Source organism: Drosophila pseudoobscura, chromosome 4 (assembly GCF_009870125.1).
Source record: "Drosophila pseudoobscura strain MV-25-SWS-2005 chromosome 4, UCI_Dpse_MV25, whole genome shotgun sequence".
NCBI lineage: Eukaryota > Metazoa > Arthropoda > Insecta > Diptera > Drosophilidae > Drosophila > Drosophila pseudoobscura.
The window spans coordinates 13,413,983-13,485,683 of NC_046681.1; the positions used below are offsets into that span (position 1 = coordinate 13,413,983).

Below are 71,701 nucleotides of genomic sequence, written 5' to 3' on the forward strand. Positions count from 1 at the left end.
ACAGATCAATTAAGTGAATGAGTGGATGGGAAAACTCTGCTAAAATAGATAGTTCTTTAATTTACTAACCAATAATGGACTTTCCCAAGTAATCTTTAATTTAGTAAAGAAATACAACCCTTTTGATATGTGTGTCATCGACTACCCCGCCCCGCCCCGCCCCCCACTCTCTGCGGACGTACACATCAATTAGCGATAAGATCCACCACCTCCAATTCTGCTCTAGCTGTGGGGACCCCCGATTTTTGACTTATTTATGAGGCGTTACCAATTCCAATACGAAATCAGAGCAATTTGAGTGATTACCTGTTTGACAATTTTGGAGATTTATGAATCGATAAATACTGCCTGATAAGTATAAAAGAAATATTGTTTTAGATAGAGATGAATGTGGAAGAGCTTCTCTAATGAAGAAATTCCATCCCGGTTTGTCTCAAAAACTCTTTGCTGTTTTCCACTACGATTTTTTCCCATCTGCTTTTTTTTTTGGTTTAAATTAACGTGTTGAATTCCCATTTGAGCAAAAATTCACTTGTCAATTGCCACCACAGGCGTTGTGTTCATGGCTTAATTTTTTTTTTTGCAACAGTCACGCACTTTTTCGGGGGGGCATGCATCACGAGGCGGGCATTTCAATTTATTCCTGTCAACGGGGACGGCGACGGCGACGGCGATATTCGGTGAGAAAATGCTGTCCATTTTAGGACATTTTTGCATTAATTGAAAGCGAGTTTTCCACCCAGCAAACCAAATGGTTTTTAATTTTTTTTTTTTTAATTTATAATTTTTTGAAACAAGGATCAGGCAGGAGCCCCCACCAGTCCCCATGGGTTCCGCTGGATTGTCCGCAGTTAAATAAATTGCAAATTATTACGTATTTTGGTGTCGGTTGTTCCTTTGTGGCATTTATTTTAATTTTAATTCAATTGCATGTCGCTCATCTGCGACTCTCTCTCTCTCTCTCTCTCTCTCTGGCCCTGTGGCGCCTCACCTTTCTCTGTCCTGTGGCGCTACCATTCGACCGTTGGACTCTTCAAATAAACTGACATTTTGACGCAAATTATCCGCTGCGGGCGATGGCCACGGCCAGGAGCCCAAAAGCATACCTAGACTGACTTTGAGGCTTAATCATTTGATAAATGAAAAAGGATTTTCCACTCTTCTGTATTTAATTTTCATTCAGCAATGCAAAGGCATCTGGAAATTATGGAAGTGCTACGAAATTTAAAGCAACATTGGAACGTTTAAAAAAAAACAAACACAAAATTATAAACCAAACAAAAGAAGAGACGAAACGCCAAATGAAATATCATAAATTCCATTGAACGAACGCCATTTGATGACAATAAATATCAAAGCTCATAAACTCCAAAGCTAAAGCCAACAACAATCGGGGACTGGGGGAAATCGGGGCATTACGGCCGACAACAGATTCAGATCTAAAAAAAAAAAGGCCAAACCACCCGCGGACCAGCGGGACCGGAGGAGGTGGAGAGCATCATAAACCATTTGACATTTTATCAGTTCGTCAAAATTCGTGAAATGAAACTGAAACTAAATCAGAGAATGGAGAGGGGAAGGGAACGGGAACGGCACTGTGTGGTGTAGATAGAGATGGGAGTCAATGAAACGTCTCACTAGTTTTAAATATATACATATTAATAAAATAATAACGGGGTTTCCTTCCTTCCTGGTTGTATAAATATCCCATAGGCGAATAGTATATACATAGGGTATTCTCCAATTAAGAAATACTTACACACATACCTCTTTTAGTATTAAATATGTATAAGTAATCTATTATGCAGTAACTCTGGTATTTTTAATATTAAATATTTAAGGCTTATCAATAATTTGGAGATTCTTGTTTTTTTTTCTTTACGATGCAACTCTACAAATTGATCTATAATGCAGTGTATTTATTAGTTTTTAAGAGTATATATCGTTGATTTGTACAGCATTACAGTTCTTTTCAATGAAAACATCGGACTATATGGATTCATATTTTAATCGCTTTAAAAAACAAAACTTTTGAAGTTTCTTTAAAATTACCAACATATTTTCATTATTTAAAAATAAATGTTTTAAATTAAAAATTAATATTAAATAATAGATTAAATTAATTAATAAATCAAACAATTAAAAATTTTCATATTTAATTTTAAAATTAAATATTTGGATAAATCAATTCATTATTTTCATAAATCAATTAACTATTTTCATATTTAAATTAAATATTTTCATATTTATATTAAATATTTTCATTATTTTCTTAATAATAATTATGAATTAAGAAATAATTAAGAATTATTATATGTTATTATTATATAATTAATTAATATATATATAATTATAAAAGGGTAGAGATTAAGTAGGCCGACTATTGTTGTCATATCGGATATACTAGAAAAAGTCAGTCGAAGCTGACAGTTTGTTCAAAACCGGACCTAAATTCTCTCGGAAATAAAGCCTTCTCCGTCTCCGTTCCCCAATCCGGAATCCGGACCCTCTACTACAAAGAGCACTGCTAATGTAACTCTTCGTGACACGACTATCAATACACGCTTCCATCTCTAATCTGAAACATGTTTTGGATGGCTCTGGTGACTCGTTCTGTTCAGGTGATAATTTTGTTGCCTACGGAAACACCAAGAAATTTTGAAATGTTTTATTGTAATTGCTGCCATGGAAGATCCCCAAGTATTCACAGATAAAGCCTTTCAGAGTTCGACCAATGCTTTTAATTGATGGAAAAGTTCTTTAGTTTGGACAATAGCAATACATTTTGATGCTCGTCTCGTTGACACAGAAGGACTGACTGCGATACTCATTCACTCGCGTGATGGGACCCGTCAGATGGAAGGTATCCGTGAGCCGTGCCGTGCCCTCGAAGAGTCCATCCCCTGGGATGGTGCTCACCCGCAGCCGCAGCTCGTAGACGAAGGAACTCTCGCCGAGATCCACGAAATACGCAAGCATCACCTTGTAGAGCCGCAATTGTTGGCATTTCTGGTGGGGGCCGATAATTTGATTGATGGAAGCGATCAGGAAACGAGCAGTACGCAGCACAATGCCATCGTCGGTGGGGATTTCCGTGAGATCGGTGCAGGGGCAGTAGTGCGATGGTATGCCAGCCGAGTCGCAGTTCCGTTTCAGGGGCAGCGGCAGAAAGAGACTCACGCCACGCGGCACCTTCTTGGGGGGATAGCCACGCAGTATATCTGTTCGATTCTCCACATGCTGGTTCTGTAGAAGATTCAGATCCATCACATCCTTGAGGGTAGCATGCAGATCGAAGGCTGTGACCAGGTTGTGGGCATTCTGCTTGAAGTTGTCCATGGCAAAGGGATATTTGGCCTTTAACCAGTCGGGATATATGGCCACAAGAAAGGGCTGCGACTCCTCCCGCATGCCACTGTACGTCAGGCGATATTTTCCGGAACGCAGTCCATAGTCCGACATGAGGAGCACCAGAGTGTTGTCTAGGATGTCCATCTCCAGGAGACGCCTCAAACGCTTCACGTAGTCCACATCCAAGCGCCGGGCATAGTGATAGTAGTCCTTGACGCCTTGCGAGTGCCAAAAGAGCGAGAAAAACGGGGCAGTTTGCATGTAAAACGATAGTTTATCGATGAAATCGTTCAAGACATCGAAAAACTGCCGCCCTCCCGAGCAGTGGATGAGCTCGCTTGCATCGATGCTGTAGCGCGTGTGCTTGTCCATTTCGAGCATCACGGGATGCAGATAAAAGTCCGTCGGTTGTTTCCGGAAACCCGCTCTTTCGTCCGTGAAAATGCCCTTGGCGGTGTCCTCTCCATAGATCGTGGAATAGCCAGCATCCTTGAACTTCTCCCAAAGAAGGCCGCACTTATCGTACGTTGATTTATTCGCCGAAAGACATCGTTGTTCCAGCTCATCGCTGCGCAGGCCACTCAATAGGGGAACCACATTTTCATAGGCGTCCAGACCCACGCGACTGTACCCCAGGAAGAACGTGTGTGGCACATAGTCCAGGAAGCTTGTCAAATGTGGGAAATTCCGTTCGAAATGCATCTGAGACAACGAATCGATGCCCAAAATCATGACAGACAAACTTTCGGGTTTCTTTTCGAATGGCCGGGGTGTCTTTTCCTTTTCGAACGGCGGTGGAATAAAGAATATAACATCATTGTACTTGACGACATTCTCGTTATTCCGGCATTGAATGCGATACATTTGATGGCCGCACTCCACTTGAATGGGCTCGTTTTCATCGCGACTCAGACTGAACTGCCTCTCCTGAAGGTATTTATTCGAGCGATCATCCTGGCGTTCCATTCGCCAGCATTTGCACTGCAAATCCTCCTCTATATTGCTGGCCTTCAGGTAGTTATTGTCATCCTCATACAGTGGAGAGATCAACTGCGGTCTGCTGCAGCCCATCACGTGTATGGGCTCCACAAATGGCACGGGCTTCTTTGGATGCGCCAGGACCCGGACTCGACAGCCAGGCGTATTGATGAGAAAGCGATTGAATATGACTTCTGGTTCCTTGCCGAAAATATTCGCGAGATATTCCAGATTGAACAAGCACATAAAACAGACTGCTAAGAACACCCAAACGAGGCGACGAGGAAACATTTTTTGTTGTCTGATTACTTTTTCACTTTTGACTGAGAACTGGATTTGTTTTTGGGTAGAAAATTGAAAGAAACATTTAAGATAATTGCAAAATCAAGGGCTACTACACTTGGTGAAATTTGGAACATTTTTAAAGAGAAAACTAGAAAATAATGGCCTACTAAACTACTAAGTTTTTATGTGAAAATTGTGAAAAAACTAGAAAATTCCAGTATTCTATAGTCATAGGATTTTGGGAAATTTTGCATGCTGAAGAAATCTTTTTCTTAACGAAAAAACCTGCAAATATATTCCCAGGAAATTTGTGACGCTTGAGAGGCGGTACCTGTTCATCGAAAAAAACGTTTCTTCTAGTCTAAATCGTTGGAGTTCAGTAAAATTTGGGCATTGCGAGGCATTCTATTATTTCCTATCAATTATTGCAATAATTTCGAATGCATTCTGCCATTGAATTAATAATTGGCAGAACAAAAGCTGCCCAAAAAAATTACATTTATCCCGAAAACCAATTAAAAATCCCCCAAAAATGATTAGAAAATAACAATAAATAAATTAAGTCAAACAATTGTTGATCCCACATTACGATAAAGGCAACGGCAAAAAAAAGAGGGGTGAGGGAAAAAAGCAAGCAAATAATTTAGCGGAAAAAATTCCCCGTTTTTTTTTATTCTAAATAAATAACGAGCGGGAGAATTACGGTAACGTTAGCACATGGGATTTTTAGGCGCCATGTAAATGCGTGTCCTGTTTGTCCATTTAAATTATAAAATCTAATCACCTTTGTTTAAAATTTAATGAATGCAATAATTTTAGAGGATTTGCAGTCGGAAACCATCAACGATGCGGTATAGGGGAGGGGAGTCGGGGGTGGGAGGGGTTTGAATGTGTGTTGGATAATTGGCGACAGCCGCCTAAAAGGGCATAAAAATTAAACAAAAACAAAACAAATAAAAACGGATTAAGCGCAGAGAGAAAAAAAACCAAAAAAAGATTATGAAAAAGCATAACAAAAGAATTTTTGAGTTTTATTTGTATTTATCGCTCGCGTATATGCAAATAAGCAACCAACAAATATTTGAATGGTTTCTCCCCCATTCCCCTCACCGCGCAAAATATTCGCATAAAAATCGAGCAATTTATTTAACAAATTATCCATTTTAGCGGCGCTATTTCGCTTTGTTTTGTCAAATGAGGTTAATTTGTGTTTAACCTGACATGTGTGCAGGTCCTTTCCCCCACTCTGTGGGCCCTCTCGTCCTCCTTCCGCCCTTTTTGCGGTCTGCAGTGTGGGTAAACGCAGTTTGTGCTTTTGGTGCCCATTGCCAGTGTGGCCAAACGGCAGTTAGATGGCCGTCAACATGCCGCCATTTTACACAAATTGGTTGGCACAATGGAGTCTATAATGGAAAGGAGAGAGGGGCTTAGAGATCAATAAAATAGAAGGGTATCTGTGGATTGTAAAAATGGGCATTCCTGTCTTGCGAAAATATAGCGTTTGGTAATTTTTCGTACAGATGGAACCCTTTTATGTGTCCTAAAATGTGTGTCCTTATTACGTCTTTTATAAGGCATTCTTTTGAGAATCTAATCTTATTCAAAGGTCATTATATTGATGGAAAATAATGTACATTTTTTGTGGAATTTTTTATATATATTATCTTTATTTAAACTTCGAGAGTAACTTAGAGAATAATCTCTTAATCTTCGATTAATAATGGTAGGGCGATAATTTATATTATAATTATAATATAATATACCTATAGATTTCTATAAGCGACCCATATATCATTGTATCTTTGAATCTAAGCTTTGTTTGATTTTCAGAATAATTTCCTATATTTAACCTCCACAAAACAGACATAGTTTTAGTTGAAATTATAATATTTTCAATCATATCTTTCATAAACCTTCCCAAATACTTTGATTTGATTATTCAGAGTTTGTGCCACGTATTTTTATACCCGCTACTCAAAGAGTCTAGGTATATACTATAAGTAAATCTCTATATTTGTATATTATTTAGAGAGAGATAGTGAAAATAAAAATACCAAAATAAAGAGAGAGCACAGGCGGCATATCGGCGCCGATAGAGCCTACAACCAAATGACAGGACCTATATATACATATACATTGATTTCTACAGGTATATATACATTTATATACATTTATCCAATCCAAAATAATTGCATTGGACATGCCAATGGGCGCCCCAGAGAGTGTATGCCTGCCGCATGAGGACGGAGGTCGGAGGCCGTGAGGCCTGAGGCCTGAGGTTGAGAAGGCGCAGGTTTTGTTGTCTGGTGTGACGGTGCGTTGACGTTGTCATCAAAATAAAAATTAATTATGCATTCTATGCATTCGCGTGCATTTGAATTGCTTTTGTTGTGTGGGTTTTGTTTGCTGTGTTACTGTCATTTCCCGCACTTTTTCGAGTGCGTTTTTGTGCGTGCGGCACGGGATTAATGTGGCATTAAAGCACAGTGCAGCGTGTCCACCCCGCCCCGTATGCAGTACTTTTTAGCAATCCCCGATTGTGGGAATAACTGTGGGGCAAATAAATTACATATATAATAATTAAGCAACAGCCCCCCACACTATTACGGCGGCGGGGGGGGCAGTGCAATTTTTGGGGGCACACACACACACTGTGGTGGCGCCACACTAAAATGCATTTGTGCATAGGAATTAATTACGCATAATGACAATTTGATAAAATTGAAAAATTACATTTTATTTCAATTGATTTATTGTAATTAAAAATTCTATAAATGTGGCGCCCTGTTTTCTGCTCTGTTCTGTTCTGTTCTGTACAGAATACAATTTTATCAGTTATTTCCATTTGGCAGCATTGTTATTGGATGATTTGTAACCCCATTGATTAGTCATTGGACAAAAGTATTCGCATAATTAGTCAAACGATATATTCATGGATATATTTATCCAATTTATTGGTTACAGAGAATCAACGACAAAGCAGGCAAATTTTAAACATCAACGAAAAAGTAATCAAATTTAATAGAAGAAAAACATGTGGGATATCTTCTCTTTAAGCCATTGAAAGAAGCCGTACTTTTTGGGTAGAACGACGTCCACAGGAGGCTCAACCTTGACCTCCTCCGGCTCCAACGACTGCTCCAGCTTCTGCTCCTCCTTCTGGTCCGTCTCTTCCTTCTTATTTGGGGTCTCCTTTTTCTGAATGGTAGCCTCCATATCGATGAAAAACGAAGCCGGCAGGTCCGTTCGAGTCACAGCATCGGCCATAGGTGGGCCAGCATCAGTGGCGACAGTCACCTCGTCCATCTGTTCTATGGCCCCCAGAAAGGCCTTCAAGGCCATGGGATTCTCGGGCTTTACGCTGACGCGGATCTCCCCGCCATAGCCAATCTTCTGGCCATCGTAGCTCAAGGCAATCTGACAGTCCACGGTGGTGTGGTACTTCAGATACATGACGTTCGTCTGGGTGAAACCTTTCAGATGGATCTTGCCGATGTCGTTGAAGAACCGATAGACCAGATAAGCCCGTTCGAAAGGGTAACCGCTGATGGCAATCCAGAATTTGTTGAGCTGCTCGCCGGAGTCATCTTTCTGGTCGGTGTCCTCCGTCTCTTGAACAGCAGCCTCCTCCTTTGGGGGTGCACCTTCTGGCTCCTTGAGGACCTCGCCCAAGACTGTCTCCAGCTGCTGGACCCTCTCCTTGTTCACTGGTGTCAAAAATTCATCAGTAGAAGGACTTTTAGGTTCCTCCGAAATGGGATTCATTTTTTTAGTTTTTTTTTTTATTTTCGTTTTTTTGATTTGTAGAAATTTCAGTTGCTTATGCGCTGGCAGTACAATATCGTCTGGGGTTTTAGTGGGTTTTAGTTGGGAAATGAAATTTAGGTTTAAAGAAAAGGTATACTGATGGGGGGGAAAATATTTAGAACAGACTTTCAAAAATAAAACGAAATTTCTCACCCAATTAGGAATTCTCTCACATCATGTAAAATAATTATTACTTATGATTTTCCATTTACTTTGATAAATTCACACCAGAAAACAACCTGACAAAGAACGTATAAACGATCCCTGTAAATACCAGAAAAATCAGCAATTTTCCATTTCCCATAGATAGATCACAGATCATTGGTTTTTATCAGGTCACGATATGATATAGATCTTTGATCTGGAAAGATTTCCACAATTCGCGGATGATTAACACCCGATGGATATCCCGTTTTTAAGTAAAGGATGGAAGATCACAATCCATCAGTTCGCACCTGAGTTCAATAGGGGGGTTCAAAGGGCAGCCGCCGGCACTACTGGCACTACTGGCACTACAACAAACAAATAAACAAATTAGAAACTCATTCGATTGTTAAAATTATGATGAGAACCAGCAAAGAGTACAGGTTCGTCTCCGTTTGAAGTCTCGCCACGGAAGCAGCCGCCTTTAATCTTCGATCGGCTTTATGGCCCCCACAATCGTTGCAACTGAAAGACACTTCCGTGTCGGCCTCCTTTGTGGCACGTTGTGGGTGGCAACACGCCCGGCAGCGGCGCCTCCAAGTCAAGTATTACTTGTATTTATATCATGGCTAATTTTTAATATTTTATTGAGACTTCTGGGCCTTTGAACTTCCCTGCGATTGGTGTATCTTTTCTTTTGGGGTTTCTGGAACCTCTAAAATTTATGTACAATCCCAAATACCTTTCCACAGACGCTGAAGCGATGCTCATAAATTGTTTAAAATTATGCGTAAATAAAGCAAAACCTCGTGTGTGTGTGTGTGTGTTCACCGCCGTTTGATGTTGTTGTTGTTGCAACGCTTTAGTGGTTCTTTTATTTGAGTGGAGGTGGGGTGTGTGCTGTGTGTGGAGCGTGTGGTGGGGTCTTCTTTGGTTTAACCTAAATCATATATTGATATTTAGTATTTCCTCGGCAATCGAAGAGTTTTCGTACACAAATTTTAGGAAGAAATTCATCGTTTAACAGAAAATGGAAATATCTTTGCCTTTAGAAGAGCAATTATTGGTACCCAGTACATGGGAATTTCGAATATTTTCCTTTTATTTTCACTCCCATAAAATTATAAAATTCTACGTTTTATTTGGAATAATTAAATCAAGCACCTTCTACCATTCGAGACTCTTTTTGTTCACGCGGGGAAGAGTTGTTCCTGGTGCAGTGGAAGGGGGGGAGTGAAGGTTGGAGGTCGTACGTCGTACGTCGGCGTCAGCGTCGGCGTCTCTCTGCCGCTAATTTGCCGGCAAAAGTTGCATGCATCGCGTGCTCCATTCTGCATTCGTGTGAGAGTGTGTGTGTGTGTGTGCTGCTTTGTTTGTGTTGGAGCGCGCGCGAGAGAGCGAGAGCGAACGTGAGAGAAAGACCATCACCAGAGAGAGAGCGAGAGCAGGCTGTTCGCTCTCGCTGTACTTCCCCTTTTGCAGAGACATCTGTTCCATTGCCAGTTTGTTCCACATATTGCCCCGTTATTTCCCCTTATACAGCGTCGCACGCTGATGCTCTCTCTGTGTGCGCTCGCTCTCTCTCTCTCTCGGTGGTGCTCTCTCTCTCGCCTCGCTTCGCTTCGTTTTAGTTTTGTTTCTTTCCCTTTCGCACCAACATAGATAGTGCTGTCTCCCTTGTGCACCCAATCGTTGTTTCTTTTTGTTTTTTTATTTGTTTTATTTTACTTTTGCTTTGCTTTTGTGTTTGTGTGTGTGTGTGTGTGTGTTAATTGTTGTTGCAGCTTAAAGAGGGTCGGCAGAGGGTGTGCGTCCCATTGTCATATTTTATTCGGTTTTTATTTTTTACCCTTTACCTATTTTTCTCTTTCTTTTGGCATAATATCATTGATGGAGTGTCAGGTGGATTGTAGGCCTGTTATAAGGTCTATAGATCAAAGATATCATGGATCTCTGTTGAAGATTAGATCTAGAATAGATTTTTATATATTAATTTTTATAAAAAACTATCAGAAAAATGTCAAAAGTTTGACAAAACAACAGAAAATATGGAAATTAAATTAAATATTAATTAAAATAAATTAAAACAATCATGATGTGAGGAATCCACCCGCCGAGACCTTGGAGATTCCTGTCCGTTAACATTCCCGGAAATCCTCACACGATTTAAAATCCATAATTCTGTATTTTATAATCATTTGGAATGACAGGTTCGGTAAAAATACGTTTCGACTCTTTTTACTAACAGAATTACAAAATGGTTTCCACGAATAAGATAATTGGCGCCCCGGAAATGTACGATTTGGGCCCTTGCCTCGACCGATACGAGCCCACGCCGGCCGCCTGTCGGTGTCACTATCGTCCAGCCGTGGGGCAAGTGCCTTCACCGAACATCCGAGCGCCGATCAAGAATTCACGAAGGAAAATAATTAAGAAAATGAATGGAGAACTGAATGAGAATTGTCTCACGGATAAGCAGCGTTGGTTTCTGATCAATCAAAGTATTATCTTTGCTCTGGGCAAGATCCTCGGACGACCGGCAGACGTGGTCTCTGAGTTTCTGTACTCCCTGACGCTGCAGAACTTTAGCAAGGTCCTCAATCCGGTGGGGCATCCCTGGAGTACGTGTCACGTGCCGCTGTCGAACTATGACACGTGCGATTACTACATGGGGATATTCGATAGCCAGGGGAACCTAAGGAACCCCTACCATCCCGAGTCGCTCAAAAAACTCATCCAAGTAATGCAATCCGTATTGAGAGAACGACCAGATGCGGATAATGGGGCACACGACGCGCTCTTTGGAGACGTAATCATGAGACGAAGACGTGGGAAAAACAGGGCAAAACGCGCCGGCATCGGTCCGGAGAGTGCTGCCCAGGACAGGGGCCAGCGGAGGATCCAGGAATCGAATGAAAGAGCCCAGGAGATGGCCCGAAATCTCAACAGAATTGGCACACATTGCGATTGGCATGAACACCGGGAGCGCAAGCCCCCAGAGTACGGAATTCCCTGCTTTGGAACACCCTTTGGCCCCCCAAATGCCTTTGGACCAGGCGCTGGGATCCTAACGCCCGACAGGGGCGACCCTTTTGGACTAAAGGGCTCGCTGTGGGGCAGAGGAGGACTCAACGGAGGCGCCTTTGGGGCCGGAAGAAGGCTGTCCGAATCTTTTAGTATCTCCTTCGATGAAACTCTTTTCAAGGGACCCGACGGCCAGGTGTTACAAGCCGATCAGGATGGTAGCGGAAGAGGATTTAGTAGGGACAGAAGACCAGGATCCTCTCCTCGCGGCAAAGAGCTTTCCTCTCTGATCGATGGCGTGAATAAAAAGACAAAGCTCACCAAGGACCTGGACACTCTGATAGATGCAGTGACAGGTCTCGACGTGGATCCGAAACAACAGAAAGATATTACCAAAAGCAAGCACCTCCAGCGTCGCTTATCGGATGAGTATAACGAGATTACGAATCCATCAAACAAGGACCTCAACCAGGACCTCGAGAAGGGAAAGGCTAAGGGAAGCAAGAAAGAGGGCAAAGATAAAGCCAACGGCCAGCAGAAGAATGGAAAAGGAAAACAGAAGGAGGGAAAACTGGATGGCTTCTCCAAAGAGGGAAAAGATGCAGCCGATGGTTACTCGAAGGATGGAAAAGGGGCAGCCGATGGTTACTCCAAGGATGGAAAAGGTGCAGCCGATGGTTACTCGAAGGATGGAAAGGCTGCTGCCGATGGCTACTCGAAGGATGGAAAAGGTAAAACCGATGGCTACTCCAAGGATGGAAAAGTTAAAACCGATGGCTACTCGAAGGATGGAAAAGGTAAAGCCGATGCTTACCAGAAAGATGGAAAAGGAGCAACCGGTGGCTACCAGAAAGATGGAAAAGGCCCAGCCGATGCTAGCCAGAAAGAAGGAAAAGGAGCAACCGGTGCCTACCAGAAAGATGGTAAAGGTGCAGCCGATGGCTCCCAGAAAGAAGGAAAAGATGAGTATAACGATATTACGAATCCATCGAACAAGGACAAGGATAACCTTCCAAAAGGGGAGAAAGGTGACAGAGGTCAAGCAAAAGGACGGCAGAAATACGGCAGTCAGGATAAGAGTAAATCGGCTAAAGATAAAGCCATTGCCAAAGGGGAATTCGGTAATCCGGCGTACCCCGAACAAACGGACAAAAACGTAGATAAAGTGCAAACGAAAGCCCACTTTTCATCTGAAATTAGAACATCTGAGAGCAAATCCATTGGCCATCAGAGAAATTCACAGGACTACAAACGGAAAACCCCATGGCCCGACAGCGATAATTTGGACGAATACTCTTCGTCTGATTTTAAGGAAAAAGTTAAAGCGAAAAAACCAAAGACCGATGAAGGAGGTGCCACAAAGTCCAGTAAAGCTGCCACAAAGGCCAAAGAGGCGGCCGCAAAGATGCCACAAATTATCAAGAAAAAACCAGGAAAATCCGGCAAAAGATATTACTACGGAGAACCAATACCCGTCCTTGTTCACGAACCCTTTGACAAAAGCAAATCCTGGACATGGCTGAGGCGCCACCCGAAGCCGAAAAGACTCGGTCCCGGTGGCAATGTCGCCACATCCGGCAACATCCATCGCTACCGCCGCAGTTCCGTGGAGAAGCAGATGGCCGCCGCCAAGGCCCGGGTCTCCGTGCACTCGACGTATTCCACTTACAGCGACACGTCGTACGGTACCCTGCCAATGTTCGGGACGAGTGTCTCCAATAGGAGCTCGAATGCCAAACAGAAACTTAAAGGACATTCGAAATGAAAGAAGTCCGCCTTAGATTTGCAGAGAATATTGATATTTTTGACACGATTGTTGACCATTTTGTACATCTGTCAGTGAAACATATAAAAATTATTAAATTAATATTAAATTTTGAAAAAATTTTGTGAGTTTTAAAGCCAGGATTTTATTACTAATTATTATTATAATTATTATTTTATGATCTAACTGATTTCAAAAATCATTGGGATGGAATAATTATTATAGATAGAATGCCGCAAAAATATTTCCCTGAGAGACGGCCATTTTCTTTTAGTTTATCAAACGATTGATTATAATCAATAATTATATTAACTTTAATTAACGTTCTTTAGATTAACTCTTTTCTGTAATACAAGTATATGTCCTTGAAAGGAAATTTAAAAAAAAATTAAATTTATTAAAAAAAATTAGTTTAATTCATTTTTAATTTAAATGTAATTTATATTTAAATTCTAAGACTTTTTTACATACTATTTGCGTATTTTTTTGCATTTATTACATATTTTGGTGTCTATATTTTGTATAATCTAAAGGATACCCTAATTTACGTAAGAAAATTATGTATCTGTGAGATACGTATACGTATCTTTTTCGTTTTTTGGTATTTTAGAGGTCTTGGATTTTGGTTTTTGATCTGATTCCTATATTTTAGTATCCCATATATACTTTCAGATCTTAAAATATTTATACACATAAATCTATCGATTGCATATCCAAAATTTCTACAGCCATGGCTCCATTTTGTATCTCTAAAACCTTTTCCAACCAACAAATGCATCCACAACGTTTTCTGTGGTTCTATCTCTCGTGTTTCCATTAAACCAATTAATCAAATCTCATAATTCACGAAATGGAAAAGCCCGGCCATAAATATGTATTTCCATAAACAACAGATCACACAATTTTTAAAAGAATATTCCAAAAAGTGAGAAAAAAACCCTAAGGGCTTACATTCGGAACAAACAAAATGGAGCAAAAAAAAGGCACACTATAAACTATTGTTGGGCTTTAAATTTGTAATAAAAATGCATTTACACCTAAAAAAAAAAGAAAGCGGAAAAAGCTCATGGAAAAGCGGATAAAAATATAGAATAGAACTGGGGAAAAACAAAAGGCAATCCAACACTAATAATTCGCTTTTATTGAGTGTTTCTGGTGCAATAAAAAACATTTTTCGGTTGAGGATTTCCCTGCCTTTTGGTTGCTGCTGCCGCTGCCGCTGCGGGTCGTAAAAGATTTTTTCGTAAAGATTTTATTGACCAGCAATGCAGGCGGTAGGCGGCCCCCCTCCAAAAGATCATGCAACGAACGGGTTGCACCGCAACGAAGAGGGAGGCCTCCTATTAAAGAAACTTAACGAGCCAACAAATTACTACACGTCATAAAAATCAAATCACAAAAATATACACAAAACACGCGGTGCTCGGGGCTCGGGGCTCTGTGGTTTGTGCTAAAAATATAAACACCGATGACTCGATGACTCCCCAAAAAAAAAAAGGGAGGCGACACGGCATGTCATTATCAAAATGATTTAAAAGCACAGTTGCGGTGGCATTTCAGGGGATTTCCCAGGGACGGGAGGCACCGAAGAGGAGGTATTGGAGGTCACAGAGCAGGAGGAAAAAATAGTATAAAATATATGCCACACTGGGAGAGAGCCAGGAAGGGTAAGCCACGCTGGGAGAGAGCGAGGCTAAGCCACGCTGGGAGAGAGCGAAGCTAAGCCACGCTGGGAAAGAGAGAGCAGGGTAAGAAAGAGTGGTACAGAGATCTTTGGATATTTAAATATTTTAATTATAAAATAAATATATAAAAATCCCTAGAGATGTATCTATCTATCTGTATCCATTCTATCTATATATCTTTTGAGGCTAAGCTCTAGAAATGCGACAACCAATAAACAGGATCATAAAACACCAGGAAACCAGCCACTACCGACTCCTTTATCCGTTGAAAAGTCACCAGGGACTGCACCATCCTTTCAGAAATGTCTAGCTATTCCTATCATGCTTTCTCCTGTCAAAAGTGAACTCTATGCCACACCCACATCCTTTCAGCGGTCGCTCCATCCAGCGCCAGCGTCAAATGTGAACGAGTATGTCGCCTGTCAGCCACTGACATCATAATAGTGTCGTTGTCATCAGCCAGAGAGGACTGTGCAACCAATGCAACATACAGAGGCACTCAACTGCCGCCAAAAGGAAGAAAAACGCAGCCCGAAAAACAGAGGCTCATAAATCAAAAAGAGCGAGAACCAAACAAAAACAATTAGAAAATGTTTGGGCAAAAACTAAACGCAGATCCAGAGATTCAGCAGGAGGATATATGCCCCATATGCCAGGCATAAATAAACGATGATGCATGCAACCAACGAGAGAGAGAGAAAGGACACGCAAGGACAACGACAACGACAACGACAACATTTCATCAACGCCAAACGAGCGAAACGTTTATCAACTGCTCAAAAGGCCATTAAACGTGTGTGTGTTGCAACATCAACGCCCCCCAGGGCAGTAGGGGCTACCACCAGGACGCAGGGCACCACAGAGCAGCAGCAGCAGGACGAGGACGAGGACTATCTGGCAGGACATTCATCAAACGATAAATTGAGTGAATGACTTCATGATGGCGCTGCAAAAGGGGCGCACTTCCCGTCACTTCCGCTCAGACAGACACATGGAGATGTTGCACGCCACGCCCACTCGCACAGTGCCACCCATTTTGGTGAGTGACTGTCGGACTTAAATTGCCATCACATCCTCGAACGTCCGGCGTCCGGCGTCCAGGCGCTTGGCAATTGTTTCTCTCCTACGATTGGAGCTCCTTCGTGTGCCTCCCTTTTGGCCGGCTCTTTTTGGCTGATTTTCGCCTGCACTTTTGCACATCCTTTTGTCTTCAGTCCTTGTGCAGCAGCCACGTCCTGGCCAGCCTTGTGGCAACATTCGTCCATCTATCCGTTCGGCCGTTCGTCTGCTCGTCCGTTCATCCTTGGGCCACATTCATCATTGGCCGCTTGACGTGACGTTAGTGTTTTAATGGACTCCCCACTTGTCTGCTTTGATCACTGGCAGAGGACCCACACATCCTTCAGCCGGTGCTGCTGCTGCATTGTTTGTCTACGTGTACAGAGTGTGGGGGGGTTTTTTATGGCTCACCGAGAGTCATTTGCATCTTTATTTGGTGTCCAAGGCGCGAGGGCAAAAACGATTGTGGGAAAGTGCACTGAAGTGGAGGAAAACGGAAATATTGGCAACAAACTTGCAGTGGAATCCTTTCATTTAATGAGCTTATATTCCATCAACACATCATTCGCGACTTCCGTGACATTAAACCAGGCGAGTCGAGACGAGTCGCCGCATTCGATTTTAATCGCTGCTAATATAAACTAATTGGCATACTTAGCCGTCCCCCTCCCCCCGCACTATTGGAGGCTATAAGGCCGTAAGCAGGCTGTATGCATGGCATCTTCCCATCAACGACAACACACGGCCTGAAAATTATCTAATGAATTTTCACTTAATCCAAATCAAAATGTGCCGCACATCTCTTGCATCTCTTGGATCTCTCGCATCTCTCGCATCCGTTTGCATCTGTTGGTAGGCATCTTTTGCTGCTGCTGTTGTTGTGTCGTTGGCTGTCATAATCCGATCAGCCAGGCGGCACAGGCGAACATGGCCCCGTCCCAGAGGGGTCCCCAGAGGGGTCCCCAGAAGAGGCAGGCAGCCACATGGAGCAACAACATCAGACGATGACTCTCTGTGGCTGTTGGCACCCAAAAGATATGATCTGTGGCGATCTCCTCCGAGATGCTGGGATGCTCTCTCCTTCTCGTGTCTTCTGTCTTCTGTCTTCTTGTTGATATTCATTTAATTTCTTGCTTATAATTCGCATGACAGATATTCAGGCATAATTAGAGATTAATTGTTCTATTCATAATTGGTCTTGAGTTGAGATTTCTGCGGACACGACGAAAATTACAGTCAAGGTGTGGGGTGACTGGGGTGAACCCAACTGTCAGAGGGCCCTCGCCGAATGACAGCAACAGTTGCCTATTACGAATCATATTTAATATGATACGAGTTGTTGGAATTAGTGGCAGAAATAGTCAGGAGAAGCTACAGAGGAGCTAGAATGAAGTGGGCCTCATTGAAAACTTTGAGGAAGTTCCATCTTTCAGGGAAAGATGCTAAATGATGGCATATAAAGTTGGATGAATGAAGCAGCAGATACAGGAAATATTTGCATTTGTGCCTCCACAAAAACGTTCGGGTTTTCGTTGAAATTTTTAAAGGAACTTCCAAACTTGTATCTGGAGATCATTTCTGAGGAAGTATCTAAAAGGAACAACGCTTATTGTGCCTCCACAGAAACGTTCCTGGTTTTCACTTAAATTTTTAAAGGAACTTCTAAACTTTTACCTAAAGATCTCGAAATCTGCTTTATTTTAACAGTTCAATCATTTCTGAAGGAGTATCTATAGGAATCAACGCTTATTGTGGCTCGATAAAAACGTTATTTCTTCAATTTCCACTGGAACTCCAAAAGTTTCTTCTAGGAAGATTTTCTACGAACATTTCCAGCAGTTCTAAGCATTTTTTTATTGGAAAAGTTGTCTTCAAAGCATATTTTGCGACTCGACAAAAACGTTTTATATATTATTTCTAACGGAACATATAGACTTTCTTTTAGAGATCATCCCAAATATTGCTTTCTTCAATCTTCAAGCATTTTATCTATAAAAATATATATTCAAAGCCTTTTTGTGCCTCGAAAGAAACGTTTTTTCTTCAATTACGAATGGAATTGGTACACTTTTGGCCAGAGATTTTTTCTTTAAAAATATAATGCCCGAACTCGAAAAGTTTCTTCTAAAGATCATCCCAAAACTACTTCTTTAAACATTTCAAGCATTTTTAAAGATCTTTTCTCAAAGAAATAAGCTGCAAAGTGTATCTGTGCCTCGACAAAAGCGGTTTCGAATGTATGAGCTTCAATTTTGAATAAAACCTAAAACTTTCAAGCACTTTCTAGTATATTTTTGCCAAGAAATAAGCTCGAAAACCGATGTATCTGTTACTCAACAATTGCATTTCCAAAACAATTTGTAGACAAAAAAATTGACAAGACATGGACATGGACATATCCATAGGATATCCTTGGCCAATTCCTCGTTGTGTTCTTGCGTTGTGTAATTTGTGTTATTTGCCCATAAAGTTGATGGTTCCATCGTTTGTTTGACATTCCGCAGGACCGAACAGGACAGGACATGCCCAAAACGAGGAGGGGGCAGGGGGAGAGAAAGGACTCCCGCAGCAGTAGCATATTTTATTTCTCCTAATGACACAGTGCCCGCACAAGGACCCCGAAGGACCCAAAAGCCAGACGAAGGAGAAGCGCACATAAAATGTGAAATTTATGCTCGGGCTTTCCTTTGTTTTTACTCAAATCGTACATAGATTATACAGGAATTATGACGAGCGCGTGTCTATCCATCGAGCAGCAGGACAATGGACGGCGAGAGCTTGGAGGACGGTCCTGGGTCCTGGGTCCTGGGTCCTGTGTCCTGCGCGCAAATAGTTTTCATAAATTAATTTTATTTCGCTTGTGGAGCCATCATCAGAGGGAATGTCCTCGCAGGACATTGCCGGACTCCTCTGTTTTTCCAGACACTTCAATATTTCTTATTCCTAATTGTGCGACAGTTTTCTCTCGTTTCTCGTTTCTAGTTTCTCGTTTAGCTTTTCGTCTTTTTTTTTTTTTGCTTGCCCCCCAAAAAGTTGACGTAAATTAGAGCACTTTGCGTCGATTTGCAACGATTTTCGGGAGACAGGAACGGGGAACAGGGAACGGGAAAGTTATGTTCTGTATCGCAAAACCATAAATATTTATATTTATGGCAAACAGGGAATGGTTATAAATTGGCACAGAATGGACGGAATGTGTCTAGAAGTTTTTGGGGATCGGTGTATTGGGGGATTCGGGGATTGGATTGGGGATTCGGACAGCGTCGTGTATCTCTGGATTTTGTCATTTTTTTGTGGATACGTCAGCGAATTTTGAAGAAATGTGTGGCATACTGTGCATATAGATGATGCTCTGTGGGGGAGCTACAGTGGAAGGTCTATTGGTGGTAAGATTTTTGAATGGGAAACTACGGCTAGGTGGGTATATCCCTTGGTGGGAAAAATACTTACTTCAATAGGGGTATTCGTGAAATAATTGATTTAAAAAACCTTAAAATAAAGCACGAAACTCCTTAACCAATTTATAGCTAGCTTTAGTGGATCTAATTTGTGATACTAAAGTTTCAACCTAACGAGGGGTGCTGCTGCATGACGCGCGACCTTTTATTTGAATAATTAAGGAGGAGAATTATATTTAAACTAAAGTAAATGAGCAAAAAATACATACAAATTAATCAAAACTTCTTCATAGTCTTATCTATATTTTAATCTTAGATTTATCTGGTATCAGATTCGTAGCACCTATTGAATAACGTTTCTTCTCTACTACTGATGATTTTTCATATAATTTATAGCCTATTTATCATTAGAAGCCTTACAAATTTAATTTCTAGCCATATAAATTCTCAAAAATTTATAAAACATCTGTATTAATTATTATAAAATTTGACCATATTTGACTTTAGAGCGTGAATTAAATACAGTATCCATCGCAAAGTCTACTATAATTAAATCTTAAATAAATCGTATAACAGTTTTTTACTATTATATTATACTATATATTACTATATTACAATTTATTTCATTCTTTTCTACAGTGTTCCTACAAATTTTGATACAACAAAGTGTCCTATTCCGAATCAATTCTCAAGAAGATACAATAATTGAAGTAAGTGAAACAAAAACCTATTCTATCAAAGTCTTACACAATTTGCAAATACAAAATTTTTATTCTTTCCAACACTAAAAAACTTCCACTAAGATTAGGTCTCCTATAATACCCTACTATTTTAATTATTTATATATCAAAATAATAATAATTAAAGCTTACAGAAAAATGCAAAATAAGATGCTATTATTTTATTCTCCGATTTGTGTTTTAAAATGTATCTTTAGCATCAGCATAAATACCTTTACAGAGGAATAGTTACCCTTAAAATTAGGTGACAATTTTAATACCCATTCTGGGGGCTGTGTTCTCTCGAAATCTCGTATCGTAAAAATGAATTTCTAGTGCCTGGATATACCCAAAGCGATACTCGTAAATGTGGGAGCTGTTGGAGTGGATCCGAAGAGCAGACCACCGGGCAAAAACCATCATTTCAAAATAACGTATCGTAAATTTTCAAGTTAACATCAAAATTGTGAAAATTATGTACAATTTCCCAGTAACAGAAAGCGGCAGCCACAGTAGCAGCAGCAACGAGGGGCAGGGAGAGAGAGAGAGAGAGAGAAAGAACATTCATAACCAAATTTATTGCAAATAAGAAAAATGTCCGCCATACGATAGACGGACAGAGAAAGAGGGAAAGAGAGCGGGAGAGGCAGAGGCAGAGGCAGAGAGACAGAGCCAGAAGATAGACAGGAATGTAAACGAATGGAATGGGGGCGAGAGGACATGGACATGGACGACACGACGACTGGGAGCTGTGGACATCGTAGTCCTCACAAGTGGCCAAGGATTCGAGTCCTCTTGCGTTGTAGTTTTCCCCTACCCCCTCCTCCAGCTCTGCGGTCAGCAGAAAATGTAGAAAAATAGATGAAAAGCAAAGCATAAAAAACATAAATTCCATAAAAAAAAGAAGAAGGAGGGAAGCGCCACAGAAAAAACAACAGAAACAAAAAAAAATGATGAAAGACAAACATGCGCCACAAGGATAATGGACAGAAGGCAGAGGCAGAGGCAGCCAGCAACCAGAGGAAACAGACAGAGACAGAGCGAAAGAGAGAGAGAGATAGAGAGAGTGGGATAGGGGGGTGGGGGCAGAAAGTATCGGGGACACTTTTGTGGGTGTTTGTGTGATGTGCGCACAGGACCAAAAACTTTCAAGGGGTCGGCCATCGGGTGGTTTCCATCAAAACAAACAACGGGGCCAAACACTTGACGAGCGAGCACCGAAGCTACCGCCACCTCCCGCCCAAAAGGATGTACAGAGTCCTTTCCTGAGGTTGACCCGAAGTCCTGCCAAAGTGTGCTGGAATGTCCAACCCCTTTCCCTGGGGTGGAAACGGTTTTTTTTGGAAAGCTACTTCTAGTTGATTCTGGGCAAAGGAATCTTGGAATTTCTAGAGAAAATATATGTGAGATTGCGTTAGGTTAGGTAGGGAATATCAAATGGTAAGGGGTTGAGTACGGTACACATATGTTTATCAACTAAAGCCAGACCTGCAACAGACCTATTTTTATAATAAAAGTTTAAGAAATTGCACTACGATAGAATGAAAGAGAGTCTGTGAAAAAGAGAAGCTAAAAATATATTTTTCTAAGTGCATAGATACTTTTTAGGGTGTGTTTATGTTTAGAGATACTTTTTGATCCTACATTCAAAATTGGTTTAAAAACAGGCAATAATCCCCTTCTTAGAGACTGAATAAATTAAGTTCTATGCAAAAGTTAAGGTTTCCAACTCCAGAAACTCCTCAGCTATACAAAGACCCCTCTAAATGATTTAAAGGTAAGTTCCACGCTACTATAATCTATTATATTCCATACAAAGATCTTTCTTAACAAAAAGTTCACATTTCTTAACTTTAAGATGTCCCAAAACGTATCTTAATCCCACACCCCCAGTCAACAATCATATCTTTAATAATTCCCCCTTTATTTCCACACCCAAAGTGAGCCAACACTTCATTTATAAGAATACATTTCCATTCAAAACCAAACCCAGATGAAATGTCAAATTAAAAACGCAAATCCTGGTCCTTCCCCCCCTCCCCATAAGTAGCCTTGAACCGTAAAAAAGGGATGATGGAAAGGGCTGCATAGGGTGGCTAAACAATGAAGTGTCGACCGTAATTACACGTGCCACGCCCACCACTCTCAGACACACACTCATGACAAGGCACCTAAATGAAAAGCCCTCGAAGTGACAAACAACGGAATTGCTATTTTAGAAACAAACCCACAAAAAAAAGAGAGTTGAAATTTTTTTGCAGATTTTTCAGCCATGTCAAAAAATTGTCAGCGCTGTGAAACCCCCCCACAAATGCCTCCCAGAGTGCCCCCCCTATGCTACATGTCAGGGGGAAAATGTGAGTTACATTCTGCAGCAAAAATTTGACACTTGATATTTTGAAAATTGCCAAAATGGAAATGGCCTTTTGAGTTTTGAGTAGAGCACATTGCCATCAAAATATGTATAATACGAATGGCACACAACCATTTTCCGATTTATTTCTAATTAGAGACAACTTTTTGTTTTGGACATTGTCAGCGTTTGTTTTTGTGGGGGGTTGGCGGGGGGTTGGGGGTTGTTGGTTGTTTAATGAGTTTCAACATTTGCTCGCAGCTGAAATTATTTGACAGTTGTCATTTTGACAGTTTCTAAGCCAGAAATTAGAAAGGGAAAAGCGGTTTAAATTGGCCAGAAATTAACGAAAGGGGAATGCTCTAATATTTAAAAGGGGGACGAAAAGGGAAAATTGATTCGATAAATTATGGATAATTTAAGTTTAGAGAAAGGCGAAGGAAATTAGTGGATTAATCTTACTTATAAAGACCTACAAATGTAGGAAAAGAGGAGTAAACGAGTCGAAATCGATCATTTCGATAATTATCGATTAATTAATCATTTCTTAGGGCTACCTGTTGGTAGCCATAGTTATCGATAAAATATATTTTATTAAAAGATAATAATTAATAATTAATTGATAAATATTTAATCGGCCATCGATTATTATTGTTGACAAATGATTACTATCGTTGATCGTTATCAATAAATGATCGATAACACTAGATAATGAACGATGCAATTTTATAATTATTCTTAGGAGCATATAATGATCGATAATTATCGCTACAACGATAACTCTCAAGTGAAATGTTTCACCCTGGAGTCATAATCGGCTTTCTCTTTCTTTCGTTCTGTCTTTGTCGCTCTTTGGTCCATCCGTCCGATCGGTTCTTGAGATATGTTTTTTTCTGTATGACAAAAGCGCCGAAAAATCCATTAAACATGTTGTACCCCCATTAAGATCCATTCATTTAGCCAAATTAATTAACTTGTTGTTCCTAGCGACACCAACAATTACGGGGCTCGCGAGAGTGAAAAGAACGCTTCCATCATCATAAAATATTTGCTCGATGATGCGTGAAAATTAATAAAAATTATAAAAAAGAAAAATATTGTACATTTTAAAAAGCATTTCTTGGTGTTGGATGTGGCTTTTCTCTGGCTCTTTTTTTGGACCTGCCATTAAATCATAATAAAAAACGATAATTGCGATTTTCACCCGAGAAACCATAAATTAAGTGCCACGCATGCGACAAGAGAGAGTGTAAGTCGTGATTCAAATTGACGTGTCAACAATTAACATAACTCTCTCCAGAAGAAGAAAATGCAGCACCCACGCCTTTGGAATTTCCGCATTTTCGGGGTTCGCGGCTCTCGAGTTCGCGATTCGTCAATATCTCTGTCGGCGCCTTCGTTAAAATTCGATGCCACAGTCAGTGGCATTAACCAGCAGCTGCAGCAGCCTCGTCATCCTCCTCGTCCAATGGTTCTGGATTCTTGTTGGTTCGAAGACTCTTCGGTTGACAAACCATCCGTCAAATGCGTGGGCTGTGCGCCTTCACTCTTTGGCATTTCTCTTGTGAAATGAGTGAAAATATTTGAAAGATAAATAAACCAATAAATCATTATGTTTAAATTGGCATAATATTTATTTTAGTGGTAGTTCTCGCCTGAAAATTCAAATGGAATGGTAACATGTGTTATGTGGGAAATTCTAGGGGCCAAAATCGTGGCATGTTCAAGTGTCAGAATGTTGAAAGTTTACACGGGATTGAGTTGGGATAGACAGCTGACTAGCGCGGGATTCTCTAAGAAAATACAACAAAATTAAGTGGGGGATTTTGTATATAAATAAAGCCTTTTCTTTAAATAAACTAATAAATAAAGTGGGTAATTTTTAAAGGAATATTTTTAGAGGATTTATCATGAATATGTGTCTATAATTTTTCCCTATTCCCACTTTATGCCCTAGAATTTTCCTTGATTTTCTTTCAATTTTCCCCCCCCATTTTATTGCCCATGAATGGGGGGGGTTTCGCCTGCCATTCAAAAAGTGGGAAAATTTTGTATGCCAAATTTAATGTTATACTTCAATAAAAACTTCTTGAAGCCAGACGGCTGGCTGGCTGTGCAACATGTTGCAACGTCCGCATTCCTGCATCGAACATTAATTTACAAAATATTAACAACATGAAACAGCAAACAAGACCGATGCAGAGATGCAACAACAGCGCCAACTTTTTATTAATTGCAACCAAGCGACACACACAAAAATATTCACAGCAAATAAACTGTGTTGCCCCGAACGGAGGAGAGAGAGCATGGTGGGGGCATGCAACACATGCTAATTTTGTGCCTCAGTCAATGACAAGTTCTTGTCAACCTACAGAATGGGGGAGCAGCGAGCGCCACTGTCGCCGAGTGGGCCAATAAATAACGTAAGTGAAAAACAAATGGAAAATATTAAAAACTGACGGATGCCTGCGTTCGCGAGCAGCAGAAGGAGGAGAGGAAATGTTGCACAGAGGTTGCCCCGAGCTGGGGGCATGGCACTGGGCAAGGGCGAGGCATAAAACAAAAGCGAAAGAAACGGCCAGGAGGAGGCCAGCGAGGGCCCCCAGAAGACAAATGCGAACAAGCTGTGCGCATCGTTGGAGGCGAACAGTGGGGCGAGAGCCAATGAAAAGTGGTTCAAAAAGGCCAAGGAAATATGCAAATAATGCAACACTTTTCTGGGCAAAAACTCCAGGCCTTGTCCCACTGTTGACACTTGGGGCGCAAAGCGTTTTTCCTTTTGCTTTCTTTGCAATTAATTTTGCATGCAATTGAGAAAAATAGCATGGAATGGCTTTATTAGTGCACTATCGAATGAACATCGAAGGCAGGCAATGGCCAGAGAAAGAGCCACAGCCAGAGCAAAGGAGAGACCTACAGATAGAGCCAAAGTCGATGTTTGATTGCCGCATATTTGAATGTTGATGAGCATGCAGCTCCCCCCCGTCCCCCCCGCCACCAAACCCGGGTCCATTGATGGCCCGTGAAAGGCATTTTACATAATAAAACGAACAGATAAACAGATCGCTGGGGCCCCGTCCCCACTTCCCGATGGCTCATCTGTTGGGGAAAATTTGAATAAATATCCAAATTGCTGTAAATCACAATCAAGACCCAATCGAATCGTTCGATGGAGAGACGACAGACACCCACTATTTATAAAATATCCATCTCTTTTTTTGGGGACCCCGACGATGTGTCGCCGCCGCTGCGCCGCTCTGTCGTTTCGTCATTGAATTTTCTGTGGCGGCTGCTGCTTTCTTTGGGGCCGAAATAAAACGAAAACTTAACATATTTATTGCCGCGTTTCTGTCATAAATTTGTTTTATAGAAGAGGCAGAAGAGCATTATCAAATTGACCGAAAAACATTTCATTATGGGTATCGAAGGCAGCAAAGAAACAAACTACCAGCCCGAAAGTATCTATAAACAAAAAACTACTAAAGCAATTAGTTTGAGTATCTGTAGATGTGTAGGCTGTGGGCTGTGGCGCGAGATACATCTTCAGAGATGGATTGTCTGAGAGATGCAAAAGATACGAGCATTCATTCTGGCGAATCATTGTCGTCATCTTCTGATTGCCGCTTGGGGACTGCCACTCTGGGGCATGGGTTGCTGCCATCCCATAAATAATCCCACAAAAATAAATGCGACGACACAATTTTTTGGTTTTCTTTTTTTCTCGGGTTGGTTTGAATTTAAAACAACTCATAAATCGAATGGAAAAATCGTATAACACGGCATTCGCCTGCTAAGAATTCATCAAAAAATGTTGAAAAATTGTGAAACTTTCGCGCTGCGATCATGTGGAAATGGGATTATGTTGTGCTAGAAATATATATATATATTAATAATTCCATGATTTATGGTGAAGGAGAAATGTATATTTAAATAGAAACCCCATCAAAATGAGTGGCATTTAGGGGTCTGAATGATGGGATAGATTTTTGCTGTTGAAACAAAGAAAGGTGTTAGAAAATCCATTTAATTTCTCTAAAATATAGGTGTAGATCAGAGAAGAGGTAAAGGATAGTAAGAGATTTGAATCTTTATCTAAAAAGTTCCTCGAAAGTACCAGAATATCTCTGATCTGTACCTTAAAAACTTTTTAGAAGAGGTACATATGTAGGAGCGCTACTTCCCTTCTTCTTTTTGAGATATTGTTCATAAAATGTATTCTTTTTCGAGCAGAACATCTCTAAGGACTGCACTGATCTTCCAACTTTCTATCATCTCCCCAAGACTTTCTCGTTCATAAACGTTTTTTGGCAGAAATTTGTGTGATTCAGCGACTACCGAATGCCCGATCGAATCGTTTCCAAAACAAACTACTGTTCAAAATCCCCACATATCATATCGAATTTCATACAAAATTTAATTTTGTTCGGGAGCTTCTGTGTCTGCCTCGAGAGGCTTTTTGTGAATTCAGTGAAGCAAATTAAGTCCCGAAGCGACCATGTGGTGGTGCGGTGGTGCGGTGGTGTGGGAAACCAAATTTGAAATGCCGCCACAGAGAGCGAATAATACAACAAGAAAAACAATAAAATTAGTAGTAAGAGTGAAAGGCAAATCAGATGATGAAGAAGTGTTCCTTAATACCCATGAATCTTCATCTCCGGTTGGGGTTTTCGAGGCCCAAGCGTCTCCCGAGTCTTGACTCTTGTCTTCCAGACGAACTGACATTCAAATTAAATTGGATTAGCCGAGCGTTCCCTTGTCAAAAGAGCAAAGCAAAAAAATCCCCAAAAAAAAAAAGAAAAGAGCCTCTAAGAAGAAACTGCAGAAGAGCATACTCCAAAAAGTGAAGAGAATTCTGCAGACCGACGACTCTGACAGTGACATATTTTGTGACAGCTGATGGAATATGCTTTGGAGTTGGGTTCCCGTCTCGCTCTCTCGTGGAGATTCCCTCTGAATGAATGACTGATCCATCATGATGTGGCTCTGTGGCTCTGTGGCTCTGCAGCTTTTGCCAGTGTCAACTTTTTTATACTGGAAGCTGATGTGTCGGCACCATTTGATCGCATCGGAGCTAATCCTTTTCGCAATGACTTGACAGCAGATGCTCTGCCGAAGCCGAGGCCAAGGCCTCCTCATTCTCTTGCTTTGGTTCTTAAATTTCGCGGTGCCATCAATCAAGAACTGGATGCTGGATGGATGCCGGATCGTCGCGCTAATTAGTCACTCAGGCATTCAGTCCGTCAGTCCCCGTCATTCATTCAGATATCAAATTATACCACAAAAAGCTCTGTGGCCTGTACTTAGTCGCACTCTAGTGATCAATCAATGATGATTAATGCAAATGCAAGGTCAGCACAATCTCCCTCTCCCTCTCCCTCTCTACTGCTCTCTCGATCGATGTCCGGTTGCAATCGCCACACACATCAATCATTCATTAGCCGCTCAAGTTGTCAGGTTTTGTCGCTGATTATAAAATCGTGAGAAGAGATCTCTCCTGCTCGTTGCTGCTAGTTGCCTGTCGCTTCGATTGCACTTTTGATCCGCGTACAGTCGCTGCAATCATTTTATGCACACCACAGCACCAGATCGAAAGATCGAAAGAACGAAAGAGCGAAAGATCGTTTCCTCATTGCAATTAGTTGCTCGCTTGCTGGCCTGCTCGTGGACCTGACTCTAAGATAGGCTTAGCTAATTAATTTGATAATTGAATGGACATTCTAGCGGCATCCGATATGATATGATGGACAGATAGTCAGTGCCAGTCGCAGTCCACTCTCTAACTGAAGACTGAAGACCGTATAGAGTTACACGAGATCAAAGTCAATGAGAATTTCCATTTGAGAAGAGTGAAGTCTGTGAAGGCTGTGAAGGATGAAGCCACATCTTTGATTTCTTCGCAATGGTCTCAACAGCACCGAAGTAGAAAGAACACTGGTTTTCCCCCTTCTTTAAGATCTCTTCTCAAAAGTGTAACACATTTTCCCCCCTCTAGGGCTGACTGCCTGCCACTCTGCCATGTTTCGCATATCCCAAAAAGTCAGAGATTTATCTTTTGTCCTGCCATTGCATGGGATCCACTTCTGGAGATCTCATAGCCCCTGTGTATTGTTCCATCATTTTGGGTAAACCCTTGCGCTTGTGTCCATCCATAATATTGATGCTCTCTCTCTCTCCACTGATGATGCTCCACCCGTGGCATTGTTGCGGCTGTTGTTGACATTTTTGGCGAGCCACCATTCCACTTTTGAATGTTGCTGTTGCCCCGCTCTGGGGCCTTGACTTGGGGAGTAGGTGCCTTTATTTATGTTTATGGCTTATGAGACACGACGACACTGCATTGCATTAGCTAAGGTTCCACCCGAAGCCTGCTCCAGATGCTCCAGATGCTCCTGCTGCTGCTCCTTCCATGATCCAGGCTCCACAAAAAATAATGGCGCACAATGTGATTTTTCCCCGGGATGACATTTTGGTATTTGCTAAGCGCGCGCGTTCATGTCTCATCAGCTTGTTAGGGTTTACAGAATGCCCTCAACTTGTGATAGAGGTCCAGGAATTGGTTACTGGAGATGGAAAGGTTTCAGTGACACGAAAAGACACGAGGAAAACGATTGTGGCATACGTGAGGGGAAGCTGGTGGCAGAAAATGGGAAGAATTTATATTTTGGAAGCCAATTTATAGGATTTTCCATGCAGTGGATTTTATTCTATATTACTATCATTTAGATCTTATCGATTTGTATCGTTTGTCATCGATTATTTATCGATTATTCCACTCTACCATATCTGAAAAGTTTTTGTGTATTTTAACAGCATTCTAAATATTATATCTTTTAAATTTTTAAAGGATTATGGACATTGCATGTGATTTGATTAATTTTTAATCGATAGATTTTTTTTTAATTTTTCGATTAATTGGTTATTCCAATTTCTTATACAATTTATTGCCAGATTTAGATTTATTGAATTTTATTATGTGCCTCTGATCCTATTTCTCGATTGTAATCGATTACTTATCGATTATTGCTAGATTGCTCCTTTTTACCATCTCTAACAGAGGTTATCCCTCTTGAATTTTATTCTTCACCGTATCTAGAACCTCAAAATGTCTTTACCTTTCTCCTTTCCATACATTCAATCCTCTAGCCCCACTTTTACAACACCCTCCGTGACTGTACTTTTCACGCTACCATCTCTAGCAGAGTAATTCGATCGATTGAGACCAAATAAACGAGCAGGCAAGCGGGAGACAGAGACACAAAGAGAGAGAGAGAGATGTCCATCGCAATTGCTGGGCTCTGGTGGTAACTGAGTTAGTAGCTGCCTCTGCCTCTGGTTCGAAGAGGCACCCGATCCTCCCGATCTCGGATCCGCAATGACAACCCGGCAACGTCGTCCCCGGAGCCTCGTTGTTGTTCCTCGCACGCGTGCGCATTTAACGAAATTTATTGGAGTCTTTGCTCTGGAATTTTGGGCTTGTGTTCTCTGTCTGTCTGTCACTCGATGGCTGCCCGAGAGCTTCGGTTTTATCCAGCAGCCAGCAGCAGCAGCAGCAGCCCAGAAGGAGAGCAGGAGCTCCCATTGTTTGATCCGATCGATTCCTGGGCCTGAAAACGCATTCGCCAGAGCCAGAGAGGCAGAGACTAGAGTTTTTGTTGCTGCTGCTGCTGTCCTGTCAGACGCTGGCTGCGGTTAAGGCATCCCCGTTGAAGTTTTTTAAATATTTTATCAGTCGCTTTCGGAGTTTGGTGGAAAACGCTGATAAAGATCGCGCCACTTTTTTGTGGTGCCCCCAGGCCCCAGGGTCTTTGCGGGCTGCTCTCTCACGTAATGAGTTTGTTTCACAGCCTTTCGCGAACACACACAAAAAACAACAAAAACCCCCAGAAAATGAGGGGCCAACAAAAAAGTATTGTCAAGTATTGTCAGGGCGAGTCGTGTGTGACAATGTGATTAGTGGGCGCTAAAGAAAGGATTTTGTGCATAGAAAATCAACTTTGATTGGGTTTAAAACGGTATTAGATTGTTTTTTTTTTATTTCTTATAGATTTTGTTAGTTGTAATCGATAGTGTGGCCTTTTTATCGGGTGTTAATCGATTATTGAACATTTTTATCTATATTATGCAATTTTTGTTTTATTTTTAATGGATTTTCTGTAATTTCTGACAACAATTTTGCAACGGAGTTCGATTTTTGTTTTGATTTTATTTATTTATTAATTATTATATTTATTTATTATAGATTTTATTAGTTTTAATCGATGTTGCGGCCTTTTTATTGGGTTTAAATAGATATTTGTTTTTGTTTTATTTTTAGTGGATTTTCTATCATTTCTGACAGAAATTTTGAAACGGAATTCGATTTTTGTTTTGATTTTATTTATTTATTTATTATAGATTTTATTAGTTTTAATCGATTTTGTGGCCTTTTTATTGGGTTTTAATAGCTATTTGTTTTTGTTTATTTTCAATCGATATTCCGTAATTTCTGACAGCAATTTTGAAACGATAGAATAATCGATATTTTTCAATTTCGGCTGAAAAATAATTGTTGTGTAAGATTGAGTTTTTTTAGTTCTTTCTATATGAGGTCTCTCTACCTTTTTATTCTCCATTTCAGGATTCACTTTCTCCTTCTTTTTCTTTTTCTCCTTCTACTTCTTTCCTGCCTTTCTTCTTCTAGCTCTCCTTCCTTCTATCGAGCTACGTTCTTCTATCTCTCTTCTTCTTGCACTCGTTCTTCTCTGCTTCTTTTCCTTGTCTCTCTTTCTTCTAATCCTCCTTCAAGTGGGTCTTCTCTGCTGCCTTTTCCTGGTCCTCTTTCTCCTGCGACTCCATCTTGTCGGTCCCTTTCTCTTCAGGCAGTTGCTCTTCCTTCTTCTTGTTCTCCGCTTTGGGTTTTTCAACTTTCTGCATATTTAATGGTATCGGAATCGAAATCTTGGATATTTTCTCCCCTGGGACCATCACATCTCCCCTGGAAATGGGCTCCTCTCCCTCGTTGAGGAATGTGGCACAATCGGAGAGTATTAGATTCTGATCACGGTCCGTGCAGCTAAGGATACCAATGAGAATGAGCTTATCCTCGAGCACCACTCGCACGGTCTTGCCTAACAGTTTCTTGAGGAACTCCCTGCCCGGCGAAGCAGTGCCCATGGTGCTCTTCTCGTTGGTGAAGGATGTGGCATGGAAAAGTTCCTTTTTGTTGGACATTTTCAAGCGTTTGAGGATGAACTTTGGAAAAGATTTGCAAAGAGTTTCGGAAAAGGTTTGGAATGAATTTAGGTTTTGGTTGAGAAATACGAATCCAGAAAGGGTTTTGCTTTGATTGAGAAACAGTTTCTCCGTAGCCTACTGCCTGCCTGGCTGCCTGCCTGGCTGCCTCCTGCCTGCTAATTCCTTGACAACACCCCAAAAGGCATCCTTTTTTTAGGGCAACGTCTGGCGGGATATCTGTCTAGAGATCTCCTGCCTCAGAGCTCCTTCTGTTGGGGACAATGGACAAAAGCGCAAGAAAAAGTGTCGCCATCCATTTTGGACTTGTAAAAGTCCATGCCCCATGATCCACAACACGAATGCCTATACACAGACATATATATATGCTGCATGCTGCATGCTGCTTGCTGTATGCCCCCGAGAGTCCGATGGTGTCCGTCCTTTGATGACCAAAACAAACTGAAAGCCGGCACAAGTCCGCAGTCGTCTGCGCCACAGTTCAAAGTTTTTGAAGGGCCTGCTGCCCGCTGCTGCTGCTGCTGCTGCCACAATCTTGTGGCGCGTTAAGGTAGCAGCAACACAAGAACGAAACGAATCGCGAGGCAAAACAAAAAGAAATCAGGCTCCACAAACAGATCTGTGATCTCTTCGCTGGCAAAAGTTTCTTGCCAGTTTTCGCTGCCGTCTGAATGTTTTGCCTACACTTCTTCGAGGCCATCAAGTCAGGCGAGGCAGTGCCACAGCCACAGAGGCAGCAGCAGCAGCAACAGCAGCAGCAGCAGCTTTGCGTTCGGCACAGATCAAATTGGATTTACATTGCTGGAATGGTAAGGACGGAACGGCGGAGGCTTCCGAGACATTGGCGATCGATCGCATTTGATATATTCGGCTCCTCGCCGAGGCCCACAGAGAGCTCTGCTCTTGCAGCATGTGGTGGCAATGGCGATGGCGTCGTCGTCTCCAGTTTGGCTTTGTTGTCCATCCGCTGGTGGGGAGGGGAGGGGAGGGAAGGGGGGATTGCACGTTGCAATACCAGCAATTGCTGCTGCCTGGCTACACACCTCCTCCACACAGAAAAAGTCTCTGGCGATCATCGCCTTCTCGTGCCTCGCCTTTGCCTTTGCCTCTGCGAGTCTTTATGTCGTTTATGTGAAATATCAGCTGCTCATGTTGAGAATGTTTGCTGCCGTTGCCTCTTGTTGCTGCTGCCACTTTTTTCTGTGGCCAGCAGGCAAAAACTCAGTCAACGTTTTGTTTATGGCATTGGCAGCCATTGGTCAACCGATTGCTGCCTGCCCGCCGCTTGAATTTCAAATCTTTAATCGCCCATCAAGTAAATTATTGTGGAAAATCTGAAGAAAATTATATGCTTGGAAAAATCAAACTACTTTTTTATGCATACATTTGCACTACATTTTGCACTCAATAAAGGATTTTCCGTATCGATCTTGATGGAGTGTTCAATCGGGGGGTGGAGGGAAGTCTGTGATTTGCATAGTTGTGGGGTGTGCTGTGGGGGCTATATCTTCAGAGACTTGCAGAGCGAAATATTCAGAATTATATGGCAAAATGTCTTATCTACGCTTGAACAAAAGTTTCCCAAAGACACAGACATTTTTGCATAATTTTCAGAGCCAATTATATTATTTTATAATATTTTTTCCTAAATCACAAATTTCCACGCCACTAATGAGCTAATGGCCCTGTCCCACCCACAAATGTTGACCTTCTTTTCACAAAAACATGCCCAACCTTCACTCCAAAACTCTCTTAAGTTGCCCTAATTTCGGTGTAAACAAAACGCCTCTTTCAAGAAGCGTAAACGTGGCATCACCGTGCAGAAAAGTCAGCAAACTACCTGCCACAACTTTCACCAGGCAGCAGGCAGGAGGCTGGAGTCTCGTCTCGCGTTAATCCGCACTAATCCATCAGCTACAGAGATACTTTTCTTCGTAGGCCGATGTCAATGTCAAAATATTTCCCTCCGCCAAAGTCCCGCCGTGAAACGTGTGTTGCCACAACAGTTGCACATTTGCATGCCGTATCCGATGGACAGAACAAAAAGAATCCACTGAGGAAACGACAACTGATTTATGAGCTGCAGGATTTCACTTTCATTGCATCAGAAAAGGGATCAGGGCCTCCTGTTTAGAGTTCTTTCCTTTTGTGTGATCCGTTGTCTAGTCCTGCCTTCCGCTTTCCCTCGTAAATCACTCAAACGTAAAGTCTGCCGGCCGCCTTGACACTTTCCCATCAAGACAATGGCCAAATCTTTGTCCAGAGTTTTTCCTTGGGCCGCTACCGAAGTGAAAGTGATGTGGGCCCTGACTAATTTAAAGGAAATTCTATTGTGGCATTTGTTTTTGGTAGGTAATTGCTATGGGTTTTGGTTTACCTTTTTGTTAGGTAAAGTTTTGTCATAGGAAAAGAATTGAGAAAAAAACTAAGAAACGGAGAAAAGAAGGATTTTGGCCTGCAATGACTGCAACTTCAAGTGGCCCAAAGGGAAATCGCAGACGAAAAAGGCTTTTTATAAGCGAATCTCAAGGAAAAAAGCGAACTACCTTCCATTGCAACCAAGAGAGGGACTTCGCAGCACGGTATATAGATGTCTAGGGGGTTTTCTGGTTCTTTTTATCGGTAGAAGTGAAGACGATTTCCATGCTTTGAGGTACGGGCACGCGGCGTTCTCTTTTGGGCTATACTTCACCTCAGACCGCGGCTTCGTCAATGGTTTGGGCAGCTGAATCGGTCCCAAAAATCCACGAACAATATACACAGTACAAACGGGGGGAAATTGTACTTCTCTTCGCTTTTGGGCTATCCTTCACCTCAGACATCGGCTAGGCCTACTCGGCTTCGTCTCTTCATCAATGGTTTGGGCAGCTGAGTCGGTCCCAAAAATCCAACAACCTTCAGTCTATAAGAAGGCCTTTATCTCAATGACTATAAGATCTCAAAGCTTCAAATAAAAATAGATTTTTTTAATGAATTTCACATAATTTCCCCGCTCCCTAATGTTTCCATAAATCTACCCATAAAGCGTTCCAATTGTTCCAATCAAACACCGATTCATGATAAATATTTTCCACCTTGCATTTTCCATATTGGGGAGGTGATTTTCTCTTGCACCTGTTGTTGTTGCGGCTTCTGCTGCTGTTTTGTTGTGTTGTGTTGTGTGTTTTCCTGTCTGTTTGTTTGTTGGTTTGGCCTTTTGTTTTTGCGCGTGTCTTAAATATTTTTGACAAACAATTGCCGGCGGTTAATTTTAATTGGATTCTGACAAAACACCGAAACCGAAACCAAAAATCAACAAAAAGAAAAATCCTTTTAATAAAATTAAACATCAAACATGGCGATGGCGGTGGCGGTGGCGGTGGCGTTGGCTGCTGGATGGTGGATGGTAGATGATATTTTTTGTCGTATTACCGCTGACAGGAGCAGGATTTAAATTAAAAACCCGCCAAGTCCATGGGCCAAGATCAAAAGGCATCAAAAATTGTTATATGCCAAGAGGCAGAGAGGTGGAAGGAATCGCAACCAACGTGCCAGCCAGCCCGCCCACCCACGCACCCAAGCGTCCGGCCCCCACCGAAAAATACAAAACCAAAAACTTTTACGTCGGCGTTGGCGGTGGCGGTGGCGGCGGCGGCGAAACGGAAACGGAAATCGACGCGCAAAAGGTTGCAGGTGTCATGTGACAAGGTCGAGGGGTAGTGGCTGCTGCTGGGGCATGCCACGCGCACAAATTTGCGCGCAGATTCACGGGAATAGGTGGGAGGTAGCAATTGATTAACGCGAATCGTGTGCCTCCCCCTCAAAAAGAAAAAAAAATATACAAAAAAAAAAAGAAGAAACAAAATCAAATCAAAGTGTTGAAGCGGTTAAGATGCTGCAAAGGGTTGAGGGTTGGTTGCTGCTCCTGCAGGTGAAATGGGGTTAATTTGTTGCGTCTCCCAGGCATATGGCGCCGCTCGTCTCTCTCCCTTTCTTTGGGAATCCAAAGAATTAGTCCCCAAGGCCCAAAAAACAGAAATCATTAAAAAAGTTCAACGAGTTGTCTGGCCTTAAATTAAGGACAAGTGAAAGAGGGAGAGGGGGTGGCAAGAGCGAAAGAGAAAGCGAAAGAAACAATTGAGTCGAAAAGCCAGAGGCTGCTGCACGTGGGACAGCAGTCGGCCGGGGAGGGGGCAGTGATTGGGAGATGGAGCTTGAGAGGGCGCCACATTGAGCGCCAGTTACGAGTGACAGCGATGCCATCATTTTATAATGGTAGATTCTTAGAAGATTGAAAGGGAAGGCATAGAAAAAGAGCAAGAAGAGAGGGAGTAAATAATAAAGTGTTGGTTAACGTGCTAAGAAGATAAATAAAAGCTCTAGAAGAAGAATAAATATAGCGCTAATCATCGGGTAAAGAGTAAAAGAACTCCAAGAGAAAGAAAAAGCAATCAAATATAAAAACAGTGTTGGTAAGCATTATACAGTGTTGGAAAAAACAGTACAAATATTGGTTAATATTCAAGAGAATAGAAGAAAGGTGAAAAGAATGAAATTAATACAAATACCAATAAAAGTGAGACAAAAATAGAGGAATAGTATTGGTAAGCGTCAATCAGTGTTGAGTAGAAAAAACAACAAAAAGAAGTGACAGTAAAAATTAAACAAAAACAATGAATAGAAGAAAAGTATTGGTAAGCGTCAATCAGTGTTGAAAAGAGAACAAAAGCAAAAAAGAAGTGACAGTAAAGGAAAGACTAAAAGTATTCGTAAACGTCATTCACTCAAGTATCTCTCTGCTTTTTAGGTCTGGTGGAGGAGGGGGTAGTACTCGTATTCCTATATATTTTTGTGTGGTTTGAGGGGTCGTCTTGAGGGTTGGCATAAGAGAACTATTAAAGTGTTTTATGGTTCTCGAGACAAGGCGAACCGAACGAACGAACGTACTAGCAAAGGGCTGGGACTGGGGCTGGGACTGGGGCTGGGTCTGGGTAGAAATAAATGGCAACGGGGGACCCTGCCCCCCCATTAGCCCCCCAATAGGTAGAGGTAACGTAAGATTTAGAGGTTTTCCTTCGGCATTTCTCCTTCTTTTCGGGGGTTTTTCTTTGTGGTTTTCTTTATCTCTTACAGACAGCCAACCTGAAGACTGATGTGTGTGTGTGGGTGGGTATGGGCGGATTGCAATTTCTAGCTGCAGTTTCAGATACAAATTTTTGTGGCTTATGAAAGCCAGACTTTGACGATGGAATGTTCCCCCCATATGTTCTTTGTTGTTCCACCACAAAACAGATGTTTTTCCGCTAATAGCTCAATCGAAAGCTGCAATTTCCACCTCAAATAATCAGTACCTCAGAGACACTCCAACCGAAACCAAGTAGATCATGAGAAAGTCTTTAATTTTATTCGAAATTTTAACAATATTGTGCCTCACGCAAGGCCGAACTGGCAAGAACTGGCGTCAGGCCATGTACGATGGCTGTTTGGAACCTTTACCCAACAAAAACCTAGATATATGGCGTGTGAGAAAAAAAGAATTTATGGAAAACTAATCAAAATATAACACCCTGTAATTGAATAGCTGCCCAAACACTGGCATCGTCAGTACACGTATCCGCCGATCTACATGAATACCGTGTGTCCTGCAGAAGATAGTTATGTGTATTTGTCGCTGGAAAATCTAGCCAATCCGCCATTGAATTATTTTCCCCTACTGCCAGTACCATTTTTATTGTGTACGGACTACAATCATTATGCGGTTTTGGTGTTTTGTTATGTGGAGAAAAGGGAACAGGACTTTCAAGTGTTTTGTGAGTGATTTCTGATTCACTGATGAAAGTAATCCTTCATTTTACTCATAGATAATCAATCCATGGTCTTGACTGTGGAAAAACGCCCAACGGAATCGATTATCAAAAAAACCCAAATATGCCTGAAGAATTTTCCCGAGTTTAAGTTTTTTCAAAATATGACCAAAGTTCGGTTTATAAACTGCTAGAAGATCAAATTAAATACTTCTTTGAGTGTATATTTTTTTGTGGAGTTTATCCTTTGAAATAATTCATTATGCATCACAATAATTTACTAGGATCCTTCGTACCAGAGAAGGAACTCCCTCTTGTGGAGGGCTAATTCATTCCGCGAGGCAGCTTTCCTTTTGGGTTTCTTTGGCTGCCGTTTCCAAAACATTTAACAACAGAACCTGAGCGGGAAAAAAAAAATAAAAATAAAAGTGTTGCTGCTCATTTAACCCCAAACTCTGTAGCTGTAGCTCACTGTAGCGGCGAGGAGCAGACACAGGACCCGGGAGCCAGCGAACCGCATTGAAAAGTACCTTCAGAGCTCAATAATTTAACGGATTTGGGCGGGAGAGGCCCAGAGGCAAGAAGGAAGGACTCTCCACAATGAGAAAATTTTTGGGAAAACATTAACATTAGCCTAAAATATTGTCCCATAATTTGCCGCGAGCGCAGCACTGTTGATGGTGACAATGCCACACGGGGCGGACGGCGGGCGGTGGCAAGGACGGTGAAATATTTCCAGAGCCAGCAAATGAAGCCACTTGCTGGCAGCCCTAGAGAGAGTGGATGGGTCGTTTGGGTGGATGTTTTTTGGCGACAATTTTAAAATGCCAAACGGCGGCAAGCGGGCGTTTATCAAGCTGAACGACAACAACGATTTGAAGCAACGAACTGCCACAGGAGCAGGACTGGCTGCGGCAGCATCAACCCTCGAGGCACATTTCCAGTGTGCCCATCACTCAAGTCACAAAATTAGGCAATTAAAAATATGCCGAAGGCGCTTCTCGGTCGCAAATGAATGGTCTCTCAGGCGGAGAGTAGACATTAGAGATAGCTTAGTGGGGGCATGGGGGAGGTGGGCGGTTTTTGGCACGAACGGAATGGGACATAGCTTTAGCATATGAATCATCGGCTCAAGGATGTGGTGTTGGGTGTTGGGTGCCTGCATATGATGCCATCCCATCAGAAGGGAGACGAAAATTGCCTGAAATTTGTGGTCTACCTCGGAGACAGCTGTGGGGAATGTTTGCGGGGGAAAGAATTAGAGATGGCAGTGGATTTTTATAGAGATATTTCTTGGGGACTAGTGGAGTGGAATGGTTGCAGAATATAGGTAGAAAGAATTGGAGTTTTTAGGAGGGACAATTATGAAATTTACGCAGAAAGATCTGGGGTGTGCATCGACAAAAACGTTTCTCTAGCAATAAATGATGCAATAATATAACTAGCATTCGTGGCTCCTCCCCTTTTTTCTATTTTTTCCCCTATCTCATGTTAAATGGTTGAAAAATCCGAAATCCCGACTGATTATCGGGTATAAAAGTAGTCATAGCCAAAGCTAAAGGTTACTTCTAGATCAAAGATTAAATAAAGTTCAAGAAGTTTCTTTTAAGAAGTTCTTTAAAGTAGTTTCAAACCACAACTCCATGGGTTCTACTTCCAGAAGACCTAGGACCAATCCCAGCCCTATCCCTATCACTATTTCACATAGATGTATCACATCTAAAACTACTTCCTATACCGTCTCTTTTACTACTGTCTTTTCCTTAAATCAATCTGAGAATCCTTCCCAAAATAATCCCTTAGATCAAACTTTTTGCCCCCCTAGATAATCCAATTTAAGCTGGGGTCTTCCGGTTCCCGGTTCTTCCCTCATCTGCCCCAGCTAATATGCAATTTGTGTGGAAAGTACAAGGCGCAAAAACTTTTGGATATTGAAGCATTTGCAGCATTTCATTTCGTGCTGTATCAACAGAAACCTAACCTCCTCAAGGAGAGACGTCAAACACAACGTCATCTTGCGTTGACTGCCATCAGGGCCAAAAAGCGTCAACGGAATGGGCCATAGAAACTAATGGGGTTTACTTGGGCCACACCCACACTTTCAGACCCAATTCCTTGGCCCTGTCTGGCCTGCCTGCCTGCCCTGCCATTCCTATAGCAATCCCCTACTCTAGCAATCCTTTTTGTTGGCCAAGAAGACGATTCTAAATTTTCGGCTGTGCTCCGTCAGAGCTCTGGCTCTGGTTCTGGTTCTCGTTTTGGTTTTTGGTCTGCTCTCGTTAATAAATCGTGGAGTGCCAGTAATGATGCCAGGCTCTTGGCACAGCTCTGGGCATAGCCCTCCACTCTGCGATAGCAGCCGTTAATGTCAGACGAGCGAAAATATATGGGGCCAAAATGTTGGTGTGGCCTGTACACCCACCTCCACCCCACACCACACCCCCTTCTACGGAGCGTCTTCAAAGTTGTGAGGGGTTTTCCGTCTTCGGCTTGGGCTTGGGCTTGGGCTTTTGCTTCGACCAAATGATGACTGCGCTGATGATAATGATGACGAGAGCAAAGGCAAAGGCAAAGCTCCTCCTCCATTCACTTCGCCCTCCTCTCGCTCCTTCGTTGATCAAGTCAGGAGGTCCGTCAAGAAATAGCACCCTCCCTTGTCATCCTCTTGGGGGTAGGTTGATGGCTCCTTGGATTTGTTTTATGCGTCATTCGACCAAATATTTCCTGCTCAAAGACTACCCATTGCCTAGGAGGTCATTATGCCTGGAAGCTCTCGGCTCTCAGCTCTCGGCTCTCGGACTTTTCGGACTCTCATCATTTATATAAGGCACTGAGAGCGGAGGAGCCATGCCATTCCCGTTGTCAGTTGTAGAAGGATTTACGCTAGCCAACGGAAGACAACCTCCTCTGTCTCTCTCTGTGTGTGTGTCTGAGTGAATTATGGCTTTTGCTGATTTCTTTTTCGTCCTTTTTTTGGGGGCAACCTCCTCACTGTTTCACTGTCTTTCACAGGACTTTGGTTTCTGTGTGCTGTGTGGCCCACACAGTGGCAAATTTATTGACAGATATAATTTCTTATGCGTATAATTAGAAATTCGGCAATCATTAGGCGGCCAGCGTGCATATATCACGTTAATGGCCCAAATGCCTTTCCACACACAAAGATTGAATACACAGCCAGTCAGCCAGTCAGCCAGCCAGCCCCCAAAAGAAAAGGCTAAAAAGGAACCCGAGAGATAGACAGGCAGGCAGGCGGATGGATCGACAGATGGATGGAAAGAACCAAACCAACGCCAAAGCAAAGTTATGTCCCCAAAAAGATTTATAGTTGGAGCCAACCAAATGGCTGCCCAGATATCGATTACGGCTGCTGCTTACGTCAGAAATATCAGAATAGCATAAATATTTATTAACTAATGGCCATCCTGTGAAGGCAATGGGGAGTCCCTTTCCCTGGGACTCTCTCAATGGTTTCTCTGGGGAATTTGGTCACTTTTACTGTTGGAGAGGGCTTTCATGAAGTCTGGGAAGGACCCAAAAATGAATAGCTTATATATCAAACATTTTTGAGGAACTAGTTCCTTAGATAACTTTCTAGGGAACTAGTTTCTTAGATTTTATTGAGGAATTGAAAGCTTCAAAATATCTTTACATCGTTTAGTCGTTTAGATTTAGTTCTTGCTCTGCAAGTCCTTACAGATGATTCGATTTAAGACAGATTCAGTAACTCTTGATAACCGAATCATAACAGATCTGAACCGATTTAATATCGGAACATAATCGATTCCTTACCTATTTATAGGCTATATACAATCGTTTGATAACCGATATACAACTAAGCGATTCTCATCTTATTGATAACTAATTTATAGCCGTTAATTAAACAATTAACAACCGGACTATGACCTATTATAACCGATTTTTACCACTCCATAAGCGATTCATAATCGATTCAAAAACTATAGATAATAATAATAAATATATAAAATAATAAATAAAATATAGATAAAGTAATAATAAAGTATATATACAATTTTAAAAAATTATCCTAGATCTATATAAAACAGCCACAGCTTATAAAAATCGAATGAATCCATTGCCGCTGTGTCATGCAGCAGCGCCCTTCGGTCGTTTGTCGTGTATGCCTAAAATCGTATCCGTATGAAGGTGTGGGGTTCTGCTCTCTGTCTCTCTCTCACACAATTGTATGCATCTTTTACTTATCTACATTCTACAGATCCCATTTCAGATCCAAAAGTATCTTTGTCTCATTACATACCATTCCAGCTTATCCGCTGAAATCAACCTGAAGGAATTCTTTATATCGCCCATCCATCACACAATTTTATGATCTAACCGAAACATTCGCTAATTGTAACCTTCCCAAATTCCGAAAAAAAAGCAAGCTAAAATATTCATTACTCACGGGCATAACTCACATTGAGGGTATTTACGATTTAAGCTTCATTTTCCATCAAATAAATAAAGCAAAAACCCCTCCAAAAAGAAAAGGGAGTGAGACAGAAAGAGAGAGGGAGCGAAAGAGAGAGTGAGAGACAATTACCAAATTTGCATTCACATGAAATGGCAAAACAAACAAATAAATTCCCCAAACAGCAAAAATGAAACATAAACAAAAAATTCGAATATATATGAGTATGAGTATATTCGAATATATGAATGTATTCATTCGTTCGGGGTATGTGAGTGTGTGCACAAACGGAATCGAATACATTTATTTGATTTAACAAATGTCAAAAATATGAAATGAAGATGAGGCTTTATCGTATGTAAGTTTTCAATGAAAATACACTGAGAAAAAGTCTTCGGCTGTTATTAGCAAAATATAGTGAAAAGTTTGGGGAACTTTTTTTTAAGGGAAAAAGGTTAAGAATTTTGTAAGAAAATTTTGGAGTGGTACTACTTATTAAAAATTCTAGAAAATATACCCATATTCACATAATAATTTTGAAGTAAAGGATATTCTAGAACTTATATTTGTGATCCTTTGAGTAATCATTCCATTGAAAAGGAGTCTCTTAGGGCACTCTCTCTTCCTTCAACCGATTTCAATCTAAGAGATACTCCTCCAAGAGATAATTCTAGTTATAATTTCTAAATATTCTAGAAATTAGAACCACAAAGAAATGTATTCTAAAATGTATATTAATTTGAGATCCATTGATTAATATTTCCCTTGAAAAAGTATTAACCCATTTTGGAACCAGTTTTCATCCACGATATACTCCTCTTTTTGGTACTTTCTTCTGCCCCCACTTTCTCTGTGTGTATTAAAGAACTCATCTTTCTACATCAGTTTATGGTGGCAGCAGCAGCAGCAGCAAAATGCGATGATGAACAAGTTGTGTGGGGCATGCTGCATGCTACATACGTAAGGAATGGGTGGTGTGCGCAATGTATTCTACATACGAGAAGAGAGTACGAGTATACATAAATAATATTTATTAATGTATTTTTATGTGCGCTAAGAGTACACAATGTAATAATTTATACAGTTGCCGTCAACGTTGCTTCATGTTGTTGCTGCCGCTGCCGCTGCGGCTGTTCTGGTTCTGGTTCTGCCTCCTACTACTACTACTACATTATGACGTTCACAATTTACTGTACCATGTTTTTTGTTATTGTTGTTTACTCTGATGATCATCATGATGATGAGGATGCCTGGCTGTGGGGGTGGTGGGTGGTGGCTACTGGATTCTGGGTTCCTGATTCTGCACTTGGGAAAAAAATCAGATTCATTTTGAAGCAAAAACGAAGAAAAAATATTAAAAAAATTAAATAATAAAAAATAAAATATAAAAGCCATACAAATAAAAAATATATAAAATATAAAAGAAGCAAAAGCTAAGCAAAAATATAAAATGAATAAAAAAATAATATAATAAAAAATAAAATATAAAAGCCATAAAAATACAAAAATATATAAAATATAAAAGAAGAAAAAGCTAAGTAAAAATATAAAATTAATAAAAAAATAATATAATAAAAAATAAAATATAATAAAAAATAAAATATAAAAGCCATAAAAATAAAAAAATATATAAAATATAAAAGAAGCAAAAGCAAAGCAAAAAAAAATAAAATAAAATAATAAAAACAAAATATAAAAAAATTAATTTTAATGTGGTTAAAAAACTAATGTTATAATTTTTGCTTGTATTTTATTGGAATATTTAGGCAATATTTTGTACACATCAAAAATATACCTTATTTTTCTCGCTCTGTGGTTTTTGGATCTGGTGACAAACTTGCTGGATTCTTGTCGCTGATGAGGGCGGTGGCTGCCTCACCAGCCGCCCATTAACTGTGCCACCACCGGTCCACCCATCTGGTGGCCCTCTGACAAGCCCAAACATTTCAAACGGCCCCAAAATGCCAGCACAAATGCGGCGGCGTGCAAATAAAAATGATTAATGATGATGCCCCAACTGCCACAGATGAGAGAGTCAGCTGAGGCATGCGACCAGCAATGGCCGCCTCCCAGTCGCTGAAATGTTTTGTAATTTACCAACACTGTGGATAAAGAGAGAAAGAGAACAAAAGCAATGGCGATTCCTCCAACAAATATTCTCTAAAATTTATCATATACTAGTTTATTGCCTAATACCACTAATTACCTCCTTTAATACTTCCCAAGAATATCCTCTTTGACATCTTTGTGGGGTGCACGAAATAGGCCACTAGAAGTTTTTGTTTAATTTCAGCAATTGCTAGGCCATGGCCCCCCAACCAAGGCACTAAATCCAGGCAACGTAACGCGAAGGAGATAGCTAGAGTGTGGCAGAAGGAGAGGGAGGGGGAGGGGGACAGGGAGAGGGAGAGGCACATACAAAGGTTAATAACTGCCAGAAGATGATGCATAGCATGACACGGGCATAGAACACGGTTGACAGTTGACTGGCAGCCCAGGCGGCAGCGGGCTCTGGCTCTCTGGCTCTCCTCCTCTTTGGTATGGCAGCTGGCAGCCCCACGGTTCCGGCTACGGCCATGTTCTCCCGCTTCTTGGCAGCCATTTTTATGCCTTTGGGCGGCCAATGTGGAATTTGGCCAAGTTTTCTGCCAACGCGGCGGGATGGGTTTCGGAGGGGAACGGGGAGGAACGGGAACGAACAGCAGTCGCGATAATCGCACCTTTGCACCTTTCTGCCTGTCAGACAGAACGGACTCTCGACTCTCAGGTGTGCCACAGCGCATACACAGATACAGATACAGAGCTACAGGGAATGTATCTATAGAGGCAGGAGGCAGGAGGCAAGAGGCCAGTCAGCCAACCAGCCAGCCAGCCAGCCAGCCAGTGAGAGAGAACTCAACTCTTGCCAGCGGGGTGCATTTTCATTAAGAATGAAAAATGATGAGCAATCAATCATTTAGCCCGGGAGGGGTGTTTCTTATGCGGCAACGGCGGCGGCGGCTACTCCCCATCGTAGTAGTATCTCTCGGCAGGCCAGCCATCCCTCTCCTTCCAGCACATACTGCAGTTAGAGCGAGTGAGAGGGAGTGTGGGGCAGTGCATCTGTTAGATACAGAGCTTGTAGATTGATAGCATTACGAGGTACGAGTACCTGCCTCTGGTGTTTGCTTCATTCCTTCCATGTTTCTCTCCGGATTGGGGTCTCTGGTTGGTCAATGCCTCGCTGCCTCCTCCTCTCACATTTTGTATAATTTACATCTTCATTTTCATGTATATAAATTCTTTTGGTTTTATTTCGCTTGAGGTCTGGTTCGGGTCTGGTCTGTGTTTCCTCCTTCTTTTCGGTGAATTTTTATCGCTCTCTGAATATATTTCACCCTTGATTTGTGGGCTGTTCTTCGAGAGAACTCCTCCAACAGAAGGAGAGAGGATTGGGACTTAAATATGGCTGGAGCAGTGCTCTTTACGTCTTGTTGCGGCTGTTAGACAGATGATCTTGAAAATTTAGTCAAATTAACACTGCATTTGGTATGGTCTGCGGTCTAGAGGAGCACGAGATGATTGAGAGGAAGACATTGGAGGCGCATCGATGGGAAAGTGTGGATTGGGATTAGTTATGGTTTAAAAAGAAACCCAAAAAGTGTTATAGAAAGAGCCTGAGGTATGCAAGAGGTTCGGTAAAAACCTGTGACGCGTCATGCAGCAGCGCCCCTCGTTGGGAGATGCATCGACTGGAATGATACCCCCAAGGAAGGCAAATTATGATTCGATACGTTGGATATGTTCAGTTATAAGTGTCACGCGACATGCAGCAGCTCCCCTTGGTCAGATAATGTCCTTCTAAGACGTCCCTAAGACACGTCTTTAACTATCTTCCATACACCCAAAGCTCTACCATCCTTCACTTCGGGCACTCCTTCTCGTTCCACTAATCATCTAATTTACAATTTCACCAAAAAAACCATTCAGAGATGATCACCAACAGCCCACAAAGATTTGAAGAGAGATTCTCAGAGATATAGAGAAATGAAAGCACAGATCCCCAAAGATAGAGGGAGATAAAACCCCTCGTAAAACAAAAATCCTCTAGACAGGCACAATAAATTCATAATTCGTTGGGGTCTGGGGTCTCCAAATCTCCTACGGCTCCAATGGAGTAGAGTTAGAGTGACTTCCTACTTCGTAGAGCCGCGTAATTTACATAAACTGAAGCCGCACGAGAGAACCCAAGATGAAACGGTTCCGTCGCTCTCGGACCAATCGAATAATAACCAAAATGTCAGATGGATCGCCATCGCCATCGCCATCAAAAGCGGCCAACAACGGAATCAATTTGGAAAAAAGCCATTGAAAATACAGCCACACACAGATACAGACAGACACAGCACAGCGCCTGTCAACGGACAAATGATTTGTATTTTTGTTTTAGTTATTTATGTTTCATAAATTATCGGATGTATCTTTTTACGATATTAATTTTCGTTGGTGGCTGTCCGTACCCAAACGGATGCCGCTGCTGCTGGTCTGACGATCAAGATTTTATTTAAATGGAACTCATCAACGCTCATTTGGTGGATGGAGTCGCTGTCTCGCTGTCTCCAATCCCATGATGATGGAGCTCTCTACTGCCTTTTGTTTCGGCCTTTTTTCGTCTCTCTCTCTCTGGGGTTCAGGCTTTAATTATAGAGGTCGCCGGTCGTTGGTCGTTGCCGGTCGTCGGTCGATTCTGTCTGTCAACGTCTGGGTCTTCTGCCTCTGCCCCTGTCTTCGTCTTCGTCTAATTAATGGATTTCGTCGTATTAAACTCATTAGTTTGCTTTCGGGGCATAATTTTAATTAATCACTCAAAAAAGTCTACGCACACGCAAACCTACAGATCCATAGAACTTGTAGAAAACGTGTTTCCCCCCACCTTATCGGAGTAAAGTTTGCATATTAAACGACCCAGTGGCTACCTAAAAACAGACAAACACAAATCGCGAAATCCGTATCGAAAAAAAAAAATGCCATATTTAAATGAAAATTAAAATTCGCTGAAAATAAAAAGATCGACAGATTCGTTCGTTACTCAATCGATTTTTAATTTCAAAATGAAATAAATCAAAATTAAGAGAAGAAAAAAAAAACACAAAAAAGAAACTCGAAACAAATTAACATTCGGCTGTGGCTATGCCTCTGAGGCTGTGACTGTGACTGTGACTGGGCCCCGCCATTCGATTCGATTCGATTCGATTCCATTGGATTTGATATATTAAACTCAAAATGTATATTTCATCATTAAAAAAAATCAAGAAAAATACAAAAACAACAACAAAAATCAAAGCTAAAAGCGAAGAACGAAGAAAATATACAAAAAAAAAAAGATCAAGCATTGAAACTAGTTTTACAGGTACGGTCTGTCAAGGGGTGTCCGGGAGGGGTGGCGAGGGGAGGGGAGAGAGATCTCCTCCGATCAGATGCCACACGAGATTCGTCGTCCATCGTCATTGGGTTTCTCTGTCTCTCCATCTCCCTCTCTCTGTCTGTCTTTCCTACTACCATTCGTCTCTCTCTCGCTCTCTCCCTCTTTCGTATGATAAATAACAAATCAAACGCTAAAATGTCGGTAATGTATGTGGCATGTCAGGGGTTCTCTTAATTTATGGCCTGGATCAATAAGAATAACGCCCCAATCAGTGACTATAAATTAACGCAAAGACAAAAACAAAAACAAAACAAAAAACACGTATGAACAAATATCCAAAAAATCCAAAAAGACAGAATCAAAAGTCAGTCGATGAGGCTGAGAATGTTTGTCGGTTGTTGTGTGCATTTCATTTCTGTTTCTGTGTCTGTCCGAGATGCTCGTTGGGTTCAAAAGTATCTCCCGATCTTAACCCTGGAGATTTGTTTGGAGCGACTAAAGCTGTGTGCGATCGTTGACTCAGGGAAGAGCTTTGCATATGAGAGATTGATATTTTGGGGATCAATATGGGTTGGATGTTAACACTTGAACTTAGGGATCAAGGTTTTGGGTAGGGATTGAAGAGATGATTGGAGATGGAGTCGTAAGATAGGTCCAAGGGTCGGAAAAATCTGTTTTGAACCCCCAAAAACATCCGCTGGAAATTGAAACTTTATGAGGAAAAGTTTTAGCAGAGAAATTTGGTTTTAAAGCTCTTAATCTTGGGAATTCAGGATTGCTAAGATTTATTGCGGGCATACCTATACAAATCAGAGGAAATTATCGTTAAGGAGCTCCTAATATTGAATCAGGGAAATATTTCCTTAGCACTATACCCAGAAAACGTCTTAAATGTTGGAAAAACTCTTTGAAAAAACCTTTTATAAAGAGAACTGAGTTTGGTTCATGATTTCTTGATTAGAAGATGGTAATTAATTTTAAAATTTAATACCCCTGAAATTTCTTCAATATTTATTGTTTCTGGATAGGAAACTATTTATTTAAAGATTCCTAAGAGGATGAACGACAAAATATATATATTTTTTATTTGTTTAATCAAATATATGTGTTAAATATTTAAATATTACAAGCAATATTTTTAAGGAATATTTCAGGCGATAAGTAATGCTGGAGGCTATTTTAATTTTAACTTAATCCCTAAATTCATTCAAGAAAGAGCACAAAAGTAGCCATTAACTCCATAAACATTAAAATCCCATTTAAATAAACTATATTCTCTCAAAGATTAATAGCTGTCCAACCCACAACTGATCGAATCCCAATCATAAGCCCATAAATTATATCCATTTACTTGTATTCCTTGTCCGAACCACCTTTTCTTACGGATCAATAAACTTGAATGCCAAAAGGTTAATCAATAAATTAAATTACAATATTCTTGCAACTTTCATCACCCGGCGAAACACCCAACCCGATGGCCGCTCCCTGGACTTGCAAGCCAAGTGGAAATCCACAGCCAGAGAAGGGGAAAACAACGACCGGCGAGTATCTGTATCTCCGTCCATTGAATTGCACAAGAGGCCAGTGGGACACAAATGAAATTATCAAAGCGCCGTGTGACAACTGTGTGGCAGGGAAACTGACACGTGGACACGGATACCGTTGCAACACACACACACACACACAAAGAGCGGCACGCACTTTGACACACGCACTTTTCCACCTGTTTGGAAGGTGCACTGCCGCCCCACAACTGCCTCCCCCCCCCAGATGATGTATGAATTGCTTTGAATTTAGTTGTCAGCGGCAGAAGCGGAGACACATTCATAAATTGTTAAAATGTGTCCAGCATTTACGCGGAAAAGCGCGAACAAAAAGAGTGCACACAAAAAGAGAGCACAACTGTACCTGAAATGACAGGACAGGCGGTGGGGGACAACTGTCGAACGGCAATAGAAAAGGAGTCTCATGCAACAGGAAAGGGCAACAGCAGCAGCAGCAGTGGTAGAAAAATCAAAATCAAAACAATTGCCACACAAAAGGGAGAGAGAGAGGGAGTGAATACTGGCGATTCTCTGGGAGAGGGAAGGGAGATTCGGAGACTTTGAGAAAGAGAGAGTGTGTGTGTGGGGGCATGTGCGTTTAATTTGCAAGACAGCCGAGCCTTTCGCTCTGCTCGAGGGTTCAGGGTTTTCACACCACTCACGTGGTCTTTAGCAAAGGCCTAAATGTCGTTCTCATTCGTGTTTTGGGACTACAGTGGGCTACGTTTTATGGGTATTGGGCAGAGTTAATGTAGAGTGATGAAAAAACTTTAAAAAATGTCCCATAAGTGAAACGAATCATTAATTAAATCATTGAGATATTGAAAAAGAAGCTTAAACAATTTTATATAAGTGAAAAGATAAACTTCAATAAAGTTTCCGTAAGTGAATAGAATCATCAATACAATTTTTGAGAAATTTTCCATAAGTCTAAGAAATATCATTCAAAACTTAAAGAATTCCTTGCAAGTGAAAGCATTCAACATCAAAAAAGGTCGTAAAAGGTAAAAGAATCATCTATGTGATCATTGAAACCATTAAGAAATATCTCACAATTGAAAGAAATATTAATAAAATCATTAAAACTCTAAAAATGTTCCCATAAGTGAAAAGAAAATCATTTAAATCTGTGAAAATTTAAAAAGTTTCCCATAAGTGTTAGGAATATCATTGAAAAATTAAAGATTGATGAAGCTTTACCACATATCAGAGTAAATATGAAAAAACTTTTGAGGATTGCATAAGAAAATATCTAAAGTGATGGAAATTGATCGGAAAAAAAAGCTTCGAAATGTTCATAAGATGATACAAAAAGACTTTAAAGAGCTTAAAGAGCACATAATTCCTGTAAAAAATATCTAGAAAGATTGGTAATCATATTAAAAATATTCACAAAGAAGAATAGTCTTGGAATCTCTACAATCCTTGCATCCATCAAAGCATCAATCCCATTTCATGCCTTTCCTACCACTGTGCCATGTCATTAGATACTCGTATCAGACTTCATCGTCGTCGTAGTGGTCGCAGTCGTTGGAGTCGTCGCAGTCGTCGCTGTTGCATGTTGCAGTTTGCCTTTTGCCATCGTTGCGATTTGTAGCCAAGTCGGAAAATGCATGTTACCAACAAATGACACCTTCATGTGTTTCATGGCAGCAATCTTCGCCTCTCTTCGGACTAGCCATTCCTCTGGCCAGTACTCCTCCCTGCCGTCTCCCCTCCCCTCTGTCTCATAACTTGGCCAGCAGCTGAGTTTCGGCCTCAACATGTTGCCAAAGGTGGTTGTTGTTGTTGTTGTTGGTCCGTTCGCTGGCTCATTGTTCCATGGGACATTTCAATGCTTCCTCCATGTGCGAAGTTGCTTGTTTTATTTTTCCAAAACCGAAGCCAAAAGGAAACTTAAAAACTTAAGGCCTTAAAAGGCCGACACTTTTGCCTGCTCATTTGGCCAAGCAGTTCCCGCTCGAACGCTCGAACGCACTTGGCCAAAAGAGCGCGCGAATTAACCTGTTGAATGTGCCCGCTGCAGCTGCTGCCTCTGCGTTGGCGTTTTGCCTCATTCCCCAGCCCCCAGTCCGCAGTCCCCTTTCCCCCCCGGCATATCCATTGCCAGTCCCCGCTCTCACGTTGACGCGTTTCATGTGCATATATGGAGCACACATGGGCATGTCCCCTGTCAAAACAGTAGCTTACGGCACACACCGCCAAAAAATTTCAATGGGAAACAGATTCCACAAATTATTTTGGCTTACATTTCGGCTTTTCTCAATGAATGAATGACGGCTTGTAAAGGAAAATTTAGCTGGAAAATGTCGCTTGAATGGTAAAGAAATGCTTTGAAAATACTTTGGGAGTACTCAAGAAGTAATTACAGATGGATTTTGGGTAGGTATAGATAGATAGGTTGTAGATGGATAACTACAAAATTATAAATTAATTGAAGATTATATTAAAAATTTTAATCGGGCTTTCAAGGGCTTCGAGGGTGTTTTGAGATTAATAGATATTCATAAATTGCAATTAAAGTCAATAAAAAACATAAACGAAGTAGATTGTCTATATGCTAAACTTCATAACAATATATATATATATTTTTTTTTTTAAATATTTATATTTTGATTCTTTTCTTGTATATTTAATTTATTATTTCTATTATTTTTATGTTGAACAGAGTTTAAAACAGAGCTTTACTCTACAACAAATGTGTACATATATATTTTATATTTGTGCAAAATATTAACTTTCGGGTTTCTGATAGATCATTCTATTATTTTTGTTAAAAACACTTCAAACAAATATTTCCTTATAAGTTATTTGTGTTTTAGTAATTAAAAGAATAAAGAATATTTATTAAACATAAAATATATACGATTATATATTTAAATATCTTTTCATCTGTTTAGCTATATATCTATCTATCCTTTACCATAACTCCATTTCCTTTTTCTCTCACCAAATATCCAATAAATATCCATTGAATCTTCATATTTTCTTCATTCCAACTTCGAGGTGCAAATATTCTACCGATTCATTCGCGTTTCACACTTTTGGGCGATAGAACCGCATTATTCCGCATATAATCTAAAAGCCTGACACTATCTATTGCTCGTCGTTTTTCCACCAACAATTGTGTGTGTGTAAAATAATTAAAATATTTGTGCAACGTTAATGAATTTGTTTACATGATCGCGGCGCAGTGCAATTTTTCATCTTAGTGGAAAATCCAGTAAATCTACTGGAAAAGCTTTATGCAAAAAGAAGAAAGAAAAAAACCATTTAAATCACACGGAGAAAAATGTGGCAGGAAAAAACCAGTTTAATGATTAATAACACGAGAGTGCGAGCGGGAGCGAGAGAGAGAGAGAGCGCGAGATCGCGCCAAGCGCGAAACAAATGTCAGAGGCAGCGAACATCAATCTCCAGCGGCGGCCAGAAAGAGCCAAGCAACCAGGCAACGCGATCCAAGTGGCGGCCACATGGCGGTGGCGAAGCCAACGAGTTCTTTGGTGGCCACAAAAGGAAAAAGCATTCGCCTCAAGCCCCAACGCCGCGCTCCGAGACAGAGTGGGGGAACGATGGGAAAACCGGCTAAAAGGTGGCCAAATGCGTTAGCCATCGTTTGGTTTTTTTGGTATTGTTGTTGCCGTCTGCTAGTTGCTGTGGTGCAACGTTGCAGCAAACTACAGTTGGGTTCATAACCTCATTTCAAATTGGCAAACAGGTGCGACACAAATCGTGTATGTCCACTCCACTCCACACCACTCCAATCCACTCCAATCCACTCGACACCACGTATGTCTCCTCCACGCTGTAATGTGAGATGATGATACGCTCAGGCGACAAAATTATAAATAACCAAAGCACTTAAAGGGGTTAAAGGCATCCTTAAGGTGTGTGTGCAATGAAAAGAACCTCAAAGAACATAAAAAACGTTGTTAGAATAATCCGTAATATAAAATTTAGTGTGTGAAAGAGGGGGGGAAGAAGCCTTGATTGTGGATAGATCACTCCTTAACTGACTCTGTGTTGCCACTCCCAAATACACCCTGAGAAAAAAATTCTTGAGGATCGGATTAGATTTTAAAATATAAATAAAGAAAATAATTATAAAAATATAATGAAAACTTTAATATTTAAATAAAATATTTGTATATTTAGTAGAAATATATATTCTTCAAATTGAATATATCATATTTATTTTGCATTTTATATTAAATATGAGACCAATTAATTTAAATAAATATAAATTTATTGAAAATTTTTTTTTTTTAATTTAATTAGTTTAATATAATAATATTTAATTCATTTGTTGCTTTTTTGTTTCCTTTTACTATGCGAATTATTTTAAATAAATACAATTTAATTTAAATAATTTATTTTTAAATTTAATAATATTTAATTTAAATATGGCTGTCTTTTTTTACTATGCCAATTATATCTGAGTGTATAGAAGTATATTTCCCTGGGAAATCCATCACGTTTCCCTTACTCCGCTCCGTCCAGTGTGCTCTCATTAAATGGAAAACCAATCAAACTTCAAAAGCGGATAACTTTTTTTGCCTCGACTAAATTGCACCTGTCAGACAATCGAATATGCTACCTTCCCCTTCCCCTTCCCCTGGCTGCCCGGCTGCCCCTGCTATCGATCAGGCACAGGTACAGTCGTCGTCGTCGCAAATCATGACATGAGTTCAATTTGTGACAATTATTGTTGCAACATTTCAAAAACCGTAGCACAATTTTGCATACGACGGCCTCTCAGGCCTCCGGCTAGTGGCCGCCTCTCCGGACAGTTGTGCGATTTTTATCGTTTTTCATTCGATTTGATTTCAGTTTCATTCTGTTTTTTTTTGTAGAGCTTTTGTGCTGCTGCTGCTGCCTCCATACGTTCTATTTAAACAAGCCGCCATATGTAGTATGTAGCATGGAAAACGTGGCTGCAACTCGCTTTCCGCTGATACTTTTTTTTTTGTATTGAAAATTAATTGTTGTGCATTTTTCAAACACACACATCTGTATCTGTGTGTGTGTGTCTCTATCTGTCAGCGTGTGTATTGGGCGGTCGTTTAATAATTGCATTTTTATTTAATTTAATTTTATTGCCTCATTCAGTTTTATTGCCTCAAAAATTATTATTTCTGTATTAGGCATCGATTGTATTTGTATTTAATTCATTTATAGAATATTTCAATTGCAGATGAAACGGAAAATAATACAGAAACAAAACGTGGGATTTGATTTCCTGACTTGATTGGATTAAGCGTATCTTATTTTTAGAGTAGAAATTTATATAGAAATTATGTATATTTTCCTCTTGGGGAAACATCGGCCAGAAATCAAGGGTTGGAAATATTTTTAATGAAGATCTAAGCCAGGGATCGTACGGAATTAAAAATTATAATTTTTATTATAAATTATCAAATACAACTTTATTTATTTATATCAGAAAAATATATTATTTTGAATTTTTATAAAAATATATATAATATTTTTAATTAGTTAATATATAAAAAAAAATTTTAATCATTTTTAATTTGAATTATTTTAGTTTTAATATTTTTTTAACGTTATTTTGTTATGTAATTAAACGAAAATAATAGCTAGATAATTCTTATATTTTCCAAAGATGCTTTTATCCGTTAAAAAATTAACTTCTCATAATTTCAGCACCTTTTTATGCCTCAATAAAGTTCCCCTAGATCTGGCCCATATCATGCCCATTATAATCCCGCAATTACAAAAGAAACCTAATTACAAAAGAACAAATATAATTTTTATCCCCGAACGAATGACGTTTGTACCATTCTCATTACGGGTTTTATCTCTGATTTTGATAGAATTTCCATGGGGGATTTCGTGTGTAAATATTTTGTCGAATGGAGGAGCTTTATGATGTTCTAAATACTGTATAAATATGGCAGGGGAGAAGGCAACCGGAAGGCGGTCATAAAAGCGTAAGCACCACCTGGCCACCCCTCGAATAAACACAAATTTTTCAACAATTTTTCAGTTAATTAAAAAGACCGAAAATATTGCAAAACCATTGGGAAAAGTCATCGCTTAAGAGATCGGAAAATATTTGCCGACTGGCGGCGGAGAGAGAGTGGGGGGGAATGGGTGGCTAATTGGTCCGGTGGTTGGCCCCAAAACGAGATCTCCTCTCCCTCTCCCTCTCCCTCATGGGTGCCGATGGCGATAGTTCATTTCTTAATTGTTCTGCCGTTGCCGCCACAGACACAAACAATAATTGCGTTGCGCGGAGATAAAAATGTATCCGGTAGATACTAAATTCCAGAAGGCGGGGGAGAGAGAGAGAGGCATTTCACAAACAAAAAATTATGGAAAATTTATTAACTTCTCGAGTTCAAAAGAATTGCTGCCCAATGCGTGGAGCATTTCCTCAATTCCGCTTGACAATTAAATGTGTATTAGAACTGTGTATCTCTGGGATTCACTGCCAGTAATCATCGCACAACACACAGGTCTCTGGGAACATTTCCCCCATCAGAAGAGAAGATCAAAGAAGACGACAACAAAACTGTGGCATTCAAGTGGTTTTCCCACTTGAAAATCGAAAAGAAATTAACTTTAGATTTGTCCACTGTTTAGTCTACAGTGATTTTTCCCGAATTTCCCACAGTTTTCCCCATTCGAAAATCCACTTAATTATGCGCTACACAAAATGCTGGGTACGGCTTTGCATAAAGCAAGATTTTTCCACAGATTTTCCATAGATTTTTCCTATAAACAATAAACCAATCACAGCCACTCCTCGACACGGACAGACACAGCTCTTTCTTGCCTCAAAATGTTATATGCTGCAAAAATTATGTACCACGTCCAAATGCTGTATATGTTTTGAAAAAAAATATTATGCATGACAAGCTACATGCATCAAACTGTGGCACCACCACTGCTGCTGCTGCTGCCGCCAGTGCCGGTGCAGCACCAAAAATCTAAAAACGAATGCCATAAAATCAAAGCACAAACCAAGAAGGCGGTGGGCTCCAGAGAGGTGGGAGGGGGCAGTGCTGGTGGTGTGGCAAGTGGGGTTGAAGTTGTGGCAGGCTCCAGCGCACAGACACGGGGTATGTGTCGGCAGCGGCCATGGCAGAGAATGGCAACCTGTTGCACGTAGCAACGACGACGCACACACACACACAGAGGCGGGTAGGAAATCTTTTGAAATGCATTTCATTAAAAGACAAGAAACTCAACAAAAATCAAGGAAATGAAAGCCGGGAAGGGAAAATATTGTATATTCGAGGTGGGGAAAATTTCTTAAAGGGAGTGCCCGAAAGGATCTAAATGAAAGTCCTTCTGTTCTACATAACATGAATATCCATACTTTAAGGAACTTTTTCTTCGCTTTAGAGATCTCTTAAATCATCCAAAAATATTCCCTAAAAAGATACCCTCGCCATATCGTTTTCGACTCATCTGTGGGGTGTACCAGGCGGCTATCGAGCCGCCCAAGAACCATTTGCACTTTAGCCTGCCCGCCACAAGGCCCAAGAAGAAGGCCAAGATGAGAGCGGAGTGCAGGAGGAACTCCAGCAGCCAGGCTGTGGCAGTGAAAGAAGAGGCTGTGGCAGCCGAAGAGGCAGAATCTGAGGCCGAAAAGGAGGAAGACGGCTTGCACCTCTCGTCTCATTGTCCGTCGCATTGTTTCGGTCGCATTGTCCGAATCAATTGTGGGAAAACGACGCACAGGAATAATCTGCCACTCCGCTGGATTCCCGCTTGAGGTGCAATGGTATGAGTGTGTATCTGTGTGGGTGCATTTGGGTGGGTGGCATTGGCCGCGCGACGACGCAACGTTTGTCGCTGTCAATTAAAGCCGGGCATCGGGCAACAGCCAAAGCCAGCGCGACAGGAACTGGAACTTGTTGCACAAGTTGCAGTTGCAGTTGCAGTTGCACTGTGTGTTGCACTGGCACATGGCTGTGCCACTTTTCTATGCCTTCGTGGCATTTTTTGACACTCTGGCGACGTCGTTGCAGCAGCAGCGGCAGCGGCAGCAGGAGCAGCACCAAGAGCAGCTGCTGTGGCAGCTACGCCCCTCGCTTGCCTCGTTTCAGCCGCCGCCGGGCAACCAGAGCCGGGGCCGAGCCCTTCCGCTTCGCGCTTGCCACCAGCTGCATTGTCTGTGTCTCTGTCTCTGTCTCTGTGCTTTTGACCAACTTTGGTGTTGCATGAATATGGGTATCGGGCATGGGGATGGGGATGCGGATGCGGCAAGGGGGAGGCTGCTCCTCTGATATCGGTTTTCTGTCGAATGATATATTGACAGCCAGTGAGCCAGAACAACTACTGAAGGCAGCTTTTGAATGCCATTTAAATGATGAGATACTTCTTTTTGTATCGAAAAAAATACGGATTGAATATCTTTTGGATGTATCTACAGCTGTTGGACCCAGTTCTTCTGCATCATTATTTTTGAGATACTTTTCTAGCGCTTAAGACCAGGAAGTCTTAGATTTGGCGGCTCCTAATGGATATCGAGGTGCTTAAACGAAGAAATCTTTCAAGAATTTAGCAATTAAGTATCTCTCCTTCCATCGGGTATCTATGATCTCTTAAAAGATACTTTTGTAGCTCAAAAGTTGACCAAAATGATCTGTCTTCCTGTATGTAAGGCCTTTCCCTTAATGCCCATTCAACAATTAGATACAGATACTTTTCTTTCCCTCAATTTTTAAGAAGTTCGCCTCATTCGATCTACTCCATCATCACTTTAGATAATTCTGTATCTCAGGGGTGCCTCTTAAATGAGTGTAGCCGTATCTGATGGCTGCACTTATTTCCTACTCCCAAGGATAGATATTGTATCTGCCAGATACAGAACCACCAAGTGCGATCATCATCATGAGGATCGAACAGGCAGTCGTCCGATGATGATATAAATTTATGTGCCCCAATCGCAGGCAACGCTGCATGGGCTCTCCGTCGACCCAAAGGTTCGCTGCGTTGGAATGTGGCATGTCCATCATGTTGCATCTCCCACTGTGTGAATGGCGGAGGTGGCAAGTGGCAGCAGTTGCTCAACTGAAGAGGGACACTCTGCTGTGCGTTGATTCGTCGTAATTCAAGCGATTGTATCTGTGTGCAGCAGCGGCAGCGGCAGCAACAGCAAGCCAGCAGCTTCCATGTTTATGGCTGCCACTGACAGCCGCCAAGACAGAAAAAAAAGATGATGATAATGATGTTCCCTTAACCATCCACCATCCATCCATGTATCGAATCTCGTATCTTCCTCTCTCTCTCTCTCTCTCTCCCTCTCTCTGTGTATCTGCATCTCTGTCTCATTTTGATTGCGTGTTTCCGAAGTCCAATCCCAAGGCGAAGACTCGAAGACGCGACGACGACTCTTTACCTGAACATCAATCGGCCATAAATTAGCATTTGAGTAAATTGCTTAAATTCGTTATTCGGAATTAGGCTCTACCTCTACCGATCCCTCTACCTCCCTCCCTCCCTCCCTCCATCCGATATTCCCCACTCCTCAGAGAGCAATCCATTGGGGACATGCCAACTTGTTTTTTCTTATATTCAATTTTTATTTCATTGATTGATTTATTTTTTACTCGTTGAAAATCTTCTTTTAATGGTGGACATCTTATTTTGGCTTCTCTGAAAAATTACAGCAATTAATGACAGTGTGAAAGCTTCTTGGGGCTAAAAAGATGGTTAAGGAAATGGTTTTCTCATAGAAAGTAGTTGTAGAATGTGTCTGGGAATAAATTAAGCTTGGGAAATGGAGATTTTAGGTGTTGAAGTAGGTAAGGAGTGAGAAGAATTTAAATTGAGCTAAGAATCCATTAATTTGGCAACATTGTAAGGGTAGAACTGAGGGTACAGATAAACCAGAGGGGCAGCACTGTAAAATTAGATTTAAAATTATAGAGCATTAGCATTAAAATCAGAGAAGGCATCACTTTATGTGTTTATGAAGACGTTTATGGACAACACTTGAGTCCGAGAAAAATACCATTAGTAGCAAGGAGGAGTAGGATTAGGGCAGCACAGAAGCCGATGAACAAGCCCATGGGCATCACTGTTTTGGTAAGAATTAAGCCATTGATCGAAGAAGTGGTTAGCACTGTTGTGGTAGCACTTGAGCTGTGGATCAATCAACATCCGTGACAGCACTTTATGGATAGCTTCGATATCAGAGAACATTCAGATGGGCAGCACTGTTAAGGTAGGTAACATTGCAGTCGAAGAACAACCAGGTTGGCAGCACTTTCAAATGCCCCTCCGTAAGCCAATCCCAATTCTAATAAATTTTCAAAAAACTCCAAAAAGCTTAAGCCGTTTCCGAAAAACGAAACCCCTTTTTTGATTGCAGAGACAATTCCACACCACAGAAAAACTTTCAGAAATCCAAAATGAATAACAAATCCATAAACATTGGAAAAATGCCTTCATAAAGACGTTGAACTCTTGAACTCCAACTCTGCCTTCAATCCACAGACGACGATGGACGGACTTCCAGCCGCGTGGAACGATAACCATTCGAATAAATAAAACTTTGAAAAAATCAATTTCAAAAGGAGATTTTTTCTGAAGCTGAAAGTCTGGGCTTGGAAATTACCACGAACTCTATAAATCAATCGAATTTATTGACCAAATGACAAAATGGACAACAAATGAGATGAGAGAGAGACGGAGAGAGAATCAATAAGAGAGGGAGAGAGCAGAACGAAATTAAAACAAACGAAAAGGCATTAAGAAGGAACCATGAAGATTAGGCAAAGGAGGAGGAGGACCTAAAAATCGATTAAAACGAATGGAATGTCAAATGGAAGACCCAGAACCAGGGGCCATAAAAATGATAAAAAAATAAAACAGAAACCCAAATAATACTTGGGGTTCGCTGTGGCAACTCCTCACCTCTAAGGCGCAGCTTTTTCTCTTTTTTTTTCGTATGTCTATGCCACAAATCAAATGCGAGACACCGAAGGATGCAAAACGGAACAGAACGGACTGTCCATAGTATATCTCTCGGGGGGCTTTGGTGTTTCTGTTGCTGTCGCGGTTGCTGTTGCTGTGTGTGTTGTTGTCTCTGTCTGAGACTTCTGTCTCTGTCTGTTGGAGTCTGGGCCTTCTGTCTCTGTCTCTGTCTGTGGGCCTTGAAGTTCCTTCTGGATCTGGGGGGAATCGGCGCGCAGATCGGAGGCCCGCTGCAGGGCGTCCAACAGCAGCGTCATAATCACACGGCTGCTGCACTCGGCTTAGGAGTGGGACAAATGAAGGGGCACGAAGGGGCCTCAGGAGTGTGGCATGGTTCTGTGGCATGCAGCTTTTGAGCAGCTCCCTTCTCCTGCTACTCCTCCGATAATTATGACGGGAAATAAATTGTGTATGATTGCTTGATTGGCGATTTATTGACTCACATTATTGGAAGCTGCCGTCGCCATCATCCTGCGAATGCGAATAAGAATTCGAGTGTATGTGTGTGTGTGTGTGTGTGTGTGAGTATCTGAGCCCCAGTGAGTGCATCCCATGAGTGTTCATAATCGATGCCTCCTCTGACAGCGTATTTATTACCAAATGCGTATAATAATTCCACCGTTTTCCTTCCACCGGGCACAGTAATAGGATGATGATTGAAATTGCGAATCCGAGGTAAGTATCTGCCAGAACCGGAAGCTATTAAAAAAAAAAGATGCAACCTGCTCAAAAAGGTGCCTAAAGGCTTTTGGGGAATGTATTTTAAGGCCATTACAGTCATTGAAAGCTAAGCAATCTTTAGGATAAGACTAAAGATTTTCACTAAAGATACATGGCATGTAAAGATCTGTTTTTAAAATATCTTTTTGCTTGTGTAAAATATACTTTTTCTTCCTTAAACCATCATAAAATTCTGCTATATCTTTCTTCTTTACCCTCTACCCTACCCATTTCCCAAAGAAAGCAAACATTGTCTATTAAAAAAGGTTGTAATATTCATTTAAGAATCATTAGGCATAAATTAGCCATTAAATGAGTCCTAAAACGACTTCAATTATGTTAAACCAAGACTTTTGTGTATGTCCATTGTATCTGAAACTATGTATTTATCAGAACAAAGATACACCTATTAGATTGATTGGAACAAAGAGTTGATGCGATGGAACCCAAGAGTTTAGCTAAGCTTAGTCTTTGCTTTTGTTCCGCAGCAACATTGATATGCTAAGCAGATGTTGATGGTGATGGAAAAGAGACAAGAAAGAGACTCTGCAGATGCGGGGAAAGCAATTAACTAAATCCGTAAAGCAGAAGCGGAGAAATGGAGTGAAAGAAGTGAAAGTGGAACTAAGAAAACAACCCTTAGGAAAAATCCAATGGTTTAGTGGTCTTTCGGTCTGGCATTAAAATATAATTGCGACTATTTAATGCCATTAAAGTCACTGCAACGATTAATGACTAATGGGGTCAGAGGGTGGCTCTCTAATCGTGGCCTGTGTGTGGTGTGGGGGGGTGTGCGGGGGGTGTGTGGGTGTAACTCGTGCCTGGGATTGATAGAATGATTTAATGTCGCCAATAAATGGACGCACAGACGAGGCCCAACGTGCTAGACATGACCCGCATGGCTGATAGCATTTACGGGGGATCTCAGAGCCCACAGAAAAACATGGCTGCCTTTTCTCGTTGCATGCTCGCATGACATTTAATGTGTCATATAAGGGTTACTCCCACCCCCTTCCCTCGTCATCATCATCATCATCATCCACTTTCTTGAGGCCTCTGGACAAACTCCCGGGTGTAAGTTTTATGTGAAATTGATATCCCATCGACAGGGGTCCTTTCTCTCTGTACAGTTCGTCTATATCTATCTCTTTCTCTTGTGATATCTGCTTTTCCTGCTTTTCACTGTGCGTGTGTCTGTGCGTACATAAATCTGTCAGTTCTGGGGTTTTTCTCTCTTCGTTGTTTTTTTTTTTTTTTGTTTTTGTCACTGCTCCTCCGACTGTCAATTCACACAAAAATTATGATCCTGAAAAGTAGATTATCCTTGATTTATGGCCGCATCATTCGAAAGTTGAAATTGCCTTTCCCCCCCCTAGAAAGAGAGTAAACGAGAGATGGATGGACACATGTGCACACACGACGAGTGGAGTGTATCTGTAGCTGTGTATCTGTATCTTTTGTGTGCCAGCATGTGTCGTCGTGTGCATTTTCATCTGTCTGTCAGTCAGAGTTACGACACTTTCGGCTTTCTTTTCACCGGCTGGAAAACCTTTCTTCTTCAATCTTTGGACCTTTATTTATTACGTGGTACCCTCATGCACCATGAATGTATCTGATTCTAGGCTCTGTGTTCTGTTTTCTGTGTAGATAACAGGATACATCAAAATCATTTTCCAACATTTGAGTGAAAGTCTCTACCGACTGTTGGAAGGATACATCGTACATCTCTGAGTCACACACAAAGGATATGGCACCACCATCATCCCCGGCACGATAATAAATAAAATTAAATGTGCTTTTGTTTGCAGCAATTGAATTATGTGCGTGTGAATGCCTCGTTTTTCCATTGCCATTGCCATTGGGCCTCCATTTCCCATTTCCCATTACCATTTCTTTTTCCTGTTTTTCTGTTTTTAAAACTCTCGCTGGCCAGTCAAATTTTATTGCCTTTCCATCGCATTTTCCCATACGAAATGGCTTTCTTTGCTCATCCGCACATCCATCCATCCATCTATTCATCCATCTATCCATCCATCCATCCATTCTCAACAGCTATTCTCATTTTATGTGAGACATTATTTGGTGATGATTTTTGGTTTTGTTTTTCTCTTTGTAATGATTTTTATAGCGGAAATTCTTGGAACACTTGTTCTGAAGCAAAGATTTTATTTTATTTTATTTTATTTATTTTTTTTTTTTAAAGTCTTTGTTTTAGAGTATAAAATAATAATAAAATTTGTTGTTTGCTGTTTTTTATGGCAGCAAAAATTATGATGCTTTAAAATTAAAATTTAAAAAAGCGTTTGATAACGCGGTCGACGAATTTGGATGGGGATATTTTTTGGTTCAATTAACTGTCCAGGTTTCTAGGATTGAGGTCCTCTGCTGAAGAGAATTTTAAATATTAACAATATTTAAATATTAATAAAATTTAAGGTTTTTGCTTAAACATATTTTCAATAAATCATTTAATGTCCCAAACACTTAAAAATGGGAAAAAAAATGGACACGATTAAAAAATTCCATTAAACTGTCGTAAAATTCCCTTTTCAAGCCATTTTTGATATCCGTGATCCAAATGCCGTGATTTTTTGAAACTATTGGGAGGCCAAATAGTAAATTCTAAGTATGAGGATGTGATCTACTCCTTCTGTCCTACAACCAAATTTATTTCTAGTTCAAAGTTCGCTCAAAAGTTTCCATTTTGAGGCACAGTGTCATTGGAAGACATTTAAAGAAATATATTTAAAGATATATATATCTTTAGCCACATCAGATAGATATAATCAAAGGTTGTTCCTTCCCAAAAAGTTTATTCCTGAAACTTTTTGTCCAGGCACCACATGACAGTCCTCCCAATAGTCCAACGCCCTAGACCTGGTTCTTATACCATATCGCCCCCTTCGAAACCCCCACCCTAACACTTATATTCAATCAACTCTTATTTTGGAGCCCCCATCAACGTTAAGAACTCTTATAAGAACAGCTCTCGCTCTCTCTCTCTCTCTCTCTCTCTTTCCCTCTGCAGCTCTGTAGCTTTCATGCCATTAAAAGTCCTGTGGGCGTGTCACCTAAGTGACAGAATATAAAATATATATTCCAAGAGACGTATCTTACAGATACGAAAAAGTAACCCCTTTCGTTTTTAGATTTATGGATGGGCGGCATACGGAATTGCTTAAGGGAAAGGGACGTGAATGGTGGCAGGATGGACTCGACTGCGTGGCAGAACAAAGAAAAGACCAGACCAGACCAGACCAAGTATCGAATCGGCCACTAATCAAGTTTTGACAGTGGAAAATCCACCATCTCAAGGGAGAGAGAGAGAGTGAGGGAGAGGCAGCTGAAGTCCGAAGAACATGGCCGCTGATGATGGCGGTGTATCATCTAATGAAATGTGCCACCATATCGGGGAAATTAACACACACTGAAGGCCTTCAGTGCCGTCCCGCATTGCATCCATCCATCCCTCACTTCGATGGCCATAAAACAATGTCACGCAATTTAAAATAAAAAGCCAGAGCCCAGAGCCCGAAGAAAACGAGGGAAAAATGTCAAATTTTGAGTGATTTACAGGGGCAAAAGGGAGGGGCAGCAGGGCAGAGACGGACGTGAGTGAGAGGAGTAGTTTGGAATTTCCTATGAAAAGTGGAACATAAAAGGAGTTCATAATTTTCCAAACTGAGAGATAAGAAAGTTGGGAAAGTGACTGTGACTGTGTCTGTGTCTGTGACTACGGGTGGCAGCAGCAGCAGCAGCAGCGACCCTTGACCCTTGCCAGCACATGCTGCGCTTTCTCCCTGCTCTCCCTGCTCTCTCCCTCTCTGTTTGAGTCCTTGTAAATTAGGCAAAACAGGACACGCCGGTGCCGCCACAGGAGCGCTGGGCGCTGATGCAATGCTGAAGTCACGAAGACAGGCCCTGGGACATAAATCACGAGGCCCACTAATTTGGCAGAACGAAATCGAACGCGTTGCATCCGTCAGATGCACAGACACACACACAGATACTTTTGCGCAGGCGCGCAGCTGCGCGGAGGTTCTCCTCTCGAGTCCTTGTGGAAATATGAAAATTATGAAAGAGAAAACGATGCTTTTTGAGAGCGTGTGCCCCTCAAATCATCTGATTTACGAGACCTTCGACAGGCCATTCCATCAGATACTCAGATACTCTCTTCCTAATGCCCCGGAACGACAGGGTCCTCAGGGTTTTATCTTTCCACAAAATTGTTAGAGAGCATTTCTCTGATTTTCTAATATTTTTATGATGCACATTTCCGTTTCGTTTCGCAGTTGTCTTCGATTTTTGAAGTGAAGTCAAAGATTTATGTTTTCTCTGTTCGATTATGTAAGCGGGGGTTTTTCCTTTTCTTTCAGTCCCATTTTCGTTCTCTCGTTTTCGGCTCATTTGTGTGGAAAGTCAATTATCAAATTTATGATCTTTCAACCATGAGACGGCGGCACTTTTCTTTCGTTCTTTCGCTCGGTTTCTGGCTCTTTCCCATGGAATTTATTCTTAGATATCGTATATTATAGTTCAGAAAATGCATCGCATCTGTTAATTTTTAATTTGTTTGTAATTTTTAAGTTATTAGTCATAATTTTTGGTATTTTCAGGCAATCGCTGACAGCTCTGGATATTTGATTATATGGTTTTTAATCAGGCTATGGTTTTAAATTGGGGTTCTATGGGAAAATAAGGTTTGTTTTTGAGGGAAAATATAATCAAAGGTAGGTTTTCCTTTAAAGGAAATAGGGATATCATTGATTTATAGGTTTTAAAAGGTGTTCTTTGATATTTGTAGGAAAGAAAGATGGTTAAAAGGTATTTTAGAGGAAGTTTTGTGGCGTCTTTAAATTCTTAACAATATAAGAGAATATTCTATGGATTATCATCATTTATAGACCCTCAAAATCTATCAAATATCATCTTCTAAATGCCTACAATTATTTTCTATCAATTTTCTTAAGAAACTCCCAACTTTAATGACTTTTTGGAAAACAAATTGCCTTTTTTTACCCACTGAAAATTTTCACCAAAAAACTTCCCTCAAAGCGTAACCAATCTACACAAACTTCAGCTTTTCCTTAACCATTTTCCCTGCTTTTCCGAATGGATAATCGAAAAAACACCCACACTCTGGCATTGAAGAAAATTTCATTCATTTCTTGCCTTTCGTCAAAAATTAACAGCAGAAGAGCGGCGAAAAGTTTTTAATGAAAAACCCGCATTGGGACACCCCTCTCTAACCCCGCAATACAAAGAAAACTTTGAAGAGTTTTCTTCGGAATTAGAGCAAAAGAGAGGGAAGTAGAGGGCACGCGCACACACACATAGAGACGATGATTCCATCATGGCCGACGAGCGACGAAGAAGAAGGGAACGACAACGACAACGACGACGACGACGACGAACGACACGACGCCTGACAGCCTGTCAGTCATTCCAAAGAGGGCAGGGCAATGGCCATGCAGCAGCAGCAGCAGCATGTGCGGGCTCTCTCTCACTCTCACTCACACCCTGTACGGCTCTCTCTCCTCCACTTTTTCCCACTCTTTGTGGAGGGAGGGGGAGGGGGAAGAGCTCTGACGTTTTTCATCCACCATTCAAAGTCGGGGTTTTCTGGTTTTTGGCAAACGTTTCCTTTACGGAGGATATCCGAGAAAACGACCCTTATACTCCGTATATTCCGCTCTTCTGTTGGACAGGCGGGTAGTCATAATTCTTTTTTATTTTGTGACACGAATAAATCACTCAATTGTATAAAATTAAACGCAAAAAGGACGAACTGAATGCCAAAAGGGGCACACACACACACTGCCACTCGGTATGTGGCAGGAATGAGGGTTGTGGGGCAGGACCCGGGAGTTAAGTCACTCGCAGTGTCGCAGTTATTTAGGGCTGTGTTTTCGCTCCGTCTTTCTCGTTCTCTCTTTTTGAATAAAATAATTCTGATTCGTGCGGCCGAATAAATCAGCAGATTGGACACAGATATCATAAAAATAATATCCTGTTCTGTGCGAAGAACCTCTCCTTGTTTGTCCTTTGGCAGCCGTTTGATGCGACCCTTCCGTGTCCTCGTCCTTTGGCCAGCCATCGCACTCGTAATTTTCACTAGTTTTTCCTTACATTTTCCTTTGCAGTTAAATGAGCATTTGGCACACATCAAAGTTTGTCTTTTTTTTAAGTAGTTGAAAAAGGAAATGGAAGATCCTACTTTATTGGATTGTTTTGTAACATTTTTCGGTGCAATAAGGAGGAGGAAATGGGAGAGGGCTAAAATACTTGTATGTTTACGGATGACAAGGGACCCTGAAAGGTTTAAAACTATTTTTAAAAGATACGTCCTATAGTTTTTAATGGGAAACATATATTTTTTGTTCCTAAAACTATTATAATTTTAGGATTTCTAGGATTTAGGATTTTTGCAACTATGAGACTTTTCCCTAGCTCCACCATTCTAATTAATAATATATTATCTTATTGTAACAATATAATGTCACAGATCAATATTCGAATGTGTTTTAAACTGAAAAACATTTAAAACACTAAAAAAGGTCCTAAAGGTTCAAAACTTATTTTAAGAGATTATTCCTATAAATAGGTATAAGAAATATAGCATATTTATTTTTCCAACTATCTAGAACTATTTCTCACAGACATACGACTTTTTGCTGTCCTTCCACAAAACTAATCAATCAATTCCTTTTTTATTTCAGTGCATTCTGGTAAGTTTCTTACTTCAAAAATGTTCTTTAAATTACAAAAGTCCTTAGAAATAATTGCCTTCTTTAACCTTCATTGACTCAATTCAAAGATCTCTGCCAAAAAAAAACCCCCTCCCTTAGAGCATCTAATATTCTCCATTACAAAAGCCACTCTCCCCCTTACTTTTTTCGGCCATTTTTTCGCTGCTTTCTCCATCGCATGAAAGGTGGGTGGTGGGTGGATGGCTGCTAAGTATTTGGTCCATGGCCATCACATGGCATAATACTCGTAATTTGATTTGTGATGTTTGATAGCGGCATATGAATTATGGCTGGTGGGAGAGCGAGAGTGTGTGTTCTGTCCTTAGTCCTTCCTTCGTGTCATCGTCATCAGCATTAAACGAGCGTTCATCTCCAGCTCCCATTGCCACTGCCACAAAAACCCGCCCCCCCCCCACTCCCCGGCACCGGGCCCATCCACTGATGTGGCATTTAGCAACCCTTAGCACGCATAAATTACTTTTATTACCTGTCAGGGGTATTTGTACGCTGTGTTGTGTCCTGTGTCCTCTGTCCTCTGTCCTGTGTTTTTTTCTCATTTGGTTTTTAGGTATATTTTAATTGCATATCGCGCGGGCCATAACTATTTTGCACTGCACTGACAGCAGATTGAAGATATTTATTAATATTAGATGCGACAGACACACAGACAGACACAGACACAGACACAGAGCATTGGACACACAGGTTCCATCCCATGCCGACTACTGTCTGTCTCTACCCCCCAAATGAGTCGCATAATTCCGGGGGTTTCCATTAATTCTATTTTATTGCGTCACAGATTTTTAGATGATTTCGACTATCTATGTAGATTTGTTCTCTGTGTGCGTGCGTGTGTGTGTGTGTGTGTCTGCTATTGTTCTGTTCCTGTGTTACGAATGTGTTTTCTGTGTGCATTTTCATATTTCATGTCATTCAAAAAACTGTGTAAATGACATTTTCAGACCATCATTCGTTTACGGGGATTACTTTTAGAAAGGGTTATGCCAGAGGTTGCAAAGGAAATAATGGTTTTGGGATACTGGAAAAAAGATTAGGAAAAAACGTTGCATCAAACGTGTAACTGGAAACACCTGAAATTGTAGATTTTTCTTACAATCAATGCAAAATACATTTTTTAAAGGTTTTGGGCAGGGCATAGAAAGCAAATTGTAGTTTAAATATGTCAAAAAATTATTAAAAATAATGCAAAATATTCAAGAGCATCTCAAATGTATCTTTTTCTTGCTCCTTACTTTGTAGAAGGGAAAAAATTGTGTCCTTGGGATGCGAAAAAATTATTAAATATTCGGAGACATCAAAATTATGTTCTTTTATGCCTAAAAGTATATAAATTTCATGTTTTTCAACAAAAATCAAAGAAAAATGATAGAAAATACCTAATCAAAGGAAAAATACCAACTACTGCCACAAGAAACTTCATCTTTAAAGATACTTCTACGTATATTGTATGCCAGGCCCTACAATTTATCATCCAAAAGACCCACTTCATCAGAGAGAGAATCCCAACCTTTGTGCCACAGCAGCAGGGCCTACAACTGAATTAAAGTCAGATACTCACAAGAGAGCCTCAAGAGAGATGTCTGCTGCTTTTATCGCTGAATTAATAGAGCTATTAATAAGTCTTTTGTAGGGGATCTTTCGATATCAGAAAAAGAAAAAAAAAAGGAAAAAAAGTTATCCCTGGCTAACCTTGAAGATGGGAACCGACGAGATGGAGGGAGATACAAATGTAAATCCTTCAGCAATAAAAGAAACTGATTTACCTGCGATGAAAGTGACATGTCCTCCATCTTGTGGCAGCAGCGGCACAGGTTCCTGCTGCTGCATCTCCATCTTCAGGGGTCTCTTCTGGTCTCCTGCCTCTCCTGCTGCTGCTGGTGGTGCTGCGCGCGGCCTGGAGACGACTTTGATAAATACCATGACAAATTCAAAACTGTCAGACATCATTTTTCAAATTGTAATTGCATTATTATCGAATGCTGAGTAGGATATGCAGAGGAGAGCGATGTTTTCGGAGAGTAGTGCGGGCGGTCCTTCCTCAAGAGGGGGACGGGGTGGGGGGAACAAAATGGGAAATGGGGGAAATGATGATGGGAACAATTGGCGCATTAATCTCACAAAATGTCGCAGCGAGTGAAAAAAGGTCGCCCATCCAACATGTGTTTCGTCTTCTCTCCCTCCGTCTTCTCTCCCCCGTCCTCTCACTCTCACACTCTTTTCTCTTTTGAATAATTGAAATGTCAAATGTCGGCATAGAGCAAGTATATAAGACAGAGACAGAGAGAGAGGTGGTGGCACGGCACTGTCGATGGTGGAGGGAAAGAGCAAGGTAGAAAGTTGCTTGAGTGCTTCACTCAATGAAGCAGAAACAGGTAGAGGGATACCGTAAGAGTTGGCGGAGGGGGGAGGAGGAGGAGGCAGAAAAGGAGTGCAGGAAGAAATAAATATAGAGGTGGCGTAGGCGACAGAAGTTTCATCGTTTATGCGGTAGGAAAGCGGGATTTTGTGTGGGATGGAATATGGGGAAGAATTTCATGGTTTTTAATGGGTGATTTTTAATGAAACGGTAAGTTTTTTCATAGCTGAAATGGCAAATAATAAGAATAATTATTCACACAATATTTATTAATTTATTTATTTACTCTTTGAACTTAAAGAAAATTCACCAAATAAATCAAATTTTCTTTAAAATACTGAAAGAAGAAGAAAGTGTATAAAAAGTAGCACTTTTTGGGTTAGCAAACTCCACATCTGTCGCAGTGCCAGTAGATATCCTGAATACCGCTCCTAAAGATCTAAAAAGTTAATCAAAAACTTATAAAATATGTAACTTTCTTTTTAATCATTTTAAATTTAAATTTAATTAGACTACAATTTTAAATAAAATTAAATCTTCGATTACAAGAATCTATTATCTTATTATGTGAATTATCCCACAAAAAAAGTAAACACTAATCTTGAAATTTACCAAAAACCATTTAAAAGGTGTCTCAACTTCCATTGCCTTTTCAAAATAACTGTTATAAAAAGTGTCACTGAATGAACCCAATACTTATTGGGTTTTTAAACTCCACATCTGCCGCAATGCCATTAGATTCCCCGAATTCCAATCTTAAAGACCTAAAAACCTAATAAAATCAAATACAATATGTAGATTCAAGTTTTAAATATTATTAAATTATTAAGTCTATTATCTTATTATATGAATTATCCCTCAAAGAAGTTGAATAATCTTTAAGAATAGCAAAAACCATACAAAATATTTGACCATTGCCGTTTCCAAGGAACTTTTATAAGAAGTTCCCTTTTCATCACGATTTCGTTCACCGCATAAACATACCATCCACCGTCCCCTTCCACCGGCATTGACTTCCCCCTCCGCTCTCTCTCCTCTCCTCTCCTCTCTCCAGTCTCAGTCTCTTTCTGGCGTCGAGTGAGTTGTGCTGCATCTGCAGTTTTTGGTGTCTGCTTAAAAAGGAAAGGCGCAAAGATTAATTGCGCGTGGAAACTCCTAATTAAATCATATCATGGTTTTTGGGTCGCCCGTTGGCACCTCCTCCTCCATTTCTCTGCCCCTCTGGCGCACTCCTCCGTCTTCGACAGCTCCGTCTTGCCCCGTCTTGTGCCTCCTCCTTCATCTTCTCCGTCTCCTGGGTTTTCTGGTTCTTTTGGTGCCACTTAACGATGTTTTGATGTGGTCGATTTTTCATTTCCATTACAATTTGAAAAATTGCATATTCAAGTGTCTCAATTAAGGAGGGAAGACTGTGGTTGTGTGTGTGTGTGAGGCAGGGTCTCAAAGGGATCTTAGAGGGTTTCTTGAGGCAGGTCCAGATGCATTTCCATAGGAATAGTCACCAAATAAAGTCTTTTCACTCTGTCGTAATGCCTTGCCTTTTGTTTAAGATACACCTTCCACATACAGGTTGCAAGTAGTAGCTGAAACAAGAGATGTCTACCATTTTGTGTGTGTGTGTGTGTGTGTGTGTGTGTTGCATGTGAAATCTGAAATCCTTTCTCGGCCAAAGAGGCAACAGCAGCAGCACCGACCTGATTGGTAGTTGACTGCTTCTCTGCTTTTCTGCTTCGTGCCTCTTCTGGCCAAGAGATTCCATCAGCCACAGCCACCAGCAGCAGCAGCAGCAGCAGCAGCAACAAAAAGGGGCAACAACAGCAACAACTACAAGACAAACGAAAACAAAATGCTGCCGTTGCTGCTGCTCCTGAGACATGAAGTTGACAGCTCAATGCGCTTGAACACAAAACTCAAACTCGAACGAAGTCTGAACAATGCAG

At 41.0% G+C, this 71,701-nt stretch overlaps 5 protein-coding genes across 6 annotated transcripts; 2 read left to right on the top strand and 3 right to left on the bottom strand.

The window, feature by feature from the left end:
• Positions 1 to 2,649: 2,649 nt before the first annotated feature.
• On the bottom strand, positions 2,650 to 4,735 carry LOC4817969 (uncharacterized). The gene has a single exon (XM_001357238.3). The coding sequence runs from the start codon at positions 4,618 to 4,620 to the stop codon at positions 2,761 to 2,763; it is 1,860 nt and encodes a 619-aa protein (XP_001357274.2). The 5' UTR covers positions 4,621 to 4,735; the 3' UTR covers positions 2,650 to 2,760.
• A 2,876-nt stretch (positions 4,736 to 7,611) lies between these two features.
• On the bottom strand, positions 7,612 to 8,491 carry LOC4818171 (uncharacterized). Its single transcript, XM_001357237.3, has one exon. It carries the CDS (start codon positions 8,377 to 8,379, stop codon positions 7,633 to 7,635), a length of 747 nt encoding a protein of 248 aa, XP_001357273.2. The 5' UTR covers positions 8,380 to 8,491; the 3' UTR covers positions 7,612 to 7,632.
• Positions 8,492 to 10,653: 2,162 nt separating this feature from the next.
• On the top strand, positions 10,654 to 13,456 carry LOC4818028 (uncharacterized). Of its 2 annotated transcripts, none has more exons than XM_033380353.1 (2): positions 10,654 to 12,277; positions 12,311 to 13,456. In XM_033380353.1, exons 1-2 carry the CDS (start codon positions 10,823 to 10,825, stop codon positions 13,352 to 13,354), a joined length of 2,499 nt encoding a protein of 832 aa, XP_033236244.1. In that variant the 5' UTR covers positions 10,654 to 10,822; the 3' UTR covers positions 13,355 to 13,456. The 2 variants fall into 2 exon arrangements, with proteins under 2 accessions (XP_033236244.1, XP_033236245.1); XM_033380354.1 differs by having other exon boundaries at positions 10,655 to 12,277; positions 12,344 to 13,456.
• A 17,569-nt stretch (positions 13,457 to 31,025) lies between these two features.
• On the bottom strand, positions 31,026 to 31,896 carry LOC6903391 (uncharacterized). The gene is made up of 2 exons (XM_033380595.1): positions 31,166 to 31,896; positions 31,026 to 31,102 (listed from the first exon to the last, which is right to left on the bottom strand). Exon 1 carries the CDS (start codon positions 31,776 to 31,778, stop codon positions 31,338 to 31,340), a length of 441 nt encoding a protein of 146 aa, XP_033236486.1. The 5' UTR covers positions 31,779 to 31,896; the 3' UTR covers positions 31,026 to 31,102; positions 31,166 to 31,337.
• Positions 31,897 to 37,133: 5,237 nt separating this feature from the next.
• LOC26532559 (uncharacterized) lies at positions 37,134 to 37,808 on the top strand. Its single transcript, XM_015179843.2, has 3 exons — positions 37,134 to 37,300; positions 37,360 to 37,588; positions 37,640 to 37,808. The coding sequence occupies exons 1-3, from the start codon at positions 37,163 to 37,165 to the stop codon at positions 37,774 to 37,776; spliced, it is 504 nt and encodes a 167-aa protein (XP_015035329.2). The 5' UTR covers positions 37,134 to 37,162; the 3' UTR covers positions 37,777 to 37,808.
• Positions 37,809 to 71,701: the final 33,893 nt, after the last annotated feature.

Bases quoted from the DNA above. Each gene is read 5' to 3' on its own strand.
- LOC4818028 (XM_033380353.1), top strand. From the start codon at position 10,823: ATGGTTTCCACGAATAAGATAATTGGCGCCCCGGAAATGTACGATTTG. The intron at 12,278-12,310 runs GATGGAAAGGCT...GGCTACTCGAAG, and splicing joins CAGCCGATGGTTACTCGAAG to GATGGAAAAGGTAAAACCGA.
- LOC4817969 (XM_001357238.3), bottom strand. From the start codon at position 4,620: ATGTTTCCTCGTCGCCTCGTTTGGGTGTTCTTAGCAGTCTGTTTTATG.
- LOC6903391 (XM_033380595.1), bottom strand. From the start codon at position 31,778: ATGTCCAACAAAAAGGAACTTTTCCATGCCACATCCTTCACCAACGAG.
- LOC26532559 (XM_015179843.2), top strand. From the start codon at position 37,163: ATGAGAAAGTCTTTAATTTTATTCGAAATTTTAACAATATTGTGCCTC. The intron at 37,301-37,359 runs GTGAGAAAAAAA...GTAATTGAATAG, and splicing joins AAAACCTAGATATATGGCGT to CTGCCCAAACACTGGCATCG. The intron at 37,589-37,639 runs GTGAGTGATTTC...TTTTACTCATAG, and splicing joins ACAGGACTTTCAAGTGTTTT to ATAATCAATCCATGGTCTTG.
- LOC4818171 (XM_001357237.3), bottom strand. From the start codon at position 8,379: ATGAATCCCATTTCGGAGGAACCTAAAAGTCCTTCTACTGATGAATTT.